The following is a 72,089-nucleotide window of genomic DNA, read 5'->3' on the forward strand; positions in this document are numbered from 1 at the left end:
CTTATTTTATAATTGGAAGTCTGTAGCTTTTGACCACCTTCACCCATTTCCCCTGCTGCCCCTGGCAACCATCAATCTGTTCTCTGTATCTATGGCTTTGGTTTCATTTTTTTGTTTCTGATTTTTTTTTTTTTTTTAGATTTCACTTATAAATGAGGTCATACAGTATTGGTATTTGTCTTTGTCTGACTTCACTTAGTACAATGCCCTCAAGATCCATCCATGTTGTCACAAATTGCAGGATTTCCTTCTTTTTATGATTGAATAATAATTGTATATATGCCACATTTTTAAAAAATCCATTCATCTCTTGATGAACTCTTGTTGTTTCCATGTCTTGGCTATTGTAAATAATGCTGCATTGAACATTGGAGTGCAGATATATTTTCAAGATAGTGATTTTGTTTCCTTTGGTTAAATACCAAGAAGTGGAACTGCTGGGTTATATGGTAGTTCTAACTTTTTTGAGGAATCTCCATACTGTTTTCCATAATAGCTGCACTAATTTACATTCCCTCCAGCAGTACATAAGGGTTCCCTTTTCTCCACATTCTTGCCCACACTTATTTCTTGTCTTTTTGGTAATAGACATTCTTACAGGTGTGAAGTGATATTTTTATTGTAGTTTTGATTTGCATTTCCCTGATGATTAGTGATGTTGAGCACCTTTTCCTGTACCTGTTGGCCATTTGTATGTCTTCTTTGGAAAAATGTCTATTCAGAGCCTCTCCCCATTTTTTAATTGGGTTGTTTGTTTGCCTTTCTATTAAGTTGTATAAGGTTTTTTTTCTTAATATATTGTGGATTGTAAATCAACTATACTCCATTATAAAATAAAAATTAAAAAAATATATTGTAGAAATTGTTTTATCATGATACTTAGTGCCAAAAGCAGGAGCTATTATATACTAAGTAGCAGTGCATTAAAATGTACATCAAAAAAATCCTTGTAAGAAACATTTTGAAATGTTCACACTGGTTTTTATACAAGAACTGTATTATGCATGATTTGATTCTCCTTTATGTTGTTTTCCAAAATTTCTTAGATAATTTTATTAATTTTTGTAATGAAATCACAAGAGAGCAAACATTTCACATGCTTCCCTCCTTCTCTTGTATTGCAAGGCCTAAAATTTCATGTGCTGTCTTAATATCTTTGAACCTCACAGGGCCCGTAAGCCTAACCATGAGTTCCCCTCTTCTCACCAGACATGCCCACCAAGCAGTGGGAAGAAAACTAACCATGCTGTTAGTTCCTGTATCAGCCAAATCATGTCCCTGTCAGCCACAAATTAATCAAAGAAGCCAATCACATCCTTCCACAGCAACCAGGCGGCACCTCATCCTCTTGTTAGTAGAAATCCTGCTCCCAAGTGACACCACTCTGTGACATGTTGTGTCCTTCTCCTGAAGGATTTGAGGATATTCGACTCAGACTGCTGTCGATCTCATCTGTCTAGTATCTAGGTGTGTGTTAGGATATCTTCAGAACCTTAGGGCAGGACTCTCTCCATCACCGCTAGCTGAAAGAACACCTGCCTACTCATTTTTACTGCTATTCCATGAGTTTTCAGTATCTACACTGAGAAAGATTTTATAAAGCTCAATTAACCTTCAAATAGGAACTCTAGATCATGTTGTCAACCTATATGTTTGTGATTGAAATTTTATTTTGCTGAGCCTACAAACTAATATTAAACTTTTGCCCTATTTGTAAGACAGATAAGGCTAAAATTATAGGTATTATAGGTACGTATCCCTCATTAAGCTTGGACTCCAATGGAAAAGGAGTCTTTTAGATTATTTCTTCAGGTTGGGTGAAAGTGGAGCTTTAGAATAAGAAGTGCGAGTTAAAGCGGGAGAGGGGGAAAAAAAGAACAGAGCGTTAAAATGGGAAAATGTTGGTAGCAGAAACAGATATTCTTACACTGCTGTGAATATGTAAAATGGCATAATCACAGTGAGAAATTTGTCAGTATCACAAGTTAATGTGCAAAAAGCAAGACCACTTTCGAGAAGTTAAGTTACATGTAAGCCTACATAGGTGCAAACTGAAGTTTATGGAGGGATATTAACTGAGCATTGTTTGTGAGAAAAAAATAGGAAAATCAATAATATTTATTTGTAGAGTTTTGTTTCTTAGAGAAGGTTTCAGCTACACATACTGTGGCTTATTTTGCAGTTGTTGAAAATGATGACACTCCTTAAGTACTGATACGGAAACACATTTGTTTGAAGAAAAAGAAATACATACTTTCATATGCATATAGCATACATAGTATTTGAAATTACATATACATTTTGTATTCATATGTGTGTGTGTAACATTGTATATTTTATTTTAAAATAACTTATCTGGGGGCTTCCCTGGTGGCACAGTGGTTAAGAATCCGACTGCCAATGCAGGGAACACGGGTTCGAGCCCTGGTCCGGGAAGATTCCACATGCCGTGGAGCAGCTAACCCTGTGAGCCACAACTACTGAGCCTGCAGTCTAGAGCCTGTGCTCCACAGCAAGAGAAGCCCGCGCACCGCAACGAAGAGTAGCCCCCGCTTGCCGCAACTAGAGAAAGTCCGCACGCAGCAACGAAGACTCATTGCAGCCAAAAATAAATAAATAAAATAAATAAATTAAAAAAAATAATAATAAAATAAAATAACTTATCTGAAACAACAAGGTCCTACTGTATAGCACAGGGAACTATATTCAATATCCTATGATTAAACCATAACAGAAAAGAATATGAAAAAGTATATATATATATGTATAACTGAGTCACTTTGTTGTACAGAAATTAACACAACATTGTAAATCAATTGTACTTCAATAATATTTTTTTAAATGTCAAATTATTTTATGAGAAAAAAATAAAATAACGTCTGGAAGGCTATATACACTAAAATCAAAATGCTGTGCATGCTAAGGTTAGCTACTATATGTCTGAAATATATGGCAGAAGAGGTTGATCGCATTTTTAGTTAAACTTTATATCCTTTTGAAATGTTAATCTATGCATGGATTGCATATTTAAAATATGTTGGAATGCTGATAACTGAAATATGGGCACCCTTTGATGAGAACTTTACAGTTCCCATTTGCTTACTCATGAACTCACTCATGAAGCTAAATATATATATATGTAATGCAACCTCAATTCTTCTGATAGCCCAGAAGAATCTTCCTCCTTTCAGATTTTGAGTCTGATTTATCTTCACTGCCCAAACAACTGAGAAGCAAAGTATTTTTCAATGAGATGTCATGACCAGGCATTACGAATTAAAAGATGTTTCTCAACCTGTGGGCTTTTAAAAATGCAGTCAAGCTCGCCACTTCACAATAGAGCAGAGAGGGATGAAAAGAATCGCTTAACAACAGTCAATTTCTGGTGGACATAATATTGTAAAATGTAAATAAGGTATTGCTTTTTTTTCTAGTTTTCAGAGAACTGCAATCAGTATTCTTGAAAAAGGGACCAAAACTCATTTTCCCTTTTTCTACAATGAGAATATATTATAAAGTCTCACTTTATCCACGTTTTCTCACCTGGAAACACGTCTTTGCTAATCAACAGTATAATGTTATACAACTTATGTAAACTCAGAGGCTTCAGCTCTAAAACCGGAGTAGTCAGTACCTGTGGCATTGCGAGTGGAATGAGCGTTTTAGGGAAGGGATACATTCACCTGCACACTCATAACACACGACACAAACACGCACAGTTTGGTTGGATCATGAACGCACTTCAAGAGCTCGCACTGGATGGCCCTCGGGGTCATATTACTGATTCAACTGGACAGGCCTTTCACACGCAGGCCTGAAGCCTTGGAAAAGAAGAGCTCCGCGGGTCCCTCCTCACAATTCTCTGGTCCGGCCCCACCCTCACTCGCCGCCTCCTGGCCCTGGGAACCGCTGAACCCGCCTTCCGCCTCAGGTTGGGCCTCCGGGCGTTGGGAGACCAGCGCTGCGCAGGCGCAGTGGGGCGGTCATTCCCAGAAATCTCCAGGCCCGGCCAGGCAGTTGCTTTGCTTCAGGACTTTAACGACCTGGAACCTCACGTCCCACAGACGGCGAGGTGACTTTGACCTCCGGTTCTTTTTCCGTGTCCCGTGTTGCGTGCTGCGCGTGAGTGGCACCCGTCCGAGGAAGAATCCGCTTGGGTCGCCGCGAAGACGACTGCGCAGACGTAGCTGGCGCCCATGAGGGACAGCCAGCGGCGGTGAGACTGGGATTGCGGGAGGCGCCCAAAGCGTGGACGGCCGGAGCGCAGCCACGCGAGTCCGCCCGCCCCGTCGGGGCTGTGGGCGCTTGAGCAGCGGGGAGGGTGATTTTATCTCTTAGAGTGAGTGCGATTGTGAGACTGAGAGAGGTGTGTGTTCGTCCTTGTGTGACGGAGACACAGGGTGCATGTCCTTCTTGTGAATGTGGATTGCAGTGGCTCTGTGGTGTCATGTGACACATAGCTCTTTTTCCCCTTTGCTGCTTCTAGGCTTCTCTCAAACATGTACTTCTCGCAAAGAATGTGGGCGCAGTTGGGAAATCTGGTTTTGAGTCCTACAAGACACCTTCCAGCAAGAAAGTACATACCAGCTGCTGAGATCGGAATTTTAAATCAAGAATTGCCCCTGAGACAGGCTCCTAGGAACGTATGGATAAAAAGACTCCCAAGATTAGGATTCCTTCCTCGGATTACCCTCCCTGGCAGTTCTCTGGGGCTCATTTATGTATTTGAGTATGAAAGCATTTGAGTATGAAACTATGAGCTCTGACGGGAGAAACCTGTGAGCCCTGATACAGATCGCACAATCCTACTTAATTCTGGTTATAGGTATGAGGTCACAGCGGGTTTAGTAGTCTTGAAGGATGGCACACAATAAATGCTTAACATTGTCTTTATTCTGTGTCATTCACCCTTCAGATTCTATAAATCAGTGATGAAAATATGATGTTAATGTGTTGAGTGCTTGCATGTCAAAGGGCTTATGTGGACGCTAGTTTTCCAGAACAAGTGTTCTGATCCAGGGACCCTTTGTATTTTGGGGCCTACAGGGGACCACAAATCCCTTGTGCTTGTATAGAATTACTGCATATATTTGGAAAAATGCATTTTTCAAAGGTGTGATAACCCAAAAGATTAGACCTGGGTAATTGATATGCAATCAAAGACTGTTATACCTTGGGATGGTTTTGCACAAAATTAATGATTATACTAATGGAATGGTTAAGAAAATCACACGACATCCATGAGATAGAATATTATGTAGATAATAAAATTCCTGCTTATAAGAATTAGCCGTTACAAGAAAAAAAATGGCTATGATCTAATGTTAAGCAATCTTAATATGTAGATAATAGTAGTCAAGAAAATTTGAAATTATATATGCAACTCATTTTAAAAAGAGAATTTTGTAAAAACTTTTGCAAGGATTATATCCAAAATGATAGTTTAATTGGTTTTTCAGAGAAAAATGAAAATGTTTAGCCACATTTAGTGAGCATTTTCTGTGTACCCAGAACTTTTCTACCTATTTGGTATACATATTCACATTAATTTGCAAAGGCAATTTCCTTTTCCATTGATGTTAGAGTGTTTATAGGGAAATGTCTCTAATTATATCAGTGCAGTACAGCTAAAGGATATTCAAGAAGTGAATATACTTAAGTGGTATTTATTTTATTTATTTATTTTTATTCGAGTATAGTTGCTTTACACTGCTGTGTCAGTTTCTGCTATATAGCAAAGTGAATCAGCCATACGTATACATACATCCCTTCTTTTTTGGATTTCCTTCCCATTTAGGCCACCGCAGAGCACCGAGTAGAGTTCCCTGTGCTATGCGGTTGGTCCTCATTAGTTATCTAGTTTATACATAGTAGTGTATATATGTCAATAACAATCTCCCAATTCATCTCACTCTCCCTCCCCCTTGGTATCCATACGTTTGTTCTCTGTGTCTGAGTGTCTATTTCTTCTTTGCAAATAAGATCCTCTTTACCATTTTTCTAGATTCCACATATATGCATTAACATACGATATTTGTTTTTCTGACCTACTTCACTCTGTATGACAGTCTCTAGGTCCATCCATGTCTCTGCAAATGACACAATTTCATTCCTTTTTATGGCTGAGTAATATTCCACTGTATATGTACCACGTCTTCTTTATCCATTCCTCTGTTGATGGACATTTAGATTGCTTCCATGTCCTGGCTATTGTAAATAGTGCTGCAATGAACACTGGGGTGCATGTATCTTTTTGATTATGGTTTTCTCCTGGTATATGCCCAGTAGTGGGATTGCTGGGTCATATGGTAGTTCTATTTTTAGGTTTTTTAAAATAAACTTGTTTATTTATTTAGGGCTGTGTTGGGTCTTTTTTGCTGTGCGTGGGCTTTCTCTAGTTGCGGCGAGAGGGAGCTACTCTTCTTTGTGGTGCATGGGCTTCTCATCACGGTGGCTTCTCTTGTTGCGGAGCATGGGCTCTAGGCACATGGGCTTCAGTAATTGTGGCATGCAGGCTCAGTAGTTGTGGCTCGTGGGCTCTAGAGCACAGGCTAAGTAGTTGTGGTGCATGGGCTTAGTTGCTCTGCGGCAGGTGGGATCTTCCTGGACCAGGGATTGAACCCGTGTCCCCTGCGTTGGCCGGCAGATTCTTAACCACTGCGCCACCAGGGAAGTCCCCTATTTTTAGTTTTTTAAGGAACCTCCATACTGTTCTTCATAGTGGCTGTATCAATTCACATTCCCACCAACAGTGTAAGAAGGTTCCCTTTTCTCCACACCCTCTCCGGCATTTATAGTTTGTAGATGTTTTGATGATGGCCATTCTGACCGGTGTGAGGTGGTACCTCACTATAGTTTTGATTTACATTTCTCTAATAATTAGTGATGTTAAGCATCTTTTCATGTGTCTGTTGGCCATCTGTATGTCTTCTTTGGAGAAATGTCTATTTAGGTCTTCCGCCCATTTTTTGATTGGGTTGTTTGCTTTTTCGATATTGAGCTGCATGAGCTGTTTGTATATTTTGGAGATTAATCCTTTGTCAGTTGCTTCATTTGCAAATATTTTCTCCCATTTTCTTTTCGTCTTGTTTATGGTTTGCTGTGCAAAAGCTTTTAAGTTTAATTGGGTCCCATTTGTTTATTTTTGTTTTTATTTTCATTACTCTAGGAGGTGGGTCAAAAAGATCTTTCTACAATTTATGTCAAAGAGTGTTCTGCCTATGTTTTCCTCTAAGAGTTTTATAGAGTCTGACCTTACATTTAGGTCTTTAATCCGTTTTGAGTTTATTTTTGTGTATGGTGTTACGGAGTGTTCTAATTTCATTCTTTTACATGTAGCTGTCCAGTTTTCCCAGCACCACTTATTGAAGAGGCTGTCTTTCCTCCACTGTATAGTCTTGTCTCCTTTGTCATAAATTAGGTGACCATAGGTGCGTGGGTTTATCTCTGGGCTTTCCATCCTGTTCCATTGATCTATATTTCTGTTTTTGTGCTAGTACACTATTATGCGGGATTTTAGTTCCCTGACTAGGGATCGAACCCGGGCCCTCTGCAGTGGAAGCATGGGGTCCTAACCACTGGACCGCCAGGGAATTCGCTTAACTGGTATTTATTTTAATCACATTGATTTTTTTTTCATTGTCATATTAACAGATTTTTAAAATGAGGAATATATGGCCTCTTCCCAAAGTGATGTCTATAGATATTTTAATACTTTGAAATATCTTTATATATTTTATTTATGATGATGGAATTAATACAGGCTTATTGCAAAAAATTTTCATTTCTTTAGGGAATTTACTGAGAAGGAAGCAAGGATAACCCATTATCTCCCTGCTTAGAGATAGTCACTTTAACATTTTGGTGTATATTTTTCCAATTTTGTGTGGTTTTGTTTTGGCAGAATAAAATTGATCAAATAAAGGAGACAAGGTTCAACTCATAGTTCAAAAAAGAAATCTAATCCAATGATAGTTTTCTTTATACCCCTGTACATGTAGGGAGAAGAGGGAAGGGCAGAGAATCTTGTGTGAAAATCATTACAAGTAGTTAAACCTTTTAGTTATTACAAATGTTATTTAAAACTTAATTACCAGGGCACCATATTACTAAGTAAGACATGCTTTCAGAGTTAATAATTTAGAGATTTAAGCTTATTTTCAGAAAAAATAACACTAATCTCTGATTTCCAGGTGTCTTACAAGTACAAACAATATTTCCATAGTTGTTATACCAGAAAATAAAGATTATATTTATAAATATTTACATAAATCTCTATATTGTGCAAAGAATAAGATTCCATTCTCCAGTTAGTTTTCCCAGTTTTATCATGATGTTCTTTGAACAGGTTTATGATTCTGAACAGTTTTTCTTGCTCTCTATAGCTGCTGGGGACTGAGGAAGGGGACATTTTCTCTCTTCTTGTCTGATAATCTCTCTCTCTCTCTTTTTAATTAATGATTTTATTAAGCAGAAATCTGTTTTCTCAAACGTACCTCCTAAAATTTTAAATACTAGAATTAGAAGAAAGAGGACACCCAAGAAGCACAAGTTTTAATATAATAAAACCAGGAAGCACCAGAATTAGCTTCCTTTTATAATAAAAGATTAAGGAACATGGAATGATTTTCTTCTTCAATAATGATAGATAATTTACATTCGTCATCATGATATATAATTTAGTGTGTATTTGAATTATTTTGCCGAGTCTTCAAACTAGTCATATATCGTATGTGATATTTTTATCCCTACTTTGCTGATGAGGAAATCGGCATTGAAATATTTTTCTTAATTTCAACGGGATGCCACCTCTTAAATTACGCATACTTTTTTAGACCTACCTTCTTCATCGAGCAATTCTTTTAATATTGTTTTCCGTCAATTATATGGTTTAATATCGTTCTTATTAAGAATGGCATAGGGGGACTTCCCTGGTGGCGCAGTGGTTAAGAATCCTCCTGCCAGTGCAGGGGAAAGGGGTTCAAGCCCTGGTCCAGGAAGATCCCACCTGCTAAGAACAACTAAGTCCATGAGCCACAACTACTGAGCCTGCGTTCTAGAGCCCACAAGCCACAACTAGTTAGACCTTTTGCCACAACTATTGAAGCCCGTGCGCCTACAGCCCGTGCTCAGCAACAAGAGAAGCCACCGCAGTGAGAAGCACACGTACTGCAACGAAGAGCAGCCTCCACTCGCTGCAACTAGAGAAAGCCCACGCAGCAACAAAGACCCAATGCAGCCAAAAAAAAAAAAAAAAAAAGAATGGCATAGTATGTCACAATATAGCAGACTATAATATAGTTAACCTGTTTGCCTGCTGTGGGATTTTTATGTTTTTAATTTTGGACTATCAAAAATTATTCTCTGATGAACATTCTTGTGCATATACCTTGTGAACTTCTGTAAGTTATTTCCTTTAAAATTTTTCTAAAAGTGGTATTTTGTAGTCAAAAATCATACTTCTTTTAATTGTTTAAAATATGTCAGACCTGGAAAGTATAATATTTGAAGTAATACAGCCACTAAAAAGACATAATTACTTCCTTCAGAGTACATATAATCTGTGAAGGAAGTTAAAATCTGAATAGGAATAATTGAAAGGTAATGTGTGATAAAGGCCACTGGTGAGAGTTAGGTGACCTGCCTAAAGGAGACATCAGTGTGACTATAGTGACAGTAAGCATATAAACAAATAATACTGAACACATGGGATCTGTATGGCAATAAGTGGATTTTTTTTACTATAACCTTTATATTTTGTAGATTTCATTCTAATGATATTAGATGTATAGCAAAATTAATAGGTAAGATAATTCAGCAGCTATCTGGAGGATATCATGACAAAACTGACAGGTTCAGAAACAAGATAAATTCTTCTGTTGAAAAGATCTGAAATAAAGCTGTATTGAGACTGTCATCACTTCACAAAAGAGATTACTCAGAGACTGTTCCCAAGTTTTTTGTGGTCAGAATTCCAACATAACTGAGAAGAAATTATAAAATGAGATATTGGGATCCAAAGGAAACAAAATATAAGCCATATAGTAAAATGATCTGAATTTATTTATTTAAAATAATTTTTTTAAAATTTTTTGATGTGGAACATTTTTAAAGTCTTTATTGAGTTTGTTACAATATTGCTTCTTGGTTTTTTGGCCCCAAGGCATATGGGATCTTAGCTCCCCAGCCAGGGATCGAACCCGCACCCCCTGCATTGGAAGGTGAAGTCTTTTTTTTTTTTTAATATTTATTTATTTATTTGGTTACACTGGTCTTACTTGCGGCAGGAGGGCTCCTTAGTTGCGGCAGGAGGGCTCCTTAATTGTGGCATGTGAACTCTTAGTTGCGGCATGCATGTGGGATCTAGTTCCCTGACCAGGGATAGAATGTGGGCTGCCTGCATTGGGAGCATGGAGTCTTATCCACTGTGCCACCAGGGAAGTCCCTGAAAGGTGAAGTCTTAACCACTGGACTGCCAGAGACATCCCAATGATCTGAATTTAAAGAACAAAGAACTTTGTGGACGTCTTCACCTTAACAAATTTAAAAAAAAACATATTTTGGACTTCCCTGGTGGCACAGTGGTTAAGAATCCTCCTGCCAATGCAGGAGACACGTGTTCGAGCCCTGGTTGGGGAAGATCCCACATGCTGAGAAGCAACTAAGCCCATGCACCACAACTACAGAGCCTGCCCTCTAGAGCCTGTGCACCGCAACAAGAGAAGCCACCGCAATGAGAAGCCCGTGCACCGCAATGAAAAGTAGCCCCTGTTCGCCGCAACTAGAGAAAGTCCATGTGCAGCAGCAAATAAACAAAAAAAAAAAATTTCAAGTTCTTATGTCAATTGTTACAATGATTATGAAGTAACCTTAAAAAAAACCCCAAAACTCAAGATCTAAGCAAAAAGATAGGGATTGCCGATGTCAAATTCTGATCATGGCAAAGGTATAATTTATGTCTTCACTGGTTTTGATTGTTTCATGTATGAACTAAAAACAACTGAATACCCAGTGATTCATTCCTAAAAACACCCCCTAAAAAATAAAACAATAAAAACATAACCAAAAATATAATAGCTGTTAATATATGGCCATATAAATTTCCAGACTTTTCTATTTTCTGTTTTATGATTGTCATTCTTTTCTCTGTATTGATTAATATGCTCTTATATTTTATAAATAGAAATATATTAGTCAACCTGACTTTTCTATTGACAATATATATGGAACATTTTCCACGTCCTTAAATATTCTTCCCAATTTAACATTGAATGACTACTTGTATATTCTAGTATAATATTGGTCTGTCATATATTTAACTAATAAGCTTTGCTGGACTCAGAATGCTGAACATTACTTGTCCATCTCTAATATTTTGATCAACTTCACCCACTTTCAAGCCCAGAAAGAGGTTCTGATTTGGATTATGTGGCCTCTTTTCTCTTGAAGTTGGGAATGGAAAGAGGAAGATCTGCTCAGAGCAGGACAGAGCTGCCCAATCTTAGTTTCATGTAAACCTGATAACAATGGTACATTGGCCAGAAAATTTTCTACTGAAGTATCTGGGTCTGGTTTCAATGCAGAAATGACTCTGAAGCTGAGACTCCTAGGAATTGAGTGAGGAAATGGATTTGTCCAGAATCCTAACTTACCCAAGTTGTGTGTGATATGAAGTAATTTGGAATCTGGAATGGAAGAGCATAAATGGTAATATTAACTTAAGGCCAGTGAGGAAACACTAAAATACAACTGGTCTCAAGGTCTTTCTCTTCTCCCAGGTCTGGGTTTTCTGGACTCTGCTTTTCTGGTAGAGGAGCCCAGAGGACTGATCATCTCTTGCAGGTCTAAAACCATGGCCCATGTAAGTTGATGTTTCTCTCCTTGTTGAAATATGTGTATTTTTTTTTTTTTGGTCATGTAAGTATTTTCATTAATTTTTGTGATGTTTCCTAAGAGAAAGTTCCCTCAAATAACCTGTTTCCTAGCTATTGTTCCAGAGAAATATGTGGCCAAATTACCTGGCACTGTCTCCGTATGGCCCATTCAAAACTAACTAGTGTTCATGTAATTATTGTCCAAAATTTTCAATATATTTTAAGTGCCCATTCTTCAATTAAGGGCAGTGATGGAACAGTGGGGTAAGTTATTTGAAGTAGAAATTTATGCTGTGCAGGTCAGATCTGTAGTTTGGAGATGGAGACAATGGTTCTGTTTAACTATCCATGGTAAGACTTTGAAGTTTTCCACAGATCCAAGATTTCCAGGTAGATGAGGTGGAATTTATCATTGAATGACCTGAATCTTAATATGGTATGAAATTCCTGCTTTGTGTGGATGAGTAGTGTATGATTGGGGCTTTGAACATGGAGGTCATGGATTTGGTAGGAAAGCCATGAGACATAAATACTAAGGCTATTTTGTTGTTGAATGAGACATGCTAAGTTTGTGTAACATCTATATTATTGACCAGCCTTCTTCAGTATCATTTAAATCAATGAATTATCTTTTAGTGCATAATGAGTTACTCTGAAACATAGCATCTTAAAGCAGCAAGCATTTATCTCACAGTTTCAGTGAGTTAGATATCTGGATGTTGCTTAGCTTGGCTCTCCTGCTCTGGGTCTCTCACAGGGTTATAATGTGTTGGTCAGGGTTTGCAGTCATTTTAAAGCTCAACTTTGAGTGGATCTGCATCCGAACTCATTGAAGTGGTTGTTGACTTGATCCAGTTCTTTATGGCTGTTGGACTGAGGGCCTCACTTCCTTAGTAGCTGTTGGCTGGCGACTGCTCTTGGTTTATTGGTTTTTTGTTTTGTTTTGTTTTGTTTTTTGTCTATAAAATTTATTAACAAAGTTTCAAAAACATTTTGAAATTTTCCAAATTTAAAAGGAGTTATGACAAACTGGCAGAGCCAGGGCTGGAATTTAAGATCTATTTTCCCTGAGTTACTTGCCCTCTAGTACCTTAGGTTCTTAACCATGGCTGTACACATTAGAATCACCCCAGAAACTTTTGATAGTACCCCATATCAATTAAATCGGATTTTCCAGAGTAGAACCCAGACACATGTTCTCTGGAAAAGCTCCAATAGGCAGCCAGAACTGTATATATTCACCATCAACACAAGGTCTCACATGTTATTTAGCTAATACATTTCAGTTTTCAAATAATGTCAAGTGTAAACTAATTTAGTGGCCCCTGGAAAATATAATGAAAAAGAGTAAAACATAGGCTACCCATCTAATTTTAATTATTCTACTTAAAAGGTGGAATGAATTCCATAGCACAACTCTGTTCCCAAGACCTGTCAGTATTATGAATAAAAGTCAACAATATTTAACAACTGATTATCAATTTATTAAAAATGTTGATTTAAGCATCTGTAATGGTGACTTCAGCCCCGACTCCTGGCTCAATACTGATGGAAGTGATCTGCTTGACAATCTCAGAAGGACTGTGCAGGTCAGTGAGTCGCTTGTGGATCCTCATCTGGAAACGATCCCAAGTATTAGAACCTTCACCACAAGGAGTTTTCCTTGTAGTTATTCTCAGAGTCTTGGTAGGCATCCGAACCAGTCCTTTCACTTTGAGATTCTTTTCCTTCGCGCCTTTGATCAGATCAGCACATACCTTTTTCAAAGACTTCACGTTGCGGCTGGTGAGGGTGATTCTAATCCAGTGAATCGCCACCTCGGACTCCACGGGAGTCTTCCCGGTATCTTGACGCGCAGGCTCAGCGGCCATGGCTCAGCGGCCCAGCCGCTCGGCGGCACGTGGGATCCTCCCGGACCGGGGCATGAACCCACGTCCCCTGCATCGGCAGGCGGACTCCCAACTACTGCGCCACCAGGGAAGCCCCTTTCCCGGTATCTTTAAAAGCCATAGCTGCGGTGCGGCTTCTTGACCAACTTGTTCCTCCGCGAGAGCGATCGGCAGTGAATCAGGAGCAGGAGTGGGCGGCCCGAGGCTCCGCTACAGCGGCGACCGCGTCTTCCTCCAAAAGGGGTTTATTATGTGGTGCTTTCCTTAGGGCAGCTCACACGTGGTAGCTGGCTTCATCAGAGTGACCAAGTGAGACAGCAAGAGAGAATAAGCAATGTGGAAATCATAGTTTTTTATAAGCTAATGTTGGATGTGACATTCCATCACTTTTCTATATTCTATTTGTTGGAAATAATTCTCTCTCACTGGGTTCAGACCACATTCAAAGGGAGAGGATTACATTAGGACATAAATACCAGGAAATGGAGATCACTGGTAATCAATGAGGTTACCTACTACACTCAGAATAAGGAAAGTGTTCAGTGAGAAATGGTAGATGGCAACAAAAATGCATATCATTATATGTAGTTGGTGAAAATAGAACCTTACAATTGTGGAAAACCTTCCAAATGTGCATCTAATTGTATAAATTATTAAATCTGATTTATTTATAAAATACAATGTCATATGCCAAAATAATAAATGGATTTATTGAATCAAGCAAAAATGCTTATGGCAAGATCTAACATAATAGTACTTGATACTTGAAGAAAATCGTATTAATTTTATGCAACCCAGTTTTTAAAATTTGGAGAAATATTTATTTATTGAGAATTTTTGAGGCAGATACCATTTGGACATTATTCTTGTATATACGCTTTTTAATTTAGGAGGGAAACATTATTTTGTCCATTTCCAAATGGTTCAGATATTTAGAAGTATCCCAGAATACGGAAGACATTTGACCTGTGTTGGCAGGCTTCTTAAAAAATATGTATACCTTGTGCTTAAGTCTCCTTCCACATCATAGATTGCCAGCCTACATACTTTCATTTTCTCTTTTCCTATGGAGAAGTCCATCAACTCCTGCTTCTGCTTTCAAAGTATTTTCTTTAATTTGCCCAGTGATACATGTGTTTACTGTTTCAGGGATCACTGACATTCAGTGATGTGGCCATAGGCTTCTCTCAGCAGGAGTGGGACTGTCTTGACCTCGTTCAGAAGACTTTGTACCGGGATGTGATGATGGAGAACTATGGTAACTTGGTCTCACTGGGTATGTTCATTCGCTTCAAATAATTTAGATTAATTTAGAATCTGCTCTATAGGCTGTGTATTTTTTCTACTGTAATTTTCAGGGCTGCCTTTCAAGAAACTAGTTAAATTTGTTTTTCCTCTTCCCAAAAAAGTGGTCTGAGCTTTGTCAGGTTAGAAATGGCAGCTCCATTAAACACTTTCATCTTCCCTATCCTTCAATCATATTCACATCTCCATGTGTTCTTTTTTTATATTTGCATCTCTTCCATAATGACCAAGCAGCTAAATTAGGTATTTGTGGCATATACTGTATAACCATGGTCAAAGGATCCAAGTTTTTTATTCATTTGTGCTCCAGATTGCTCTAATACTCCATTTTAAGATCTGAAACAGCTTCAGGGATATTAGCTTGACAGAGGGTCCTAAATTGCTCTCGGTATCAAAAGAGCCTCTACAATTTATACGGTGATGGATTGCATAATTGGGATTTATTTAAAACTGTACCAAAAGCAGTTCATTTCTTAAAACAAAGTTCATCTGATTTGTGGTTGAAAGTTGTAATACATGAAAATTACATTCAAAATGGAATGAATATCTTATAGCTCTCTTTTCTTGTATCCTCTAGTGACATTAGAGCATAAGAATAATGTTAATAGCTAACATTTTGATTACTGTGTAGTAGTCATTATTCTAAGCACATTATGTGATTTAACTGATTAAAATAACTGAGAGTATTAACTGATTTAGTTCCCCCAACAGTACTATTATTATCCCCATTTATACTGAGGTATAGTGGGTTTAAGTGAATTATTCGAGGTTATACCCAGCTGGAAGGTAGCAAAGGCAGGAATTGATCCCAGGCTTCAAAATATGTTTTTAACCACATTATGTTTGCTCTCTAGAGTTAGAGGGCATATGAGTTTGAATTTTAAATACAGCAAAACAAAAACTTTGCCTTACCTAACTGACTCTTATCCTTTAATTTTCTCGTTCTTCTCTAAAATAGTCAATATCATTATGATCTTTTATTATCATAATTATAATTTTACCTTGACTAGTTACAATTTATTTCTGCAACCTGTGGCATTCTGTTTTCTTTAAAGCAGGCCATTCCATTTCTAAGCCAAATGTAATTACCTTACTGGAGCAAGGAAAAGAACCCTGGATGTTTATGAGAGAAAAAACAAGAAGTTGGTGTACAGGTACGTAAGAGCAGGTCAGGCAGAACTCATTTGTGTAAATGATAGCCCAGGTGGTAAATACACTTGGTAAACACATCCTTGAAACATTAGTTGGAAAGCTCCCTTCTCAGTGAAGGAAAGTCTTGTAATGTGAAGAGGAAGTATATCAACTTCATCTTAAGCTCATTAATCATTCACCATGTTATTTTTCTCATATTCCCCTCCCAATTTCATGCTAGTCCCTTTCCTTCTATGGTGTAGCCATTTACCTGTATTTTGGACCAGATTCTTTCCAGATCCTCTTTTTCAATGTGACTCTTGTCTAAAAATACATTCATTCCTATACCTGGAAAATATTTGAATAGTCTGAGCTGGCACTGTGCTTGGCATAATCAACCCAGTAATACTGAATAGGGCAGATAATGTTCTTGCAGTAATGGAGATTATACCATGTTAAGGAAGAAATTAACATGAAATAAATAGATAAATAATATAAGGTAGTGAAATATGTTATGAAGGACACTAACAAAAACACAGCAAATTTAGGTAAGGTAGCATGATCAAGAACCCCTTCCTAACGTTTGTGCAGAGACATGAAGTAAGGTCACAGGCTTTTTGACTGTATGAGAAAGCCCAACCAAGGAGAGTGAACTGCACATGCAAAGGCCCTCAAGGGGGATGAGGTTTGTGTGTTTGAGTAGTAGCATGGTGACTAACAGGACATGAAGCTAGTATGTTAGGAAGGAAAAGATCCTATTAGATTTTGTGGATCCTTATGAAGAATTAGTAGAATTGTTTTCTAAGAGTAGTTAGGATCCCTAATATGATTTAGGTTTTTTGTCTTTGTTTTTTAAATATGATTTTCACCTTTTCTTTAATCATAAGACTTACACAGAAGCCTAGATAAAACAACTATAGGTTAAATTGTAATTCATTTTCATATCCTTTTCAAATATTTCTTTATTCTTATTTGTGTTAACATTGATCTGTTGGATTTATTCTCATATTCTTTCTAGGTTTGTATTCTTTATTTTTCATTTATTTGAAATTTACTTGTGAGCTCTATCACCCAATTCTGAGTTTTTCTAATTCTCATTTATGATTTTTCTTATCTAAAAGTTTTTTCTTGTCTTTTAGCATGTTATTGAATAGTATGGTATAGTTTTTTTCCTTGTTTTCAGGGCATTTGCTTTAGATGTATATATATTGTCTCTATAACTGTCATTAAATTTAGTCATATAATTTCTTGTATAGGACCTTGGGCCTTTTTGGGGGATGGGGGGTCATTTATATATGAGATTAATTTTCCTCAGTTTTGAGAAAGGAGTGAAGATTCTGGATACCTTTTCTAAATTTGTGATTTTAAGGGCTCCCTCTTCTGTTTATTTTATTTTATGTTATTTATTTATTTATTTTTTTGCGGTACATGGGCCTCTCACTGTTGTGGCCTCTCCTGTTGCGGAGCACAGGCTCTGGACGCGCAGGCTCAGCGGCCATGGCTCACGGGCCCAGCCACTCCGTGGCATGTGGGATCTTCCCGGACCGGGGCATGAACCTGTGTCCCCTGCATCGGCAGGCGAACTCTCAACCACTGCGCCACCAGGGAAGCCCTGTTTATTTTTTTTAAGCATTCAAATTATCATGGCTTGGGGAATGAATGGAGCTATTCAGGAGCATAGTTTTTTATAATATTATAATTAAGATGGTATTGATCAGATTTAAATTGTTACAGATTAAGATGTTAATTGTAATTCCCAGGAAAACCATTAAGAAAATAACTAAAAAATATATAGTAAAAGAAATAATAAAGGAAATCAAATGGCATCCTAGAACATATCTATTTAACACAAAAGAAGGTAATAATTAAGAGATAGAAAGGGAAGAAAGGCTTAAGACACATAGAAAATATGTAACAAATTTTAACCATAAATTCTATCAGTAATTATATTAAAGGTAAATTGAGTGCACACTCCATTTAAATGACCAACGTAGGCAGAATGGATTAAAAATAAAAAACATGATCCAACTGTAAGAAATACATCTTAGAGTCAGAAACACAAATAGGTTAAAATAAAGGTCCAGCCACATGGGGAAGCAGCTGGTCAGTTTCTTAAAATGTTAAACTTGGAGTTACCATCCAGTCAATAGGGTGCGCTCCCTTATTGTCTTTAGATCTTTGCTCAAATATCATCCTTTTAGTGGGGTTTTGCAGTGAGCCTTTCCCCTGATCCTAGCCATCCTGAGTCTTCTTTCCAATTTCATTTTCTTCTTTAGCAATTTCCATCTTCTGGCATGCCATGTGACTTACTTGTTTTTCAAGCTAATGAAGGCCATGCTTTTCTTCTCATCTCTTTCCTTCATAGCTAGCTACATACTCTAGAAAACTGGAAATGTACATCTCACAGAAGCTTGTACATGGTTGCTCATAGCAGCATTGTGTATTAATGGTCAAAAAGTGTAAACAACCCAGATTTCCCACTATAATCAAGATACACAACATTTACAGTACATGAAAGGTTTCCATTGTTTCCCTTCCCAATTAATTTCCACGCCCCATGCCCACTCCCATTCAAACTACCACTGATCAACTTTCTGTCAATGTACATTAGATTAGCCTTTTAAAATAATTTTATAAATATGGAATCATACATTATATATTCTGTTATGTTTTGCTTCCATTGGTCAGTATAATGACTTTGAGGTATGTCTATATTGTTGCGTGTATCACTACTTTGTTCAATTTTTTGTTAAGTATTATTCTGTTTTATGGATAGACCACAATTTATGTTTCTGTTCACCTACTGATGGACTTTTGTGTTAGTTTCCGGTTTGGGACTAGTTATAAGTAGAACTGTTATGAATATTTGTGTATGTGTATTTTTATAGGATGAATACCTAAGAGTGGAATTGTTGAGTAATAACTGCATGTTTAACAATTTTAGAAATTTTGCACTGCTCCATTCCACTTACTCCATTTTCTTTCCAACACTTGGTATTGTCAGTCCTTTAAATTCTAGACATTGTAGTTGGTATGTAGTGGCATCTTTTTGCATTTCCATGATGACTAATGATCTTGAGTTTCTTTTATTTACTGATCATTCATATTTTTTGGAGTGTTTATCCAAATCTTTAGCCATTTGAAATCATTATTTTCTTATATTTGAGGGTAACTGTTCTTTATTTTGGAACAAAAGGAAGTCCTTTTGGAACATTAAAAACTTTTTCCCACAATGTGACTTACCTATTAATTTTATTAACAATATCTTACAAGGAGTTTTTAAATTGTTATGAATTCCAATTTATCAGATTTCTCTTTAATGATTTTTTTGGGGTATACTATCCAAGAAATCTTTGCCTACCCCTAGGTGGCAAAGTTTTTTCCCTGCTTTTTCTTGACCTTTTATAATTTTTGCTTTTATGTTTAGTTCTATTATATATCCATTTTGAGTTAATTTTTTATTACGGTGTGAGTAGGGTTCAGGACTCATGTTTTCCCTATGGATACCCAGTTATTCCAGCACCATTTAAAAAAAAAAAGAATTTCCTTTCCCCTTTGGATTGCTTTGGCACCTTTGTCAGAAGTGAAATCACTGTATGTGTATCTGTTTCTGGTCTCTACTCTGTTTTTCATGTTGGCATAGAAAGTGAAAGTCTTAAAAAAAAGGAAAGTCTTGTGGTAGGTTTTTTCATTTGTGACCTTTGTTGAATTGAGGTAGTTTTCTTTTGTTCCTAGTTTGCTGATTTTTTTTTTAACTATGAATGGGTGTTCAATTTTGTCAAATGTTTTATCTGAATCTATTAAAATGATTTTTTTTCAAAACTTTGCATTTCTTGTCCCTTCGTAATCTTCCTCCTCTTTCTTCCTCCAACTTCCTTAGGTATGCAATGATCTACTTTCTACTTCTATCACAATAGAGTTGATTGCATTTTCTGTAGTTTTATACAAACAGAATGATAGTGTGAAGTTTTTCATCTTCCTTCAGTCAGCATAATTAGGTTGAAGTTCATCCATGTTGTTATGTGTGTTTTACTCAGTACTATACCAGTATTTGGTTATACCACAATTTGTTTATTCATTATCTGCTGAAGGACATTTTTGGTTTTTAGCAATAACAAATTAAGATGCTGTAGATGTTTGTTTATAAGTCTTTGAATGAATATATGCTTTCATTTCTTTTGGCCAAATACCGAGCAGTTGAATGCCTGGATTGTATGGTTAAATTTGTAAGATTTTAAATTTAGATTTAGATAAATAAGATTATAAATTTAAATTTGTAAGAAACTATTTTACAGTGTTTCTATACCATTTCACATTTCCACCAGCTGTAAGAGAGGTCTGGATCCTCCATATCTTATGAACAATTGGTACGGTCAATCTTTTTAATTCTGGCCTTTCAAGTAAGTATATAGTGTCATTTTGTTGTGGTTTTAATGTGTTTCTCCATAATAACTAATGATGTTGAGGATCTTATTTGCTGTCTTCTTTAGTGCAGTATCTTTTAAAATCTTTTGTCTGTTTTATTAGGTTGTTTGTTTTCTTATTGAACTTGTAAGTTATTTTTCATATTCTACATTAAAAGATATCCTTTTTGAATATTCTCTTGTTTGCGATGATTTTTCCTTTCATTCTTGTAGCAGTGTGTTTGGGAGAACAGAAGTTTTGAACTTTGACAAAATCAAGTTTATCCGTTTATTCTTTATGAATCTTGGTTTTTGGTGTTGTATCTAAGAATTCTTTGCCTAGCCCAAGGTCACACATTTTTTCCTGTTTTCTTCCAAAAGTTTTACAGTTTTACGTTTTACATTCAGGTCTGTGATCCATTTTTTTAGTTCATTTTTGTTTATCAAAGTATGGATTCTTTTTTGGCATATGGATATCCCAATTGTTCCTGCATCATTTCTTGAAAAGACTATCCTTTCTTCGCTCTATTGCCTTTGAAATGATGAAAGTAAGTTTTTCATGTATGTATGGATCTATTTCTGATCATCTGTTCCATTAATTGACGTGTCTTGACACATAAACTTGCTGATTAGTGTATCTTCATAAGTCTTATAATTAAGTAGTGTTATTTAGTCCTTGTACTGTGTTCTTTTCAAAGTTGTTTTGACTATTCTAGGTCCTTTGCATTTCCCTATAAATTTTAGGATCAGCTTGTCAATTTCATCATAGACCACAAAAAAGTCTGCTGGGATTTTTATTGGAATTACATTGAATCTATAAATCAATTCAGCAATAATTATTGACATCTTAACAGTATCAAGTTTTACATTCCATAAACATGATATGTCTCTCCATTTATTTATATCTTTAACTTTTCTCAGCAGTGTTTTATAGTTTATAGTGTACAGGTCTTACATATCTCTTGTGAGATATATCCCTCACTATGTCCTATTTTTGATACTACTTTAAATTGTATTTTTAAAAATCGAATTCCTGAGTGTTCGCTCATATTTACCTATTGGTTGTATATACTTCAGCCTTGCTAAACTCAATTACTATTTTCTAGTAGCTGTTTTATAGTTTACATTTGACTTTCTACACATGTGATTAAGTAATCTATGATTAAGGACATTTTTGTTTCTTAATTTTTCTCCTGCATGCCTTTATTTATTTTTTGATTTATTGCACTGCCTGGAACCTCTAGTCCAATGTTGAGTAGAAGTGGTGAGGGCATAACTTTTTATTGTTCTGATCGTATGTGGTAGGCATAATTCTCTCACCGTTGGGTATGGTGTTAGCTGTGGGTTTTTTGCAGGTGATCTTTATTAGGATAAGTTCTTTTTATGAGGGATGGATGTGGCTTTTATTAAATGCTTTTTTAAAAAAAACTTTTAGACATGATCCATATGGGTTTTATAAATTTTATTTTGTTAATATAATAAATTATATTGATGAAATTTTCAAATATTCAACCAGTCTTGTATTCCTGGGATTGATCATCGCCACGGTCTGAATGTTTCTACCCCCCAGTATTATACTGAAATCCGAACCCCCAAAGATGATGGCATTAGGAGGGAAAGCCTCTGGGAGATGCTTAGGTCATGAAGGTGGAGCACTCATGAGTGGAATTAGTGTTCTTATTAAGAGTTACCACAGAGATTCCTCGCCCCTTACACCATATGAGGATGCATTGAGAAGGCACTGGCTATGAACCAGGAAGAAGGCCTTCACCAGAATATGACCATACTGGTCCCTTGATCTTGGACTTCTCAGCCTCTGGAGCTGTGAGAAATAAATTTCTGTTGTTTATAAGCTACCCAGTCTTTATTTTTTGTTATAGTAGCCCAAAAGGACTAAGACAGGCATTACGTATTACCTTTTTTATATATTGATGGATTCTGTTAGTTAAGATAGTGTTTAGTATTTTGCATATATGTTCACAAGGTTTTATGGTATGTAATTTTCACTTCTTATACTGTTTTTCTCCTGTTTGGTATCAGAGCTGCATAGACTGATTCACTCCTCAATTTTCTGGAATAGTTTTGTTTAGAACTGGTAATACTTCTTCACTAGGTATTTGAAACAGTTCACCAGTGAAACTGCCTGTGCTTGGAATTTTCTTTGTGGGAAGGTTTTCAAATTGTTTACTAGGTATAGTGTTGCCACACTGATTTATATCCTTCTTATGCATGTGTTGTTGTTGGTAAGAGTGAATGTTGTACTGATCTATACCCAAATACCAAATTAGGAAATCTTCTCTGGCTGTTTTTGTCCCAGCATTCCCCGCCTTGCTTTCCAGTTTGGCAGTGCTCCCTCTCATTGTTCTTATAGCCAGAAACATTGTGGAGTTTCTATTGGAATTTTTGTAGCCCACGCTTACCCCACAATAACTGGGATCTGCCCTTGAAGCAAGGACATGAGAGTGAGTTAAGCAAGAAACTCAGCTCAGTCTGGATTGCTTTGTATAGTCTGACTCCTTTCCAAAGCCCTCCTGCTTTTATTTACAGCCCTTATGTAGTTAATTTTTGTATTTTGTCAAGTGTTAATAGTTGAAATCAGAGAGGGGGCAGGCTGTAGGAACTTCATGCTACCATACTGGAACTAGAACTTCTTCAATTAAGGAGTTATTTAATGATGAGAAATAATTTTTTTCTCTTGTATCATTGCTGATTTCATTGCTTTTTATTGCATGGTTTATTATCTGTCACAATCATTTTTATGCTACTGTCTTTTTAGTTTTGGCCAGTCAAAACTCTCCAAGCCTTTGAATTCTTCCTCTCTTTTTGGCATAAGATTTCTAGGGTTATGCCTGCTGGCTTCCTAAATTTTCCCTTTGTCCAGTTATGCTGTATCCATATTTTAGATCTAGATATTGAGAAATTACAATACAGGTGTTGAAATATGCTTATGACACTTCTTCTTAATTTTTTCCTGGCAGCTGTTTTTCTGTTTATTCTGTAGCATCTGGTTGATTTAGGCTTTCTCTTCTGTGTTCAATTTTAATAAATTTTCCTAGAAAGTTATCCATACTTTCAAAAGTATTCACATAGTACCCTTGTAGTTTAAGTTAATTCCTCTGTGGTTCTTTTTTTTTTTTTTTTTAGATTATTTATTTATTTATTTTTGGCTGTGTCGGGTCTTAGTTGTGGCAGGTAGGATCTTCTGTTGTGGCACACAGGTTCTTTGTTGAGGCGTGCAGGGTTCTCTCTAGTTGTGACATGCAGGCTCCAGAGCACATGGGCTCAGTAGTTGTGGCACATGGGCCCAAAGGCGTGTGGGCTCTGTAGTTGTGGTGCACAGGCTCCACAGTGCGTGGGCTCCATAGTTGCAGCACATGGACTCTCTAGTTGTGGCACGTGGGCTCAGTAGTTGCAGCACGTGGGCTTAGTTGCTCTGCAGCACATGGGATCTCAGTTCCCCGACAAGGGATCGAACCTGCATCCCCTGCATTGGAAGGCAGATTCTTAACCACTGGACCACCAGGGAAGTCCCTCTCTGTGGTTCTTGTTTTCCTCTTTTCTTATTTTATTTGTTTTTAACTGTCTTTAATTGGTTTATCTAATATTTCTTATAATGATTTTTTTAAAGCACCAGCTCTTTATTTGTTAATGTTACTGTTTTCTAACTCATTATGTTCTCCTTTTATCTTTATTTTTATGCCTCCCTCTATTTTGTTGTTTATTTTCTACATATTAGGCTTTGATTCTCAACTCACCTTTTTTTTTTTTTTTTTTTTTTGTGGTACGCGGGCCTCTCACTGCTGCGGCCTCTCCCGCCGCGGAGCATAGGCTCCGGACGTGCAGGCCCAGCGGCCATGGGCCACGGGTCCAGCCACCCCGTGGCACGTGGGATCCTCCGGGACCAGGGCACGAACCCGCACCCCCCACATTGGCAGGCAGACCCCCAGCCACTGCGCCACCAGGGAAGCCCTCAACTCACCTTTTTTATAGAGATAATTATTTTAAGTTTTGAGTTCTCTGCATGGTGAAATTGAATGCCCAAAATTCTGATATGTGCTTATTTTCTGTGTAGTCCATTTACTAGAACTCTTTTATTTCAGTTTTTTCTTTCCATAGTGATCTAGCATTTTTGGAGAGGGCATTTCCAGTTCCAGATGAAAGGGTTTTTGGTTTTCTAATATTTATTAATTTCTATTGTTACTCAATTTTGAAGATTGTTGTTAATATTATTTCAACTTTTTGTACACATACTATACTGTAGTTACAAGAAGATTTTTTTTTGCCCTCAGCTCATAGCTCCCTCATTAAACGCTTTGGATTTTGCTCATGGTACTTCATACAGATTTTTATCATTCAGCCCACAACTGCCAATTCTTTTTAATATAATTCTTGGCATTCTTCTAGACTTTTCTATATAATTCAAGTTCCCTCTTTTGCCCAAAGTCCCTAAATGTTCAAAATACCATACAACTGGTATACCTGGTATATGTCAGAGAATTGATGGACATACTTTTCTGGGGATGACCAGAATGGTTGGCCTTGGTTAAAGGGAAAGCTAGAAAGGACCTGAGAAAAGATATGAAGGAGTGAAACAGGTTGAACATATGTAAGGATCATAAATAATAAAGTGTCAGGGGAGGAGTAACTAAGTAAAGACTCTCAATATCTTAATGTGTTATGAAGAACAAATAAAAGCACACATGGCTATGCATAGGAGGGAAAGAGTCACAGTGGCAGAAATGTGTATTTTTAGGGGAATTGTAATTGAAGAATGATCAGGTATAATTGCTTTTTTAAATTTTATATGTGTATATATTTATATTTTAGATGGAAGTGGTATTTAGAGCTGGCTGATACTGGCTCTCTAGGGACAAGATTTTACTTATCATCCCTAAGTCCAGGTTCAGTTACATTACACTGATAGCTTGGAATTGCCTGTGGTGGGAGTATTTACACCACAGACATTGGCAAATACTACAAATCAGGGCTGGATGTGTTCTGTGCGTGTCTTTGTTTACCAGTGCTCTACTGCATAAATTTACTTTTTCTGAGCCCTCCTTTTAAATTTTCAAGTTTTATAACTGTATTTTAGAGTTCTTTAAACCATGTCTAATGGGTGAAATTTTCAATTTTCTCTTAATTCTATAAAATGTTTTGTGGTCAAAGAAACTTTTTTTTTCCTATTTGTTGTAGATTTGGACTCAAGATATGAAATAATCAGCAATGGAAAAACATACATTTATACAAAACGTTCATCTCTTACTCTACATCACAGAATTGATAATGGAGAGAAACCATATGAATGTAAGGAATGTGGGAAGGCCTTTAGTCGTCATACAGACCTAAGAGTACGTCAAATAATTCATACTGGTGAGAAACCATATGAATGTAAGGAATGTGGCAAGGCGTTTAGTCGTCATACAGACCTAAGAGTACATCAAATAATTCATACTGGTGAGAAACCATATGAATGTAGGGAATGTGGCAAGGCCTTTAGTCGTCTTACAGACTTTAAAGTACATAAGAGAATTCATACTGGGGAGAAACCCTATGAATGTGAAGAATGTGGGAAGGCCTTTAGTCGTGCTTCAAACCTTGCTCAACATGGAAGAGTTCATACTGGTGAGAAATCCTATGGATGTAAGGAATGTGGGAAGGCCTTTAGTGATGTTGGAACACTTAGAATACATCAGAGAATTCATACTGGTGAGAAACCCTATGAATGTAAGGAATGTGGGAAGGCCTTTAGTCAAGCCTCAAACCTTATACAACATGACAGGATTCATACTGGTGAAAAACCCTATGAATGTAAAGATTGTGGGAAGGCTTTTAGTCATGCTTCACATCTTGTTAGACATGAGAGAATTCATACTGGTGAGAAACCCTATGAATGTAAGGAGTGTGGAAAGACTTTTAGGAGTAGCCATCAACTTACTATACACCACAGATTTCATACTGGTGAGAAACCCTATGAATGTAAGGCATGTGGGAAGGCGTTTAGTGTGTATGGACGCCTTACTCGACATCAGAGTATTCACAGTGGTGAGAAACCTTTTGAGTGTAACAAATGTGGGAAGTCCTTTAGGCTCAGTTCAAGCCTTAAAGTACATCAGAGTATTCACACTGGTGAAAAACCCTTTGGATGCCACAAATGTGGGAAGTCCTTTAGACTTAGTTCAATGCTTAAGGTACATCACAGAATTCATACTGGAGAGAGACTTTATGGGATATATGTATAGTAGACAGTGGAATTATACCACTTGAGAAACAATTTAAATGAAGAGAATATGAGAAGGATTTTACATGGTTCCGTTCTTATAAAGCATCAAATAATTTAGGCTGGCAGGAACTCCTTGGAATTTAAACAATGTTTTAAGTTTTTCAGTTATGATCCAAATACTGTTCACCTTCAGAGAATTTATACTGTACTTTATATTAGAAAGTCATTTATGGCATTCCCCCTTTTTCACTATTTACTGAGTGCCCAGGCTCTTTGGCCAAGGTTGCAAGGTAGATAAGTGCCACCAAGAAAAAGACCAGTGCATGATTTGAGGTCATGGAGAATAGTAAAAATACACCCCAGGATCAAGTAGAACAGTGTTTACTTATAGCAAGAGAGGAGATAGGATGCACAAGTTCTAGTTCCTTGCAATGTGTCAGTAACCCATAGCCAGCCGATCAACTCCACATCTGACAACGGCAATATAGCTGCACACAGCCCACTTTGTTCTGCAGTGGCAGGACACAAACTCCTTCCCTGTGGGGTGTGACATCCAGAAAACTGGGAGCGTGCCTGAGTGCCACTAACACCCGTGATTAAGCAGAACAAAGGAGTACGCGTTGAGTCTGACACAGAGATAGCTATTCATGGCAGTAAGCCCAGCAGAGGCTGTGAGGGTTCTGTATTTTTTGGTAAAGACATATGCAGCCCCAACAAGGACCATCTTTTTTTCCCACCAGCTTTACTGAAGTATGATTGACAAAGAAAACTAAATTTAAGGCATACAGGTGGTGCTAAAGGGGAATGTTTGGCTATAAGTGCTTATATTAAAAAACAAGAGAGGTCTCAAATTAGCAACCTAACTTTACAGCTTAAAGAACTATAAAAAGAACAAACAACACAAAGCTAGCAGAAGGAGAAATAAAGAATAGAGCAGTGGTATATGAAATAAGAGAACAGAATAACAACAGAGAAAATCTTGAAACCAGAAGTTCTTCAAAAAGATCAACAAAATTGGCAAACCTTTAGCTAAATGAGCTAAGAAAAAAGGGAGGAGACTCAAATTACTAAAATCAAAAGTGAAAGTGGGTAAATTAACTATACTTGAATTAAAAAAAAGTTGTGATACAAAATTAAAAAATAAATTCACACACAAAAAAGTGTAAGTGGGGAGACATTACTACCAATTATACAGAAATAAAGGGATTATGAGAGTAGTATGAACAATTGTATGCCAAAAATTGGATAGCCTAGGTGAAATGGACAAATTCCTAGAAACAAAACCATGGAGTTAAACATGAATAAATAGAAAACCTGGATAGACTGGTAACTACTCTATAAGTAGTAAGGAAATTGACTCAGTCACAAAAAAAATCTCCCAATAGGGAGTTCACTGGTGGCCTAGTGGTTAGGATTCCGGGCTTTCACTGCCATGGCCTGGGTTCAATCCCTGGTTGGAGAACTAAGATCCTGCAAGCCATGCAGCATGGCCAAAAAAATACCTCCCAACAAAGAAAAGTCCTGGATCTGGTGGCTTCACTGGTGAATTTAAACAAGTACTAATACTAATCTTTCTCAAACTTTTCAAAAAAGTTGAAGAGGAGGGAATACTTCCTAACTGATTCTTTGAGACCAGCACAACCCTGTTACCAAAGCTACTCAAAAACACTGCAAGAAAGAAAGCTACAGAACGTTGTCTCTTATGATCATTGATTTTAAAATCCTTAACAGAGTACTAGCAAAAAATTCAGCAGCATATTAAAAGAATTATACAAAATGACCAAATGGGATTTATTACTGAAATGCAAGGATAGTTCATCATATGGAAGTTCATCAGTGTAATATGTCACATCAACAAAATGAAGGAAGAAAACGATCATCTCAATTAATGCAGAAAAAGCATTTGACAGAATTCAACACCCTTTTATGATAAAAACACTCAACAAAATAGGAACAGAAGGAAATCATCTCAATCATAACAAAAGCTATATATGAAACTATCTCCACAAAATAAAAGCTATATGAAAGACCCACAGCAAACATAATATTTGATAAACGTCAAGATTTTATCTAATATCAGGAAACAAGACAAGCATGCCTGCTTTTACCACTTCTATTCAACGTAGTACTGGAAGTTCTCAGCAGATCATTTATGCAAGAAAAATAAAGGCATCCAAATTCGAAAGGAAGAAGTAAAGTCATCTCTGTTTATAGGTGACATGATGTTATATGTAAAAAACCCTCAGGATTCCATAAGAAAGCTGTTAGATCTAATAAATGAATTCAGCAAAGTTTCAGGATGCAAAGTCAACATGTAAAAATCAATTGCATTTCTATACACTAACAATGAACAATATGAAAAGGAAATTTCAAAAACAAGTCCATTTACAATAGCATCAAAAAGAATGAAATAGTGGAATTAACCAAGGAAGTAAAAGATTTGTACAATGAAAGCTGCAAAACATTGCTGAAAGAAACTATAGAAGACATAAATAAATGGAAACACATCCCACGTTCATGGATTAGAAGACTTAATGTTATTAAAATGCCAGTACTAACGAAAGCAATCTACAGATTCAATGCAATTCCTATCAAAATCCCAATGATGTTTTTGGCAGAAATACAAAAACCCACCCTAAAATTCATATGGAATCTCAAAGGACTGCCAGTAGCCATAACAATCTTGAACAAATCTGGAGGACTCACACTTCTTGATTTCAAAACTTACTACAAAGCACCAGTAATCAAAACAGTGTGGTACTTGCATAAAGACAGACATATCAACAAATGGAATAGAACAGAGAGCCCACAAGTAATCCCTTATGTATATGGTCAAGTGATTTTTTTTTTTTTTTGCGGTACACGGGCCTCTCACTGTTGTGGCCTCTCCCCTTGTGGAACACAGGCTCCGGACGCGCAGGCTCAGTGGCCATGGCTCACGGGCCCAGCCGCTCTGTGGCATGTGGGATCCTCCCAGACCGGGGCACGAACCCGTGTCCCCTGCATTGGCAGGCGGACTCTCAACCACTGCGCCACCAGGGGACCCCAAAAAGAGGACTTTTAAAACTCAAATGAGTAAACTTAACTTATTCCAACTGTTGTTTATAAACTAATAAGTTTTATATTGAAATACTTGATTCATGGCTAGGTTTTAAAATGAAGCTATGAGATCTCTGATTCTATCTTTATGTAAAAATTAATTTGTAAATGAGTTCTAATTGGCTTAAAGGAAAATAAGTGCTTACAAGTCAAACATTTCTAAGTACAACAAATTAAAGTTTGAAAGGATCACATGATCCAGGACTGATTTTTTAATGAGTGAAAACACGTTTAAGTTTGTTGGTTTAATTAATACAGACATGTTTTTAAAGTCATCAATATTAAGTATAATACGTTGAATGTACTAGGTTTACTGAAAGTCTGTAAATTCATAATATTTCTGTCACAAAATTTATCAGTAAGAAGCGTTGTTATGATAATATTTACATAAATAATAATAGAGATAAATGGAATAGAAGATTTTAGGTGAACTCTTTAGAAATAAGTATGTTTTAGTTTTTCCAGATTTTTGGTAACAAAACTCTAGAAGATGTAATAGGCATACAGAAAGGGATGCTTTGTGGGGCTTCAGTGTGAGCTCTGCACTTCAGATAAGAGAAGGGAACTCAGCACACCAGGGGAAATGGCACCTGTGTAACTAGTATATTTTTTGTTTTGTTTTTCTTTGCTTTTATTGACATGAATCATTGTTTACTACTCATTTAAAAATTTCTAGAAGATCCAACTTTTTTATTTTTTGGCTGCGCCGTGCTGGCATGTGGGATCCTAGTTCCCCAACCAGGAATTGAATCTGCGTGCCCCCCTTACCCCCCATCTCCATCCCTGCAGTGGAAGCTCAGAAACTTAACCACTGGATCGCCAGGGAAGTGCCCAATACAACTTTTTTTGATCAAAGAAAATTCCTGTATTTCTAGTAGATGTGGACACATTCACAAGTATCCCTGAAGCTTTGAACCTTGTTGAATTCTTTAAGGAGGGCTGGAGAAACAGTCTTCCTCAGCAACCTGCCTAAAATCTCCATTGTTAACTGCTTCTGCTTCCAGTCTACAGCTCCACATATCTGATTCTGGCTCCTCAAAAATAAGTAATGGGTTTTCAAAATGATTTAGGAGTATTAGGAATTTCTCTGCTTGAGACATTATCCCTATGGTAGAAGCCTGTGTTGGGAAAAGATCTTGAAATCAACTTAATGCATCTGTCTGTTGTCTTGTTCATTCCATTGCAGTTGAGATAGAAAATGTTATGAAACTTACCCAATATCCCCTTTCAGTCCCAGGTGGTTTTTTCCAATTCCGGAAATTACTGGGGCCCCTGAGTCTCCGATTATCTGGCTGTCAAGGAAGAAATAAATAAATCAACTAGTTCAATGTGATTCTGATGAGATCTAGTTCTCCTGATGTTTAACATGACCTGATGATGTATGCCCATTCCAGAAAAGAGAATCACCATAGATGCAGCAGTTCTGTGAATATCTTGTGGGAGGAGAATATCTATTATTTAATGTTGTTTTTTTTCTTTTATATTTAAACTAGTAAAAGGGTAAAAGAAAAAGAATTGGCATAAAATAAGAAAGGAGTGGGCTTCTCTTTAGCTTTGAGTAGAGTTCTTGAAATCTATATACCCCAGGTGTTCTCTCCTGCAATGATTCCCATTGTAATTGCATTTCAAGGCTAGAGCTCCAAAATGATTCTTAAAAAAAATAGTAATTAGTTATGGTAGCACAGCTGAACTCAAAATTTTTATAGCTCTGGTGGAAATTTTAATTAGGAGTCATTAAAAAATTATTTCTCTGGTCATTTTATCTTACCAATCTATCGTAAGAAAGTAGTCCAAAATATGCAGGAAAGTCTTCTGTATAAATATATATTAATATCAGCATTGTCTACAACCACATAATATTGGAAACAACTAAATGCTCCAAAGATTGGGATTGTAAAATAAATAATGAAACACCCCTAATATAATTATTCAGCCATTAAATGTTTGTTAATGTGCTTTTTTTAATGAGAAAGTTTTGTTTGTTTTTGTTTGCTTGGGGTTTTTTTTGCTATGGTACTAAGGGCCAAAGCAGGAGATATTACATACTAAGTACTTGTGCTTCAAAATGCACACCAAAAAATCCATAGAACACACATACTAGAAAATTCTGGGAAGATGATATAGTAGAAACATCAGGAATCTGTCTCTCCACGTAGACAACAATTGCACTGCAGAATCTGTCTGGATGTAATGATTTTGGAACTGGAGTCTATTAAAGGCATGCAACTTACAGCTGAAGGCTTGGTTAATTTCAGGGATCTGTGCCCTAAAAATGGTTAAGATGGTAACTTTTATATGTGTATTTTATCACAATAAGAATATTGGAAAAAACATTAAAATATTTATATTGGTTTTTATTGTACAGGTGTATTATGAATGATTAGTCTCTCCCTGTTTTTTATGTCCACATTTTGAGATACAGTATTCCCCCCTTCAGAGTGGTGGCGCTTTCCATGGTCACATGCATTGTGAAATAATAAATGGAAATCTTCAGAAATAGACAATTCATGTCTTAAATTGTGTGTCTTTCTGAGTAGCGTGATGAAATTTCACACCACCTGCTCTGACCTAGTCTGGATACGAATCATCCCTTTGTCCAGCATACCCTGCCTGTTAGACATTTAGTAGCCATCTCGAATCGAGAGTCACCGTATCACAGTGCTTGTGTTCAAGTAGTAAGTAACCTTTATTTTACTTAATAATGGCCCCAAAATGCAAGAGTAATAATGCTGGCAATTCAGGTATACCACAAAGTGCTGCTTTCAAGTGAAAAGATTAAAATTCTCCACATAATAAGGAGAGAAATAAAATCATATTCTGAGGTTGCTAAGATCTATAATAAGGACAAACTTTCCACGCATGAAACTGTGAAGAAGGAAAAAGAAATTCATGCTAGTTTTGTTGTTGTACCTCAAAGACAGAGACTGAACTGAAAGGAAAATGGAGACAGGCGCTGCAGACAAACGTTACAGCAACAGTGCATGATAAGCACTTAGTTAAGATGGAAAAGGCATTAAACTTCTACAATAAGATATTTCGAGAGGGAGAGAAAGACCACATTTACATAACTTTTATTACAGTATATTGTTATAATTGCTCTATTTTATTATGAGTTATTGCTGTTAATCTCTTACTGAGCTTAATTTATAAACTTTATCATAGATATTTATAGAAAAAAACATAGTATATATAGGGTTCAGTACTGTTCATGGTTTCAGGCATCTACTGGGGGTCTTGGAAAATCTCCCCGGAGGATAAGGGGGGACTACTGTAATATTAATTTTTATAATGAAATCACTAAAGAGCAAATATTTCATGTTGCTTCCTTCTTTCTCCTGTATTGTAAGGCCTAAATTTTCATGTGTTGTCTTAATGTATTTGAGCCTCACAGGGTCTCAAACCCCTAATCATTACATACATATATATAGAAAGTACATATTTGTATATGATAATAACTTCTCCAGAAGGATACACACCAAAATCAAATTGTTGTTGACTTTAAGGTGAGCTGATGTATGACTGGGATACATGTAAGGAAATGTTGCTTATCTTTTATTTAAACACTTCTATGCCTTTTGAATTGTTATGCGTTACATATTTCAAATACGTAATACTGGTGACAACTAAAATATGGACATTCTTTGATGACTGACTTTATATTTCTCATTTGCTCAACTTCCTCATGAATCTAAATACATATGGATGTAGCCTTGATTCTCCTGATGACACCTTCTTCTTCCCAAATTTTGAGTCTGTGCCCACAATTTATATTACTGTCACATGCCTAAGAAACGAGATATTTTTCAATGGGATCTCATGACCAGGAATAAAAATTAAAGACGTTTCTCCATCTATGGGCTTTTATGTAGTCAAGTCCACCCATGCATAAAACAACAGAGGGATGAAAAATTTTACTGTAACAAAAAGTTTCTGGTGGGCGTAATATTGTGAAATGTGGAAAAGTATTTATTTTCCTAAATTTCTAAGATTTCCTACAGTCGGTGACCTTAAAAAGGACCCAAACTCACTCTCTCCTTTTCTACAATGAGAATACATTACACGGTAGAGTCTTACTTTATCCAGCTTATCCCAACCTGGAAACATGGCTTTGCCACTAAACAGTGTAACTTTGTACCTGTTTTGATCTCAGAAGCGTTGACTCTAAAATGGAAATATAGTAAGCACCTGTGATTTCAGGTGTAATGGGAATTTTAGGAAAGATACATACACCCCAACATGCATACACACACAAATACATACACAAACATACAGCATGGTTAGATCATAAACCCAAGTTCAGGTGCTCACCTGTCAAGTGCTCCATAACCCTGGTGTGTGGGGGGCGTCACATCACTGACTCAACAGGGTGAACCCTCACACACAGGCCTGAGCCCTCGGAAAATAAGAGCTCCGCCGTCCCCTCCTCACAATTCGCTGGTGCGGTGCCACCAGGACTAGCCTCCCTCTGGCCGTGGGAAACAGTGAGCTCGCCCTCAGCCTGGGGTCAGGCCTCCAGTGGCCCTAGATCTGTGCTGCGCACGCGCAGTCCGGAAGTCACTCCCAGAAGTCTCTCGGCCGGGCCGGGGCGGCAGCTTTGCTTTAGGAATTTTGTTACCCTGTACTGTACCTCCCACAGTCGACGAGGTGTCTTCGACTTCGGGCCTTTTTTCCGTGTCCCTTGTTGCGCGCTGCGCGAGTGGCACCCGTCCGAGGAAGAAACCGGCGTGGGTCGCCGCGGAAACGGCTGTGCAGACGTAGCCCGAGCCCGTGGGGGACGGTGAGTGGCGGTGAGGGTGGGATTGCGGGGGCGCTCAAAGCGTGGACTTTGGGAGCGCAGCCTTGCGAGTCCGCCCGCCCCCTCGGGGCTGTGGGCGCTTGAGCAGCGGGGACGGTGGTTGCAGCCCTGGGAGAAAATCGGGAAGCGTGCGTGTTTGTGAGAGGCCGTATTCCGTGCGAAGGGCCGCGGGGTGGTGCCGGGCGGTGAGTTCCCGTAGTGAGACTGAGAGGTGCGTGGTTATCCTTGCATGACGCGGACGTAAGATGCGTGTCCTTTATGTGAGCGTGGGTTGCGGTGGACTTGTGGGGAATGTCTCAAGGACCCATGGCCCTAGGTTCTCTGCTGCTTTCTCCACCCTCCTGTCAGGCACATACGACTGCCACGGAGAAATGACTCCAAGGGGGAAACCACATGCTAAGCCCTCGATGAAGGTTTTTGGTAAGAAGGTACAGAATGGCTTTTAGGATGGGAATTTTAGATTAGGGATTGCCCCTGAGTCAGGATTCTAGAAACGAATGGATAGAGAGACTCCAAGAATGGGATTCCTTCCTGGGATTGTTGTTCCTAGGAGTCCTCTGAAGTTCATTTGTGTATTTGAGGATGACAGCGTTTCTTGAGCTCTGACGGCAGGAACCTACTGTGAACGCCCATTTCTTACTTCATTTTGGTTTTATGTATGAGGTCACAGCGGATGTAGCCACGGAGGGTGTATTTTAATACACGCTCAGCGTTGTGGTGACTGATTATTCCCCTGCAGGTTTCAGTAGTTAAGAAGCAACGAAAATGTGAGGTTAATTGTGACTTGTGCTTGCAAATAAAGCGACTGAGCCAGAATTCAAGTGTCCAGAACAGGAGTTCTTAACCAGGGTTCCTTTGTCTGTATTTATGGGGGTAGAGGGGACCACAACCCCCGAAATTTTATAGATAATCGCTGTATATTTGCACATTTCCACATTTGCACAATTCAAAAGATTTAGACCTGGGTTTTTATCTAGAATCAAAAATTGTTATACCTTGGGACAGTTTTGTACAAAATTAGTGGCCAAACAGCAGAAACTAACACAACATTGTAAAGCAATTATATGCCAATAAAAAAAAAAAGAAAAAAAATTAGTGGCCAGGATAATGAGAATGATTAAGAAACCCACATGACATCCATGAGACAATATTATGTAGATAATAAAATTTCTGTTTATAAAAATTAGTCATGATAAGGAAAAATGGCCATGATCTAATGTTAAATCATCTTCATAGTTGTAGATAATAGTACCCAAGAAAATTTAAAATTATATATGGCGTTCATTTTTTAAAACAGAATTTTGTAAAACCCTTTTGCAAGGATTGTATCCAAAATGATATTTTAATAGGTTATTCAGAAGAGAATAGAAAGTGCATAGTCATTTATTGAACACCTTCTGTGTATTCAAAACTTTTCTGCCCATTTTGCATACAACCCTAATCTGCAAAGGCTATTTCCCTTTCTAGTAGTGGAAAAATCTTTATAGTGGTATGTGTCTGGTTATATAAGTGTGATACAGCTAAAGGATATTCAAGAATAGGTAAGTGGTAGTTGTTTCAGTCATAGCAATACTTCATGGCAGGCCTGCTATTTATAGACTTTTTTAAATGATGAAAATATAGCCTCTGCCATAATAATGACTTAAAATATTTTGAATACTTTGAAATATCTTTATGTTTTATTTATGATGATTGAATTAATGCAGACTTATTACCAAAATTTTAATTTCCTAAGAAATTAGGAAGAAGAAATTAAGAATACCTCTTATTCCCACTGCCTGGAAATAATCACTTTTAATATTTTGGTGTATATGTTTTTTTGTTTGTTTGTTTGTTTGGCTGCGTTGGGTCTTCATTGCCGTGCGCAGGCTTTCTCTAGTTGTGGCGAGCGGGGGCTACTCTTTGTTGTGGTGCGCGGTGCGAGATTCGGAGCACCGGCTCTAGGCGCGGGGGCTTCAGTAGTTGTGGCACGTGGGCTCAGTAGTTGTGGCACACAGGCCCTAGAGTGCAGGCTCAGTAGTTGTGGCGCATGGGCTTAGTTGCTTCACAGCATGTGGGGTCTTCCCAGACCAAGGATGGAACCCATATACCCTGCATTGGCAGGTGGATTCTTAACCACTGTGCCACCAGGGAAGACCCTGTTTCTAGCTTTTTATGTGTGAACATTTCCATGTGGTTTTGTTTTGGCAAAATAATGATCAAATAAAGGAGACTGAGTCCTATTCTTAGTTTGAAAAAAAATATCTAACCCAGTCATAGATTTCCTTATACCTCTGCATTAGGGAAAAGGAAGTGCTGAGTGTCTCCTTGTTTGAAAAACATTCTGTTTTCACATTTTAGAGATTAGGAATTTTATTTAAAATTTAATTATTCGTGGCACCAAATTACTAAATAAGACATCCTTTCAGAATTAATAATTTAGGGATTTAAAGTTACTTTCAGAGAAAATGGCACTAATTTCTTTCTTTCTTTTTTTTTTAAAATTTACTTATTTATTTATTTGGCTGTGCCAGGTGTTAGTTGCAGTACCTGGGATCTTCATTGCGGCATGTGGGATCTTTTAGTTGCGGAATGCAGGCTCTTAGTTGTTGCATGCAGGATCTACTTCCCTGACCAGGGATTGAACCCAGGCCCCCTGCATTGGGAGTGTGGAGCCTTAACCTCTGAACCATCAGGGAAGTCCCAGTGGCACTAATTTCTAATTCCAGGTATGATGCAAATACAAACAATATTTCCGAAGATAGTTATTATAACAGAAAATAAAGATTTTTAATATAAATCCCCATGTTATGCTGAAGAATAAGATTCATTCATTTGTTAGATTCTGCATTTTTTCACATCCTAATTATATATATCTCTATCCCTCCTTCCTCAGCCTCAGCAACTACAGAGAATGAGAAAAACCCTGTTCAGCATTATAAACATCTATTTAAATATCTATCTGCTGAGAACTGAGGAAGGGCACATATTTGTCTTTGAGTAAGATGGATTTTTTTTTTTTTTTTTGCGGTACGCGGGCCTCTCACTGTTGTGGCCTCTCCCTTTGCGGAGCACAGGCTCCGGACGCACAGGCTCAGTAGCCATGGCTCACGGGCCCAGCCGCTCCGCGGCATGTGGGATCTTCCTGGACCGGGGCACGAACCCGCATCCCCTGCATCGGTAGGCGGACTCCCAACCACTGTGCCACCAGGGAAGACCCATATTCTGTTTATTAAAAGCAAGTCACTCAGTTCAACTCATACACATGTGAAGAAGAGTACACAAGGGCATAAATACCAGAAGATGATCATTGGTAACCTAAGTAATCATTGCCTGTCACACTCGGCACAAGCCAGGTGTTCAATGACAGATAGTAGATGGCAGCAAAAAAAAAATGTATCATCATAAATAGTAGGCGAATACAGGATCATAGGATTGGAGAAGACCTTACATATGTTGTGCATCCTAAATGTTGTGCATTTAAATCTGATATATCCATAAGATATAATGTCATGTGCCAAAAATTATGTGGATTTCTAAAAATATATATATACTATGATAAGATCTGACATAATGAAGCATTTAATACTTGAGGGAATTCTCAATTTTATATAAACCCTATTTTCTAAAATTGAGACTTTATACTACATTTTAAAAAAAAGCTGATTAAATTTTCTTTTCTCTAAAAAGCAAAAATTTTCCTTGACAACTCACGTTTACTGAGAATTTATGTGACAGATACCTATCAGGCATTATGCTTGTGTTTACTATTTAATTTAATAACCAAATGTTATTATTTCATCTATTGTCAAATGGCTCAGATACTTAACAAGCCAGGAAATGTTGTTTATTCTAGCAGACTTCTTCAAAAATATGTATATGTTCTGCTTCAGTTCCCTCCTGTATTAAAGATTTTTAGCCTACATACTTGCTATATTGCTGTCTTCCTACAGTATGATCCTTATCTTCTCTCCTTCTGCCTTCAAAATATTCCTTTAATTTCCCCATTAATACATAGGTTTGCGATTTCAGAGATCTATGACATTCAGGGATGTGGCCATAGACTTCTCTCAGCAGGAGTGGGAATATCTTGACTCTGTTCAGAAGAGCTTGTACCGGGATGTGATGATGGAGAACTATGGTAACTTGGTCTCACTGGGTATGTTTATAAGCCTCAAGTGACTTAGAATAATTTAGAATCTGCCTTTAAGATACGTATTTTTTTCCACTCTGATTTTCAAGGCTGCTTTTAGGAAACTAGTTACACTTCCATGTTCCTTTTTCCCAAAGAAGTGGTTTGAGCTTTGTCAAGTTGGAAATCACATCTCCATTTAATATCTTTATCTTCCCTGTCCTTCAGTGACATTCATACCTCCTCTGTTCTTACTTACAGTTGCCTCTCTTCCTTTATGAATAGGATCTAGTTTAGAATTCTCTGGCATTTATTATATAACCATTGTCAAATAGTCCAGGTTTCCTATTTATTTATGCTCAGAATTTCTATAGACACTCCATTTTGTTACCTGATCCACTTGCAGAGAGATCAGCCTGACACAGGGTCCTGAATTCCTCGAATTGCTCTAAAAGAGCCCCTACAATTTATATAACAATGGATTAGATAAATGGAATTCATTGAAAACTGAAGAATACAAAGTCTATTTAGGAGAAAATTTTTCTGTTTTGTGGTTGAAAGTTATAATCAATGAACATTACATTTTAATTGCAATTAATATCCTACAGATAGCTCCTCTTGTATACTCTTTGTAAAACAATATTGATAATAATGTTAATAGCTAACATTTTGCTTAGTATTTAATAGGCAATGCTCTAAGCACTTTATATACATACATAAATTATGTACATATACGTACATAAATGTATGTACGTATATGTACATAAATATATGTACATATACATACACACGTGTATGTACATATACTTACATAAATGTATGTACATATACATGCATAAATGCATGCACACACGCACACAGATGTATATACATGCATAAATGCATGTGCATATATGTACATAAATGTATGCGCATATACACATACATGCATAGATGCGTGTACATATACGCACATTTACATGCATAAATGTATGTACAAATACATATACATACGGAGATGTATGTACATATACATACATATATATGTCAGCTTGTTCACTCCTTCTAACAGCCTTATTATTCCCGTTTTATAAGTGAGAATACTGAGGCACAGTGGGTTTTATGTGACTTTCCCAAAGGTCAGACACAGCTGGAAGGTGGCAAACGCAGGAACTGAACTAAGGCTCCAAGATCTGTATTTTCAACTATGGCATTATACATGCTTTCAAGAAAAAGAGGATATATGTGTGTGTGTATATATATATATATATATATGTGTGTGTGTGTGTGTGTGTGTGTGTATTTTTTTTTTCTTTGAACTTACCCTACCTAACTGATTTATTGTTCTTTCATTCCCTTACCCCCTCTTCTGGAAAATCTTATTCAATATTATTTTGACACCTTTAATTTATTATTATTATTTAAACTGAGCAATGTTTTCTTCTATATCATGTGCTATTTTTTTTTTTCTTTGTAAATAGGACCTTCCATTTCTAAGCCAGATGTGATTACATTATTGGAGCAAGGGAAAGAGCCGTGGATGGTTGTGAGAGAAGAAACAAGAAGATGATGTACAGGTAAGTATGAGCAAGTCAAATTATGGGAATACATCGGTGTAGGTGAAAGCCCAATGGTCAAGGAGACATACACTTGAAATATTGGCTGGAAAGGTTCATTCACGTTGGATAAAATACCTGTACTCTAAAGTAGAAATAAATACTCTGCATGAGCTACCCAGTGACTTTTATCTTTACTTCATTAACCACTCCCTTTGTTATTCTTCTTATATTTTTCTCCCAGTTCAATGATGGGCACTGTCTTCTTCCTTATGCACCTTTTAATTTGTATTTTGGACTCAAATGTTTTCCAGATCCTCTTGTGCACTTAGATTTATATATGTGGCTTCATTACCTAAAAATATATTCATTATTATATCTGGCTAATAAATGGAGCTTGTATTATATTAGGGAAGACATAAAATAAACATTTAAACAAATAAGTAGATAAATAACATCACATAGTGAATATAGTATGAAGGAAACTACTAAGGATAAGGCAAATTTAGGTAATGAGGTAAGATGGTCAGGAACCCTTTTCTGAGGAAGTGATATTTGAGCTGAGACATGGAGGGTAAGGACTCAGGCCATTTGAGTATATGAGGAAGTGCATTCCAAGAAGAGTAAACAACAAATGGAAAGGCCTGAAAGTGAACATGAGTGTTTTGTGTTAAGGGATCAGAGCAGAGTTATTGAGGGGTAACTAACAAAACATGACTTCAGTATATTATGGGGGTTCAGGTCACATGAGGTGTTACTAAGAAGAATTAAAATTGTTTTCTAAGATTACTTAAGAGCCATGATCTGATTAAATTTTTAATATATTTATATATATTTTTATAAATTTTTTCAAAAATTAAACCTTATTATATATGAGACTTAGAAGTCTAGATAAAATAAATATAAATTAATTAGTTATTCACTTTCTCTCATATACTTTTTACATATTTAAAATTTTTTTGTCCTGGGATCTCCCTGGCAGTCCAGTAGTTAGAACTTTGCCTTCCAATGCAGGGGGTACAAGTCCGATCCCTGGTTAGGGAGCTAAGATCCCACATGCCTCGTGACCAAAAAACCAAAAACATAAAACAGAAGTAATATTGTAACAAATTCAATAGAGACTTTAAAAATGGGCCACATCAAAAAAAATCTTTAAAATTTTTTGTCTTAATATTAATATATTGGAGTTTTTCTTATTTCTTTCTAGATTAATATTCTGAAATTATTTTTTCTTTTATCTCTACTATGTTCCTGAGGTCTGTGATTTCATTTCAGAGTTTTTCTAATTCTGATTTATGTTGTTCTTTCACTTCTTATGGCATTTAAAAAAATTCAGAACACTTAATATTGTTAAGATGGCAATACTACCCCAGATTCCATTGGCTTATTGACATCTTGATCATGAATTTATGTGGATATGCAAGGGATCCAGACTATCCAAAAAATCTTTTTTTTTTTAAATAAATAAATTTTTAAATTTTTGGCTGCATTGGGTCTTCGTTGCTGCACGTGGGCTTTCTCTAGTCATGGCAAGTGGGGGCTACTTTTCATTGTGGTGCACAGGCTTCTCATTGTGGTGGCTTCTCTTGTTGTGGAGCACAGGCTCTGGGCACGCATGCTTCAGTAGTTGTGGCATGCGGGCTCAGTAGTTGTGGCTCGCGGGCTCTAGAGCACAGGCTCAGTAGTTGTGGCACACGGGCTTAGTTGCTCTGCGGCATGTAGGATCTTCCTGGACCAAGGCTCGAACCCATGCCTTCTGCATTGGCAGGCAGATCCTTAACCACTGCATCACCAGGGAAGTCCCTCCCAAAAAATCTTGGAAGAGAAGAAAGTAGGATTTACACTTTCCAAATTTCAAAACTTACTACATACCCAAACTTATAGGGTGCATTGAAAGCAGTGCTAAGAAGGAAGTTTATAGCTGTAAACACTTAAATTAGAAAGAAAGATCTCAAATCAGCCTAACTTCATACTTCGAGGAACTGAAATAAGAATAATGAACTAAGTCCAAAGAGATGAAAAGGAAGAAAATAATAGAATAGAGCAGAAATAAACAAGTTAGAGAACAGAAAAACAATAGAGAAAAACCAATGAAACCAAGAGTTAGTTCTTCAAAAAGATTAACCAAAGTGAGAAAACTTCAGCTAGATGAAGAAAAAGTAGAGAAGACTCAACTAAAATCAGAAATGAAAGAGGGGTCTGTGAACAATTGTACACCAACAAATTGAGTAACCTAGGTGAAATCCTGAAAGCACACAATCTACGAATACTGAATCATAAAGAAATAGAAAATCTAAAGAGACATACTAGTAAAAAGATTGAATCAGTAATCATAAACCTACTGACAAAGAATAGCCTTGGATCCAGTTGCTTCACTGGTGAATTCTACTAAACATTTAAAGAAGAATTAACACCAATTCCCCTCAAACTCTTACCAAAAAATTGAAGAGGAAGGGACACTCCCAAACCTTTTCTATGAGGGCAGCATTACCCTGATACCAAAGCCAGACAAACAGTGCAAGAAGAGAAAACTAGATCAATATTTCTGATGCCTGTTGAGGCAAAAATCTTTAACAAAACAGTAGCAAACTGGATTCAACAGCTCATGCAAAGGATTATACACCATTACCAAGTGGGATTTATTTCTGGAACGTAAGGATGGTACAACATGTAAAAATCAAGCAATGTAATATGCCACATTAACAGAATAAAGAAAAAAAGACATGGCTGTCTCAATTGCTGCAGAGAAAACACATGACAAAATTTATTACCCCTTCATGACAAAAACACCCAAGAAACTAGGAATAGAAGGAAACTACCTCAGCATAATAAAGGCCATATGAAAAGTCCACAGCTTCCATACTAAATTGTGAAAGACTGAAAGCACTCTGTTTTTTTACTTCATTTGTCTTAAGATATTTTCTAATTTCCCTGTAATTTCTTCTTTGACTCATCGGTTATTTAAGTGTATGTTGTTTAATTTGCAGATGTTTGTGTATTTTCTACTTTTCCTTCTGCTGATTATTTCTAATTTCATTCCTTTGTGATTGGAAAAGATACTCTCTATGATGTCAGTCATTTAAAATTTATTAATACTTGTTTTGTGATCTAATGTGGTCTGTCTTAGAGAATATTCCATGTGCACTTGAGAAGAATGTATATTCTGCTGTTGTTTTGTGAAATGTTCTCTGTATGTCAGAGAGGTCTCATTTGTCTAGAGTGTTGTTCAGATCTATTTCCTTATTGATCTTCTGTCTGGTTGTTCTATCCATTATTGAAGGAAGGGTATTGAAGCCTCCCATTAAAATAACATTGCTGTCTATTTTTCCCTTCTGTCGATGTTTCACTCATATATTTTGGAGGTCTGATGTTTGGTGTATAAATGTGTATAATTGTTTATCTCCCAGTGAATTGACCATTTTATTATTATATAATGTCCTTTTGGTCTCGTGACAGTTTTTCACTTAAAGTCATCCCTACTTTCTTTTGGTTACTACTTGCATGGAATATCTTTTTCCATACTTTCACTTTCAGTCTATCTGTGTCCTTAGATCTAAAGTGAATCTCTTGTAAGCAGCAAGTCAGTGGATCATAATTTTTATCCATTCAAGCTATCTATGTCTATATTATTGGAGAGTTTAATCCATTTACATTTAAATTACTGATAGGAAAGTATTTATTATTGCCATTTTGTTACTGATATTCTGCAAATGTTGTGGGGGTTTTGACCCTTGTTTCCTCTCTCTTTCTGCCTTCCTTTGTGTTTCATTGATTTTTTTTTAACATCTTTATTGGAGTATAATTGCTTTACAATGGTGTGTTAGTTTCTGCTTTACAACAAAATGAATCAGTTATATATATACATATGTTCCCATATCTCTTCCCTCTTGCGTCTCCCTCCCTCCCACCCTCCCTATCCCACCCCTCCAGGTGGTCATAAAGCACCAAGCTGATCTCCCTGTGCTATGCGGCTGCTTCCCACTAGCTATCTACCTTACGTTTGGTAGTGGATATATGTCCATGCCTCTCTCTCACTTTGTCACAGCTTACCCTTCTCCCTCCCCATATCCTTAAGTCCATTCTCTAGTAGGTCTGTGTCTTTATTCCTGTCTTACCCCTAGGTTCTTCATGACATTTTTTTTCTTAAATTCCATACATATGTGTTAGCATATGGTATTTGTCTCTCTCTTTCTGACTTACTTCACTCTGTATGACAGACTCTAGGTCTATCCACCTCATTACAAATAGCTCAATTTCGTTTCTTTTTATGGCTGAGTAATATTCCATTGTATATTTTTGCCACATCTTCTTTATCCATTCATCTGATGATGGACACTTAGGTTGTTTCCATCTCTGGGCTATTGTAAATTGAGCTGCAATGAACATGTTGGTACATGGCTCTTTTTGAATTATGCTTTTCTCAGGGTATATGCCCAGTAGTAGGATTGCTGGGTCATATGGTAGTTCTATTTGTACTTTTTAAAGGAACCTCCAAACTGTTCTCCACAGTGGCTGTATCAATTTACATTCCCACCAACAGTGCAAGAGGGTTCCCTTTTCTCCACACCCTCTCCAGCATTTCTTGTTTCTAGATTTTTTGATGATGGCCATTCTGACTGGTGTGAGATGATATCTCATTGTAGTTTTGATTTGCATTTCTCTAATGATTAGTGATGTTGAGCATTCTTTCATGTGTTTGTTGGCAGTCTGTATATCTTCTTTGGAGAAATGTCTATTTAGGTCTTCTGCCCATTTCTGGATTGGGTTGTTTGTTTTTTTTGTTATTAAGCTGCATGAGCTGCTTGTAAATTTTGGAGATTAATCCTTTGTCAGTTGCTTCATTTGCAAATATTTTCTCCCATTCTGAGGGTTGTCTTTTGGTCTTGTTTATGGTTTCCTTTGCTGTGCAAAAGCTTTGAAGTTTCATTAGGTCCCATTTGTTTATTTTTGTTTTTATTTCCATTTCTCTAGGAGGTGGGTCAAAAAGGATCTTGCTGTGATTTATGTCATAGAGTGTCCTGCCTATGTTTTCCTCTAAGAGTTTGATAGTTTCTGGCCTTACATTTAGGTCTTTAATCCATTTTGAGCTTATTTTTGTGTATGGTGTTAGGGAGTGATCTGATCTCATACTTTTACATGTACCTGTCCAGTTTTCCCATCACCACTTATTGAAGAGGCTGTCCTTTCTCCACTGTACATTCCTGCCTCCTTTATCAAAGATAAGGTGACCATATGTGCGTGGGTTTATCTCTGGGCTTTCTATCCTGTTCCATTGATCTATCTTTCTGTTTCTGTGCCAGTACCATTACTGTCTTGATTACTGTAGCTTTGTAGTATAGTCTGAAGTCAGGGAGCCTTATTCCTCCAGCTCCGTTTTTTGTTCTGAAGATTGCTTTGGCTATTCGGGGTCTTTTGTGTTTCCATACAAATTGTGAATTTTTTTGTTCTAGTTCTGTGAAAAATGCCAGTGGTAGTTTGATAGGGATTGCATTGAATCTGTAGATTGCTTTGAGTAGTAGAGTCATTTTCACAAGGTTGATTCTTCCAATCCAAGAAAATGGTGTATCTCTGCATCTATTTGTATCATCTTTAATTTCTTTCATCAGTGTCTTATAATTTTCTGCATACAGGTCTTTTGTGGCCTTAGGTAGGTTTATTCATAGATATTTTATTCTTTTTGTTGCAGTGGTAAATGGGAGTGTTTTCTTGATTTCACTTTTAGATTTTTCATCATTAGTGTATAGGAATGCCAGAGATTTCTGTGCATTAATTTTGTATCCTGCTACTTTACCAAATTAATTGATTAGCTCTAGTAGTTTTCTGGTGGCATCTTTAGGATTCTCTATGTATAGTATCATGTCATCTGCAAACAGTGACAGCTTTACTTCTTTTCCGATTTGGATTCCTTTTATTTCCTTTTCTTCTCTGATTGCTGTGGCTAAAACTTCCAAAACTATGTTGAATAAGAGTGGTGAGAATGGGCAACCTTGTCTTGTTCCAGATCTTAGTGGAAATGCTTTCAGTTTTTCACCATTGAGGACGATGTTGGCTGTGGGTTTGTCATATATGGCCTTTATTATGTTGAGGAAAGTTCCCTCTATGCCTATTTTCTGCAGGTATTTTATCATAAATGGGTGTTGAATTTTGTCAAAAGCTTTCTCTGCATCTGTTGAGATGATCATATGGTTTTTCTCCTTCAATTTGTTAATATGGTGTATCACGTTGATTGATTTGCGTATATTGAAGAATCCTTGCATTCCTGGAATAAACCCCACTTGATCATGGTGTATGATCCGTTTAATGTGCTGTTGGATTCTGTTTGCTAGTATTTTGTTGAGGATTTTTACATCTATGTTCATCAGTGATATTGGCCTGTAGTTTTCTTTCTTTTTGACATCCTTGTCTGGTGTTGGTATCAGGGTGATGGTGGCCTTGTAGAATGAGTTTAGGAGTGTTCCTCCCTCTGCTATGTTTTGGAAGAGTCTGAGAAGGATAGGTGTTAGCTCTTCTCTAAATGTTTGATAGAATTGAAACCTGTGAAGCCATCTGGTCCTGGGCTTTTGTTTGTTGGAAGATTTTTAATCACAGTTTCAATTTCAGTGCTTGTGATTGGTCTGTTCATATTTTCTATTTCTTCCTGATTCAGTCTTGGCAGGTTGTGCATTTCTAAGAATTTGTCCATTTCTTCCAGGTTGTCCATTTTATTGGCATAGAGTTGCTTGTAGTAGTCTCTTATGATGCTTTGTATTTCTGTGGTGTCCGTTGTAACTTCCTCTTATTCATTTCTAATTTTGTTGATTTGACTCCTCTCCCTCTTTTTCTTAATAAGTCTGGCTAAAATTTTATCAATTTTGTTTATCTTCTCAAAGAACCAGCTTTTAGTTTTATTGATCTTTGCTATTGTTTTGTTTCTATTTCATTTATTTCTGCTCTGATCTTTATGATTTCTTTCCTTCGACTAACTTTGGGTTTTGTTTGTTCTTCTTTCTCTAGTTCCTTTAGGTGTAAGGTTAGATTGTTTATTTGAGGTGTTTCTTGTTTCTTGAGGTAGGATTGTATTGCTATAAACTTCCCTCTTAGAACTGCTTTTGCTGCATCCCATAGATTTTGGGTCGTCGTGTCTCCATTGTCATTTGTTTCTAGGTATTTTTTAATTTCCTCTTTGATTTCTTCAGTGATCACTTCGTTATTAAGTAGTGTATTGTTTAGCCTCCATGTGTTTGTATTTTTTACAGATCTTTTCCTGTAATTGATATCTAGTCTCATAGCATTGTGGTCAGAAAAGATACTTGATACAATTTCAATTTTCTTAAATTTACCAAGGCTTGATTTGTGACCCAAGATATGATCTATCCTGGAGAATGTTCTATGAGCACTAGAGAAAAATGTGTATTCTGTTGTTTTTGGATGGAATGTCCTATAAATATCAATTAAGTCCATCTTGTTTAATGTATCATTTAAAGCTGCGTTTCTTTATTTATTTTCATTTTGGATGATCTGTCCATTGGTGAAAGTGGGGTGTTAACGTCCCCTACTCTGAATGTGTTACTGTTGATTTCCCCTTTTATGGCTGTTAGTATTTGCCTTATGTATTGAGGTGCTCCTATGTTGGGTGCATAAATATTTACAATTGTTATATCTTCTTCTTGGATTGATGCCGTGATCATTATGTAGTGTCCTTCTTTGTCTCTTCTAATAGTCTTTATTTTAAAGTCTATTTTGTCTGATATGAGAATTGCTACTCCAGCTTTCTTTTGGTTTCCATTTGCATGAAATATCTTTTTCCATCCCCTTACTTTCAGTCTGTATGTGTCTCTAGGTCTCAAGTGGGTCTCTTGTAGACAGCAAATATATGGGTCTTGTTTTTGTATCCATTCAGCCAATCTGTGTCTTTTGGTTGGAGCATTTAGTCCATTTACATTTAAGGTAATTATCGATATGTATGCTCCTATTTCCATTTTCTTAATTGTTTTGGGTTCATTATTGTAGGTCTTTTCCTTCTCTTGTGTTTCTTGCCTAGAGAAGTTCCTTTAGCAGTTGTTGTAAAGCTGGTTTGGTGGTGCTGAACTCTCTCAGCTTTTGCTTGTCTGTAAAGGTTTTAATTTCTCCATCAGATCTGAATGAGATCCTTTCTGGGTAGAGTAATCTTGGTTGCAGGTTTTTATCCTTCATCACTTTAAATATGTCCTGCCACTCCCTTCTGGCTTGCAGAGTTTCTGCTGAAAGTTCAGCTGTTAACCTTATGGGGATTCCCTTGTGTGTTATTTGTTGTTTTTCCCTTGCTGCTTTTAATATGTTTTCTTTGTATTTAATTTTTGACAGTTTGATTAATATGTGTCTTGGCGTATTTCTCCTGGGATTTATCCTGTATGGGACTCTCTGTGCTTCCTGGACTTGATTAATTATTTCCTTTCCCATATTAGGGAAGTTTTCAACTATAATCTCTTCAAATATTTTCTCAGTTCCTTTCTTTTTCTCTTCTTCTGGAACCCCTATAATTCGAATGTTGGTGCATTTAAAATGTTGTCCCAGAGGTCTCTGAGACTGTCCTCAGTTCTTTTCATTTTTTTTTCTTTATTCTGCTCTGCAGTAGTTATTTCCACTATTTTATCTTCCAGGTCACTTATCCGTTCTTCTGCCTCAGTTATTCTGCTATTGATCCCATCTAGAGTATTTTTCATTTCATTTATTGTGTTGTTCATCATTGTTTGTTTCATGTTTAGTTCTTCTAGGTCCTTGTTAAATGTTTCTTGCATTTTGTCTATTCTGTTTCCAAGATTTTGGATCATCTTTACTATCATTATTCTGAATTCTTTTTCAGGTAGACTGCCTATTTCCTCTTCATTTGTTAGGTCTGGTGGGTTTTTTTCTTGCTCCTTCATCTGCTGTGTGTTTTTCTGTCTTCTCATTTTGCTTATCTTACTGTGTTTGGGGTCTCCTTTTTGCAGGCTGCAGGTTCGTAGTTCCCATTGTTTTTGGTGTCTGTCCCCAGTGGCTAAGGTTAGTTCAGTGGGTTGTGTAGGCTTCCTGGTGGAGGGGAGTAGTGCCCGTGTTCTGGTGGATGAGGCTGGATCTTGTCTTTCTGGTGAACAGGTCCACGTTTGGTGGTGTGTTTTGGGGTGTCTGTGGACTTATTGTGATTTTAGGCAGCCTCTCTGCTAATGGGTGGGGTTGTGTTCCTGTCTTGCTAGTTGTTTGGCATTGGATGTTCAGCACTGTAGCTTGCTGGTCGTTGAGTGAAGCTGGGTGCTGGTGTTGAGATGGAGATCTCTGGGAGATTTTCACCGTTTGATATTATGTGGAGCTGGGAGGTCTCTTGTGGACCAGTGTCCTGAAGTTGGCTCTCCCACCTCAGAGGCACAGCACTGACTCCTGGCTGCAGCACCAAGAGCCTTTCATCCACACGGCTGTTTCCAGCAACCCAACTGTGAATCCGGTCCCGGCCTGGCCGCAGGCCCCACAGCAAGTCCCTCATTGATTTTTTTGTAGTGACATGCTTTGATTCCCTTCTAATTTCCTTTTGTGTATATTCTATAGATATTTTCTTTGTGGTTACCATTTTGATTACATAAAATATCTTAAATTTATAGCAGTCTTTTTAAAAATTTATTTTATTTTTGGCTGCGTTGCGTCTTTGTTGCTGTGCACGGGCTTTATCTCGTTGTGGTGCGTGGGGGCTACTCTTCGTTGCAGTGTGCGGGCTTCTCATTGCGGTGGCTTCTCGTTGCGGAGCACAGACTCTAGGTGCACAGGCTTCAGTAGTTGTGGCTTGTGGCTCTAGAGCACAGGCTCAGTAGTTATGGCACCTGGGTTTAGTTGCTCCGCAGCATGTGGGATATTCCTGGACCAGGGCTCGAACCTGTGTCCCCTGCATTGGCAGGCGGATTTTTAACCACTGTGCCACCAGGGAAGCCCAACGATCTGTTTTAAACTAGTAAAAACTTAACTTTAATCACATACAAAAACTCTACTTCTTTACAATTCTACCCTCACCCTTTATATTAGTTATGTCATAAATTACATCTTTCTATATTTTATACCTAGTAACATAGATTAGTGGGTTTTTTTAAATGATCTTGTCTTTTAGATTCTATACTAGAATTTAAAGTGGATTTATGTATCAAAATTACGGTAATATAGGATTCTATGTTTTGTTCATATATTTACCTTTATTGAAGAATATTATACTTTTATATGGGTTTGTGTAGCTTTTTGATGTTCTTTCATTTTAACTTTAAGGACTCCCTTTAGCATTTCCTGTGGGACAAGTCTAGTGGTAATGAATTCCTTCAGCTTTTGTTTATCTGGGAAGGTATTGATTTCTCCTTCATTTTTTTTTTATTATGTACAGTCAAACATATCTTTATTTAAATTTTTAATTTATTTTTGGCTGCATTGGGTCTTTGTTGCTGTGTGTGGGCTCTCTCTAGTTGCAGTGAGCAGGGGCTACTCTTCATTGCGGTGCACAGGCTTCTCATTTTGGTGGCTTCTCATTGCAGAGCATAGGCTCTAGGCGCGCAGCTTCAGTAGCTCTGCAGCATGTGGGTCTTCCCAGACCAGGGCTCAAACCCATGTCCCCTGCATTGGCAGATGGATTCTTAACCACTGCACCACCAGTGAAGTCCACTCCTTCATTTGTTTTTTTTCAATTAGTTAATTTATTTGCCTGCTTTGGGTCTTTGTTGCTGTGCATGGGCTTTCTCTAGTTGTGGTGAGCGGGGACTACTCTTCTTTGTGGTGCGTGGGCTTCTCAGGGCTTCTCATTGCAGTGGCTTCTCTTGTTGCAGAACACGGGCTCTAGGCGCGTGGGCTTCAGTAGTTGTGGCACACAGGCTTAGTTGCTCCGCGGCATGTGGGATTTTCCCGGACCAGGGCTTGAACCCGTGTCCCCTGCATTGGCAGGTGGATTCTTAACCACTGTGCCACAAGGGGAGTCTCACTCCTTCATTTTTCTTTCTTTTTTTTTTTGTGACACGTGGGCCCCTCACTGTTGTGGCCTCTCCCATTGCGGAGCACAGGCTCCGTACGCGCAGGCTCAGCGGCCATGGCTCACAGGCCCAGCCGCTCCGTGGCATGTGGGATCTTCCCGGACCGGGGCACGAACCTGTGTCCCCTGCATCGGCAGGCGGACTCTCAACCACTGTGCCACCAGGGAAGCCCACTCCTTCATTTTTGAAGGACAGTTTTTCCAGATACAGTATTCTTGGTTGATAGTATTTTTTTCTTTTCTTTCAGCACTTTGAATATATCATCCCATTTTCTTCTGATCTGCAAAGTTTCTGCTGAAGAATACACTGATATTAAGGAAGCCCACTTGCTTTTGATAAGTTGGTTTTCTCTTGCTTATTTCATTTTCTTTCTTTGAATTTCAGCCGTTTTATATAATACACACTATAAATGTGTCTTGATGTGGTCTCTTGAATTTTCCTAGTGGGAGTTCATTGAGCTTCTTAAATTTGTGTATCCATTTCTTTCCTCATATTTTGAAAAATTTCAGCCATTATTTCTCTAATAATCTCGCTGCCCCTTTGCTCTTCTCCTTCTGGGACTCCTACAATGTGTATATTGGTCCTCTTGATATTCTCCTATAGTGCCCTAGGCACTCTTCATTCATTTTTCTTTTTTACTTGATGATTTCAAGTGACCTGTCTTCAAGTTTGCTGACTCTTTTTGTTTTGCCTGATGAAATCTGCTATTGAACCCCTCTAGTGAATTTCTCAATTTAGTTATTGTATTTCTCAGCTCCGGAATTTCTGTTTGGTTCTTTCTTATAATTTCTATCTCTTTGTTGATATTCTCATTGTCTTCATGCATTGTTTTGCTGAATTCATTTATTTGTCTATCTGTGATCTCTTTTAGCTTGTTTACCATCTTCAAAACATCATTTAAAATTCTTTCTCAGGAACTTCACAGGTCTGCTTTTCTTTAGAGTTGGTTTCTGGAGCTTTGTTTTGATCCTTTGATTGGACTGTATTTCCCTGTTTCTCTGTATCCCTTGTGATTTTTCATTGAGATTTTGGCTTTGTAGAAACAGCCGCCTCTCCCACTCTTTACAGACTGGCTTACTACCTTCACCAGTAAGCCCAGCCAGGGGTTCTGGAACCTTTCAAACCTTTTCTTGGGATGCATCTTCTTTGGGGTTGTGTGTATGCTTTTACTTTAGTATAAATGGCTGCTTTTAACTACCTTAATTTCCTGTTTCTTCTGAGGACCTTTCAGTTTCTGTTGTATTCCTCTACCCTTAAAATTTTGCTTCTCCTGGTGCCTGCCTGTGGAAATGTATATTCTCTGCTGCTTTAACACACTGCCGTGCTCACCTGTGTTTTCAGTGGCCTCCAATCTTATATGCCACCATTCTCATCAGCAATCCAAGGCAGATGAAACAGAAACCAGTCCCTGGGGCAGCCCCTAGAGAAGTCAGAATGTTGGACACAACTTTCACTTTTTTCCTATCCTGAGGAAGGAGCCAGAAATTAGGAGTAGCTATTCTCCCCATCACACCTCATTACACTGGGTGTCAGGAGGGGCTAGGGCAAGCAAACTGTCACCAACTTTTAACCTTCTTGGCTGTCTCTTCTCTTGTTTATGTGCTTATCTGGGTGCTGGAGCCCCTTAACTAGTTTTTAGAGTTTTCACAAAAGTATTTTGGTACATATAATGCTGTTAATTCAGGCTCTCTTGGGGAGAACGAGGGGCTGTATCTTCCTAGTCCACTGTCTTCCTAATGTCCTATCTTCCTTTGTTTTCGGTTTTCTGTTTCCCATTTCCTGCCTTGTACTGGAGTATTTAAATACTTCTTTAGTATTCATTTTAGGTTTTTTGTTGGTATTTTGGCTATTTCTCTTGAATATTTGTTTTAGTGTATGTTATAGGGGTTACAGTATACAATATACCTAAGCTTTCACAATCTGTTTTTACAAATATTGTAGCATTTCTTGTAAAATGAACAAACCTTGTATCTTCAATATGTTTATATTTACCTTTCCCTTTATAATTGTCATGTTTGTCATATCTACACATACTGAAAACACCACCAGACTATTATAAGCTTTGCTTTCAAGAGTCAAATATATCTGAAATAACTTAATAGGGAAATAAATGATCTTATGTATTTACCTATTTACCTTTCATGATGCCATCTTTCATTCCTGAAGATTCAGGGTTTCCTTTTGTATCATTTTCCATAAGCCTAAATAAATTCCTTTAGTAGTGTTTTTTTTCAATCAGACAATTTTTTGCCTCGGTCTGTCCCTTTCCTTTTCAGATTCTAATCACATTTTTAGATATATTACCACAAGTCCCTGAAGCTCTATCATAAAAATTTTAACCTGTACTGTTGATGAGTTTCAACTTGAATAACTTCTATACATCTATCATGTTTACCTTTTCCTCTGTCATTTCCATTCTGCTGTAAACTCATCCAGCAATTTTAGAAATTATATATTTCAGTTCTACAATTTTAATTTTTTCCTTTATGTGGTTTCTTTTTCTCTGGCTATATTTCTTATCAATAATTTCAAATGTGTGGTTTTTAAAAAAAATTTTAATCTCTTAGAGGATAGCTAAAATAACTGCTTTTATATCTTGGTTTGACAATTACAACATCTGGGTCATCTCAGCATCTGTGGTTTATCTTTTACCTTGAGAGGGGATCACTTTTTTTTGTTCTTTTCACAATTAATAATTTTAAATTGTTTCATGGACATTGTGAGTGCTATGTTGTGTTGAAATGTTGATATTTTTACTTTAGCAAGGAATTGAAGCAATAAAATTTAGACTACACGTTCTGTCCTGCTGTTTATGGGAAGTAGTGTAATTCTCTGGTTCTCTAAGGCTTTGCTGTACTCGTTTGTGTCCTTCTCATGCATATGTGATTCATGTTCAGGCTAATATTTGTACTTGTTTCCACCTAAAATTAGGGAATCTCCTTCTCCGAATGTTTCCTTTCTAGGGTTCCTCTCTCACTTTCCAGTTTGGTAGTGTTCTTTGCCATGATTCTTGTAGCAGGAAATATGTTGGGGCTTTGACAGCTCATTTTTGCCCCGATATACCCGTCTGGCAAGGCTATGAGTGGTAGGGAAGGTGTCAAGAAACTCAGCCTAGTGTAGGTCATTTTATAAGGTTTTCACTCCCCTCCACAAGCCCTTTTTTTTTAAAATTTACGGACCTGAGGTGTTTGATTTTTTTATTTTGTCAAGCATTTTTAATTGATATCAGAGAGGGAGATCGACTATAAGAAGTTTACATCACCATGATGCTACTTGAACTTCTTCAGTTAAGGAGTTATTTGATGGTGAAGATGATTTTTTTCATTTATTTTCTCTTGTATCATTTTGGACTCATTGCTTTCCATTGTATTGTTACCATTTATCACAATCGTTTTTTTGCTGCTGTTTTCACAGTTTTGGCCAGTCACACCTTTGTAAGTCTTTGATGGAAACTGATGCAGGAAAGAGTATATTAAATCACTCTAGTAAAGTGTGATAAATGAGTTATGGAGAAAGTGTCAGTAACTGTTACAAACTGTATAGCTGATTTTAGAGTTGTCTAAAGTATTCATCTCTAATGAGTGATGCAATACTCATCTCTAATGAGTTGTCTAAAGTATTTATCTCTAATAAATTTTTATTTTTTTATTTTGGCTGCTTTGGGTCTTCATTCCTGTGCATGGGCTTTCTCTAGTTGTGGCAAGTGGGGGCTACTTTTCGTTGCAGAGCATGGGCTTCTCATTATGGTGGCTTTTCTTGTTGTGGAGCACAGGCCCTAGGGCATGCAGGCTTCAGTAGTTGCAGTGCATGGGCTCAGTAGTTGTGGTGCACAGGCTCTAGAGCGCAGGCTCAGTAGTTGTGGTGCATGGGCTTAGTTGCTCTGCAGCATGTGAGATCTTTCTGGACCAGGGCTCGAACCCATGTCCCCTGCATTGGCAGGCAGATTCTTAATCACTGCACCACCAGGGAAGTCCTAATAAGTGATATTTTTAATTTAAAAGAAGGTACTATAGAATATACACTGTTCTTTGTCAAGGAAAACAAAATGTTTTTCTCATTTCTTTTAGATTTGAAGTCAAGGTATGAAATAATCAAATGAAAATGTACACATTTATAAAAAATATTCATCTCTTACTCTACATCAGAAAATTCATATGGTGGGAAACCCTATGAATGTGACAAATGTGGGAAGGCCTTTAGTCAACACATAGACCTTACAGTACATCAGAGAATTCATACTGGTGAGAAGCCTTATGAATGTAAGCAGTGTGGAAAGGCCTTTAATCATGCATCCAACTTTCTATGACATCAGAGAATTCATACTGGTGAAAAACCCTATAAATGTGAGGAATGTGGAATGACTTTTAGTCATAGGATAGAACTTAGAGTTCATCAGAGAATTCATACTGAGGAGAAACCCTATGAATGTGAAGAATGTGGGAGGGCCTTTAGTTGTGCCTCACATCTTACTCAACATGGCAGAGTTCATACTGGTGAGAAATCCTACGTATGTAATGAATGTGGAAAGGCCTTTAGTCAAGGTAGAAGAATTAGAATGCATCAGAGAATTCATAATGGTGAGAGACCCTATGAATGTAAGGAATGTGGGAAGACCTTTAGTCAAGCCTCTCATGTTGTGCAACATGGTAGAGTTCATACTGGTGAAAAACCTTATGAATGCCGTGAATGTGGGATGAGCTTTAGTCGTGGTATAGATCTTAGAGTATATCATAGAATGCATACTGGCAAGAAACCCTTGTAACAAACGAGGGTTTGTTACAAGGGTTTCAAATGTAAGGAATGTGGGAAGGCCGTTAGTCATGCCTCAAATCTTGTTCAACATGAGAGAATTCATTCTGGGGAGAAGCCTTATAAATGTAAGGAATGTGGGATGACACTTAGTTCTGGCTATCAACTCATTCCACATTAGCGAATACATATTGTCGTGAAACCCTATGAATGTAACGAATGTGGGAAGGCCTTTAGTCATGCTTCAGCACTTATTCAACATGAGAGAATTCATACTGGTGAGAAACCCTTTAAGTGTAAAGAATGTGGGAAGGCCTTTATTCATGGTGGAAGCCTAAGAATGCATTAGAGAATTCATACTGGTGAGAAAACTTATGAATGTAAAGACTGTGGGAAGGCCTTTAGTCGCACCTCAAACCTTGACAGGCATGAGAGAATTCATACTGGTGAGAAACCATGTGAGTGTAAAGAATGTTGGAAGGCCTTTAGTCATGTTGAAAGCCTGAAAATACATCATAGAATTCACACTGGTGAGAAACCCTATGAATGTAAGGCATGTGGGAAGGCCTTTAGTGTGTATGGATGACTTACTGGACATCAGAGTATTCACAGTGGTGAGAGACCTTTTGAATGTAACAAATGCGGTAAGTCTTTTAGGCTTAGTTCAAGCCTTAAAGTACACCAGAAAATTCATACTGGAGAGAAAACTTATGAATTTAAGGACTGTAGAAAAGCATATATATGCAGTAGAGAATGTATAGTAACATCCATACATTTATAACACTGGGAAAATTTTTGAATGAAAAGAACATGGGAAAGCTTTTAGATATGGTTCGATTCTTATAAGGCATTAAATAATTTATACTGGTGAGAACTCCTCAGAATGTAAATAATATTTCAGACTTTTTAGTTATGACCCAGATGTTGTTCAGATTCAGAAATTTATGGTGTATTTTTATGTAACATAGGAAGGCCTTTACTGGCATTTCTCTATTTATGGATTATCAGAATATTCATAATGGAGGAAAATCCACAGAATGTAGAAATGCCCTTGTTTTTTATTCTCTATTTATAAAAGCTCTATAACCCTCATCAGTCATTATTACGTTTGAAAAAACTAATACCACAGAAAACCCCTGTTGACCTAACAAATGTGAAAAAACTGTCATGATTGCCGTTTGATTCTTTACAGCCTGCATGCAAGATATCTATCCCTGTGGGAGTCATTTGTAAATGACGATAATAATACCTACATTATAGTGCTGTTATTAGAATATAAAAAACTTGGAAAGCTATCTTAAACATAGTGTTTATTCAGTAAGTATTAGATACTATTTTTAGTATTATCATTGGTATTATTATTAGTGTATTATTATTTGTATCATTATGAGATCAAGTCCATATGGATGTAATGAATTTAGCTTTGCGTAATTCCTTATGCCTTGTTGAGTTTTAAATAATTTTTTCTGGACAAACTCTAGTAAAATGTAAAAATCATGAGAGGATTTAAAACAGGAGTTTTATGAGAGCATTGACATGTTCATTCGTTTAAATACTGTCTATGGTTGCTTTGGTATTTCTTTGGCAGAGCTGAATAGTTGCAATAGGCTGTATGACCCACAAAGCCTAAAATATTTACTGTCTGGTTCATTACAAAAAATTTTCCAATTTCCTGTTTTAGAAGAGCATCCCCACCATGTTTTCCTTACTTTGGATTTTTGAAAAGTACAGGAAAGTTATCTTACAGAATGTCTCATGTTCTGGATTTTAAAAATTGCTTCATTGTAGGTCCATTTGTCCTGTTCTTCTGTCTCTAATAGTTCCAGTAAATTTGAAGTTAAATAAAGAGGTTTAATTGAGTTTATGTTGTATACATTAAGAAGCATTTTCCTACTATTAATGGTGCTAGATTGGTTATAGTGGAGACTGCTAGATCTCTCCATTGTAGAGATTCATTTTACAGTTATTAATCTACATGGTAATATTTTATCACCTCCTTTTGCAAATTGATAATCTCATGCCTAAGTCCTGAATCAATTAGAAAATTAAAATTGAAATTAGGGCTATTCAGAAAGGAACAATAATAAAATGCCTATATACCAGCTTTGGGATGTTGTCAAACCTCTACTCTTTGGAAATGTAATACTCTTCAATGCATGCATGAAATAAAAAATGAAGACCAGAACTTTCTGTTCACTGCTTTATCCCCAGAATTATTCAGTCCCTCACTTAGTAGGATTTGATAAAACTGATAAAAACACGTGAGCCATGGCCACTGAGCCTGCGGATCTGGAGCCTGTGCTCCGCAACAGGAGAGGCCACAACAGTGAGAGGCCCGAGTACCGCAAAAAAAAAAAAAAAAAAAAAAAACCTGATAAAGCAATGAATAAGAATTTGACCTACAAAGTTAGAAATATAACAACATAAATCCTAAGCCAGTATAGGAAGTAATTAATACAAATAAAATTATTAGAGCTTATTGATTATTAACCAAAATGATACTCAAAGTTTTGGGTTTTTTCCCATGAAAAGCAATGAATTCATCTAGAGGTACAGTTTTACAATTTAGAAATGAAACAGTAATCTTGAAACAGTGTTTTTTAACTTAAAAATTTTTCTATTAAAAATATATTAGCATCAGGGCTTCCCTGGTGGCGCAGTGGTTGAGAGTCCGCCTGCCAATGCAGGGGACACAGGTTCGTGCCCCGGTCCGGGAAGATCCCACATGCTGCGGAGCGGCTGGGCCCCTGCGCCATGGCCACTGAGCCTGCACGTCCGGAGCCTGTGCTCCGCAACGGAAGAGGCCACAACAGTGAGAGACCCCCGTACCGCAAAAAAAAAAAAAAAAGTATATTAGCATCAAATAAAGGGGATTTAACCATAAATATGGAAGAAAAAAAATTTTAATTATAAGGCAATGTTTCAGTTTATTCCAGTATATTTAGAAATTGAAAGAATGTATTAGGTTCCTGGGAAAAAATGTAATTTATCAAAATTAACCTAAGATGATATTGATTTTATAAAATTTAATTAAATTTTATAAAATAAAATCAAAGGAAAACAACTTTATTAAAAGCAGCACTGTGGCACATACTTGGGTAGACTTAAAGAAGGAAATTATTTCTAACAGTATTTCTAGCTCATTGATATATGGATTACATAATTACAACAAATCTCTATTAGAATAATAGGTCCTAAAAAGCAAAAGCTAAATGAGGTTTCCTTATGAAACTAAGTATAGAAAATCTAAATATATTACCCACCAACTGAAATTGAGAATCTACCAAAAGAGCTATGAAATTAAAAAGCATTTATCTAGCAGACCTACTAGAGAATGGACTTGAGGACACAGGAGAGGGAAGGGTAAGCTGGGACAAAGTTAGAGAGTGGCATGGATATATATACACTACCAAACGTAAAATAGATAGCTAGTGGGAAGCAGCCGCATAGCACAGGGAGATCAGCTCGGTGCTTTGTGACCACCTAGAGGGGTGGGAGGGAGGGAGACGCAAGAGGGAAGAGATATGGGGATATATGTATATGTATAGCTGATTCACTTTGTTATAAAGCAGAAACTAACACACCATTGTAAAGCAATTATACTCCAATGAAGATGTTAAAAAAAATTTATCTAGAATGTTCAAGACTTAACTATTCTTGTTTAATTATAAATCTTGAATGACAAAGCTGTTGATCCACGTTTAGTACTTTCAATATTACAGGTTAGCAAACGATTGCCCTGTGGGCCAACCACCTGTTTTTCTAGGGTTTTATTAGAACACAGCTGTATTCATTCACCTACATATTATCTAAGGCTGCTTTCTGTCTTCAACAGCAGAGTTAGTTGTAACAGACACTGTATGCCCCGTAAACCTAAAAATATTTACCATCGGCCCTTTAAAAACAAGTTTGCAAATCTGTGATCTAGATTCATTAGTTTTTCTAATCTTTATTTTAATTTATGAATGAGCTGAATTATAAATAACTGATTTCTTTAATACTAAAAGGAACCTCCCTGCCACCCCCCAACACACATACTTGACCATTTTTGATACCTATTGACATACTTGATACCCATTTTCAAACACTTCCATCCAGATAAATATCAGAAATTAGTCATTTGAATTGCCTTCCCCTGTATTTTCTGTAAATGTCAAAGTGCCAGCAGCAAATCATATTAGTTTTGATGAAGTACTGTGTATTTTTGCACAGTTGGTATTTAGCCCTATAAAAGAATTCTTATCTTTCAAATAAGAATGATTCATGGAAATTACAAATTACGTATTGTCTTCCAACCATCTATGATGTCAGTGTGATTGTCCCTTATAACCTACACTTCTGCGACCATTTGTTGCAGATGGAGAATCCACGATTCTATTTAGTTATTCACCATCTGATAGTTAACATCATTGTCCCATATGTTTAAGTTTTAGAATAAAATATAACACAAGACAGAATAATCTGAGTTCCGTAATAAAATAAGCCTACAGTAGGTCAGCATGGTACTTCTCCAAGTTACTATATATATATATATATATATATATTGAATGTACAGACATACCTTTATCCAACGTTTTTGAAATTATGCCCCAGGAATACTGTTGGTACTTGACAGTACTTTTTAAGATGTTTTTGGGCTTAAACAAGTTTATGAAGTACTGAATACTAAATCTCTACGTTTGAATAATGAAAAGCTCATATTGACCAAACAAATGGAGACCTATGGTAAAGAACACTTTAAAATGTTACCAGGGAACCTCCATTTCTAATACCTATTAATCTCTCTGGGAAATGTTGCCAAATCCAAAGGGAGTGACTCTCAGATTGGAATTATGGGTCATTATTTCATGTTACTAGTGATAATTGGATGGCTAATGGCTCACATCCTGACCTGCAATTAGTGTCCTTTTTCTGAATGTAGGGTTGCTATTTTTCTACAAAATGAAATATCTTTTAGCCCAATCTTTTTTTTTTTTACATCTTTATTGGAGTATAATTGCTTTACAATGGTGTGTTAGTTTCTGCTTTATAACAAAGTGAATCAGTTATACATATACATATGTTCCCATATCTCTTCCCTCTTACGTCTCCCTCTCTCCCACCCTCCCTATCCCACCCCTCCAGGCGGTCACAAAGCACCAAGCTGATCTCCCTGTGCTATGCATTAGCCCAATCTTGATATAAATATACCTCAATAGATTTAAATCTTATCTATTGGCCATTATATAGTTGTTGACAGTTTTTCACTATTACAAAACCAGTGACTAGCTTTGCTCCTGTATACTAGTACACAAGAGCAGTGGTGTCCGATTACTCAGTCATGGGTTGTATACATTTTCAACTTTGGTCCATATTGGTAACTTGTTTATTTTTGTGGACATCTGGCAACTCAGTCAAAGGCGAAATAAGTGTTCTGTATTTCTTCTTCTAGCGTGTGGTTTAGTTTTTAGTTTTCTAATTACTAGTGAGTTGAACATTTTCCATATATTTTTATTAGTCAATCATGTTACTTATTGTGATTTTCCTAGTCTCGTTTTTTGCCCATTTATTCATTTTTTTCCTTCGATTTATAGGCGTTTTAAAATATATTCAGTATCCAAATCCATTGCTTGTTTTATATATCCTTATTTTTTCCAAACTTATGTTGATTTATGCTGTTTTTTACTATGTTCAGTACCCCTCATACAAATATTTTAAATTTCAGTATAGTAAGTTTACAGTCATACCAAATATTCTTATTATTTCTATTCACAATATTATTAGACTCTTTAGTTTTCTAAATAATCAAATTATCTGCAAGTCAAAAAGAAAATTCCTTTTGACATATTTATATGGATTATTTCCTTTTTTTTTTACATCTTTATTGGAGTATAATTGCTTTACAATAGTGTTAGTTTCTGCTTTATAACAAAGTGAATCAGTTATACATATACATATGTCCCCATATCTCTTCCCTCTTGCGTCTCCCTCCCTCCCACCCTCCCTATCTCACCTCTCTAGGTGGTCACAAAGCACCGAGCTGATCTCCCTGTTCTATGCGGCTGCTTCCCACTAGCTATCTATTTTACGTTTGGTAGTGTATATATGTCCATGCCACTCTCTCACTTTGTCACAGCTTACCCTTCCCCCTCCCCATATCCTCAAGTCCATTCTCTAGTAGGTCTGTGTCTTTATTCCTGTCTTACCCTTAAGTTCTTCATGACACTTTTTTTCTTAAGTTCCATATATATGTGTTAGCATACGGTATTTGTCTTTCTCTTTCTGACTTACTTCACTCTGTATGACAGACTCTAGGTCTATCCACCTCATTACAAATAGCTCAATTTCGTTTCTTTTTATGGCTGAGTAATATTCCATTGTATATATGTGCCACGTCTTCTTTATCCATTCATCCGATGATGGGCACTTAGGTTGTTTCTATCTCCTGGCTATTGTAAATAGAGCTGCAATGAGCATTTTGGTTCATGACTCTTTTTGAATTATGATATTCTCGGGGTATATGCCCAGTAGTGGGATTGCTGAGTCAAATGGTAGTTCTATTTGTAGTTTTTTAAGGAACCTCCATACTGTTCTCCATAGTGGCTGTACCAATTCACATTCCCACCAGCAGTGCAAGAGTGTTCCCTTTTCTCCACACCCTCTCCAGCATTTCTTGTTTCTAGATTTTTTGATGATGGCCATTCTGACTGGTGTGAGATGATATCTCATTGTAGTTTTGATTTGCATTTCTCTAATGATTAATGATGTTGAGCATTCTTTCATGTGTTTGTTGGCAGTCTGTATATCTTCTTTAGAGAAATGTCTATTTAGGTCTTCTGCCCATTTTTGGATTGGGTTTTTTGCTTTTCGTTATTAAGCTGCATGAGCTGCTTATAAATTTTGGAGATTCATCCTTTGTCAGTTGCTTCATTTGCAAATATTTTCTCCCATTCTGAGGGTTGTCTTTTGGTCTTGTTTATGGTTTCCTTTGCTGTGCAAAAGCTTTGAAGTTTCATTAGGTCCCATTTGTTTATTTTTGTTTTTACTTCCATTTCTCTAGGAGGTGGGTCAAAAAGGATCTTGCTGTGATTTATGTCATAGAGTGTTCTGCCTATGTTTTGCTCTAAGAGTTTGATAGTTTCTGGCCTTACATTTAGGTCTTTAATCCATTTTGAGCTTATTTTTGTGTATGGTGTTAGGGAGTGATCTAATCTCATACTTTTACATGTACCTGCCCAGTTTTCCCATCACCACTTATTGAAGAGGCTGTCCTTTCTCCACTGTACATTCCTGCCTCCTTTATCAAAGATAAGGTGACCATATGTGCGTGGGTTTATCTCTGGGCTTTCTATCCTGTTCCATTGATCTATATTTCTGTTTTTGTGCCAGTACCATACTGTCTTGATTACTGTAGCTTTGTAGTATAGTCTGAAGTCAGGGAGCCTTATTCCTCCAGCTCCGTTTTTCATTCTCAAGATTGCTTTGGCTATTCGGAAAAGGAAATAGAAGGAATCGAAATCAGAAAAGAAGAAGTAAAGCTGTCACTGTTTTCAGATGACATTATACTATACATAGAGAATCCTAAAGATGCTACCAGAAAACTACTAGAGCTAATCAATGATTTTGGTAAAGTAGCAGGATACAAAATTAATGCACAGAAATCTCTGGCATCCCTATACACTAATGATGAAAAATCTGAAAGTGAAATCAAGGAAACACTCCCATTTACCATTGCAACAAAAAGAATAAAATATCTAGGAATAAACCTACCTAAGGCCACAAAAGACCTGTATGCAGAAAATCATAAGACACTGATGAAAGAAATTAAAAATGATACAAATAGATGGAGAGATATACCATGTTCTTGGATTGGAAGAATCAACATTGTGAAAATGACTCTACTACCCAAAGCAATCTACAGATTCAATGCAATCCCTATCAAACTACCACTGGCATTTTTCACAGAACTAGAACAAAAAATTTCACAATTTGTATGGAAACACAAAAGTCCCCGAATAGCCAAAGCAATCTTGAGAACATTTCTCCAAAGAAGATATACAGACTGCCAACAAACACATGAAAGAATGCTTAACATCATTAATCATTAGGGAAATGCAAATCAAAACTACAATGAGATATCGTCTCACACCAGTCAGAATGGCCATCATCAAAAAATCTAGAAACAAGAAATGCTGGAGAGGGTGTGGAGAAAAGGGAACACTCTTGCACTGCTGGTGGGAATTTGAATTGGTACAGCCACTATGGAGAACAGTATGGAGGTTCCTTAAAAAACTACAAATAGAACTACCATATGACCCAGCAATCCCACTACTGGGCATATACCCTGAGAAAACCATAATTCAAAAAGAGTCATGTACCAAAATGTTCATTGCAGCTCTATTTACAATAGCCAGGAGATGGAAACAACCTAAGTGCCCATCATCGGATGAATGGATAAAGAAGACGTGGCACATATATACAATGGAATATTACTCAACCATAAAAAGAAACGAAATTGAGCTATTTGTAATGAGGTGGATAGACCTAGAGTCTGTCATACAGAGTGAAGTAAGTCAGAAAGAGAAAGACAAATACCATATGCTAACACATATATATGGAATTTAAGAAAAAAAATGTCATGAAGAACCTAGGGGTAAGACAGGAATAAAGACACAGACCTACTGGAGAACGGACTTGAGGATACGGGGCGGGGGAAAGGTGAGCTGTGACAAAGCGAGAGAGAGGCATGGACATATATCCACTACCAAACGTAAGGTAGATAGCTAGTGGGAAGCAGCCTCATAGCACAGGGATACCAGCTCGGTGCTTTGTGACCTCCTGGAGGGGTGGGATAGGGAGGGTGGGAGGGAGCAAGATGCAAGAGGGAAGAGATATGGGAACATATGTATATGTATAACTGATTCACTTTGTTATAAAGCAGAAACTAACACATCATTGTAAAGCAATTATACCCCAATAAAGATGTTAAAAAAAATGAATAAAGTATAGTTGTATGCTGTCAGTAAGAGACAAATCTAAAATTCAAAAACATAGAAGCTTTAAAGTATCATTATTACCATGGTTTCTGTTTTGAAAATCATCTAAAAGCAATAAAGAGAATGAAAAGATCTTTGCAAACTCCACATTCAGCAAAACCAGGAGATAAGTATATTTGGTAGATAATAAATTACATGTAAGGGCTGACAAAAGCAGCTGAAATCGGGCAATTATGAAATAGAAACTGGAAACAAGAAACTATACAGAGAAATTTGAGCGTAAAGAGGGACAAATAGAGGCAGATCTAAAAAAAAATGAGGAAAATTACATGTCCTAAAGGAGAGGTTTCCACCATCAGGGACGTCCTACTTGTAACTACAACTGCAAGAAACTGGGAAGCAGAAGAAGAGGAAGAGGGCTATTCAATCCCTTATAAAAGCCTTATATGTGACGGAAGACAAGAAGTGAGCTTTAATGTTGTGAAAACCAGATGGCTGGGAACTTCACCCTGACCCCTTCAACACACCCAGGAACTTCTTACAAAGAACTAGTCCAAGAAAACCCAACTCACACAATGATGTGTAAGAAGAAAGGAACAAGTACAACATTAATCCAAAGCTACAAAAAGAACTATGAAGGAACAAAGAAAGAAAGAAAGAAACAAAACCATTCACTAGAAAACTGCTACAATGGATCAGATAAAAATTTAATCCAAAAAAAAATTTAAGTAAATATTTTTCATGAATTTTTAAAAAATAATAATTCAATTGACTCTATGATGGAAGACCAAAAAGCAAAAATGTAAGAACTTAGGAAAGAGATGGTGAAACAACAGAGTAAGATAAAAGGTGAGCAGGCAGAAGTGGAAGAATAATCAAATATCACAAATAGAAGGACAAACCTTGAAGAAACACAAAGGAGAAAAACTCAGAAACATAGAGAATAAAAATGGGAAAAACAAAAAGAAAAATAGAAAGAATTACTTAGAAAATAATATATATTTTCAACAAATGGTACTGGGAGAATTGACTATCCACATGCAAACGAATGAATTTGTACCCCTATCTCACACCATACACAAACATTAGCTCAACATGGATCGAATACCTAAATGTAAGAGCTAAAACTCTAAAACCTTTTAGAAGAAAACATAGGTATAAATCTTTCTGACCTTCAAGTAGACAATGGTTTCGTAGATATGATATCTAAACCACAAGCAACCAAAGGGGGAAAAAAAAAAGATAAACTGAACTTCATCAAAACCTGCTGTTCATCAAAGGACACTATCAAAAAAGTAAAAAGACAACCCACAGAATGGGAGAAAATATTTGCAAATCATCTATCTGATGAGGGTATAATATCTAGAATATATAAAGCACTGTTACAACCGAATAAAAAGCCAAATAACCCAAATTAAAAATAGGCTAAGGATTTGAAAAGACATTTCTCCAAAGAAGAAATACAAATGGCCAATACCCACGTGAAAAGATGCTCAACAACATTAGTCTTTAGGGAAATGCAAATCAAAACAACGAGATATCACCTAACATCCACTAGAATGGCTATAATTTATTTTAAATGGAAAGTAAGTGTTGACAAGGATGTGGAGAAATTAAAACCAAATTGTCAAAACTTGGCAGACATCCTTTGATAGATAAATGAATAAATAAACTGCAGTACCTCCAGACAGTGGAATATTATTCCATTATACTTTGCCCAGACCTGTAGGATGCACACCAGGAGTGAACGCTAAGGCATGGACTTTGGATGATTATGATGTATCAATCTGTAGGTTCCTCCTTGATTAAAAATGTGCCATTCTGGGGAGTGATGACACTGAGGGGGAGGTGGGGACAGGGAATATATGGGAAATCTCTGTACCTTCCTCTCAATTTTGTTATAAAACTGAAAGTGCTCTAAAAATTAGTTTTTAAAATATCTTCACTCAAAAACTTTTATATAAGTGTTCACAGTAGCATTATTCATAATAGCCCAAAAGTATAAACAATCTAAATGTCCATCAACTGATGAATGAATAAAAAATTTTTTTTATTCAGCCATAAAAAGGAGGGAGTACTGGTACATGCTACACAACATGGATGAACCTTGAAAATATTATATTATGCTAAAATATTATGAATAATTACACAAAAACTAATTACAATGAATTTCAAATGTGAAATTCGGAGCTGTGGGGTCATGAGTATTTGCTCTATTATTTATACTTTTCTGTAACTTCTCTAAATTGTAAACAGGGAATTCCCTGATGGTCCAGTGGTTAGGACTTGACGTTTCCACTGCCGGGGCCCGGGTTCAGTCCTTGGTCGGGGAACTAAGATCCCGCAAGCCATGCAGTGCATGGCCAATGACAACAAAGAAAGCTAATTCCAAAGTAGTCAACAAATGTTTGTTGAGATTCTACTTTATAAGATGTATTTCGCTATCCACTGGATATCCTAAGATCAAAATCAGTCACTCTCCTCAAGGAACTTCAATTGTTAAAATTTGGTAATTGCTGTAATGGAGCACCTGAAGCTGCATGGGACAGACTCTAGGGAGGAGATGCAGGTACTCAGCATGGGAGAAGCATAAGGGGGCTGCCAGGCAGATAATGGCACAGACGCTTCAAGTGTGATTTATGCCAAAAACTACATAGGAGTTAAATATTTGTACAGCACAAAGTTCAAGAGGGTAGGGGAAGAAAAATGTCTAGATAGGTGGGAGTCAATATTAAGTGCCATACTAAGGAGTTCAATTTTTATCCTGAGTAGGTGTTAGAGAAACACCAAAAACAACTTTATATAATCTAATTTAGAGCAGTGGGAAAGGAAAAGCAAATTATGAGAGCAATATAAAACACTTAGAGGTTAGACTCTGTGGGTCTTGAAGATTACTTGGGGTGGAGAGTCAGGAAAAGAGAAGTCTGTAATGGTTCGTGGGTTTCTGAGCTAGGCTCTGAATGAAATTTTGTGCATTCAGATGGACTAAAGAGTAAGAGTAGGTATGGAGGAGAGAAGGTCAGTTTGATTTTGGATTTGTTGAGGTGGTTATGGAATATCTAAATGAAGGCAACTGGATATGTGGGTCTGGAGATCAGGAAAAGGTCTGGGTTGGAAACAAATATGAAAATGATCAACCTATAGGGACAGCTGAAGCCAGGCACCTGGAGGAGTATGCCCACAGGGGAATACGCAGCATGAGAAGGAGACTTGATAACAAGATAATTATGGGGAAGCACTCTGAGAAAGAACAACTATAGAAAGATAGGATGTTCTCTCAGAAACCAGAGGAGAGTTTCATGAAGGTAAATCAACTGTAACAGAGAGGTCAAGTAAGATGAACCAAAGAGTGGATTTGGTAAATGGTACTGGTGTCTTTCATGAGAACAGGATCACAGAAGAGTGATTCTTGAAGTTAGATTGGAGGGAGCTGAGGACTAAATGAAAAGTAAGAAACTTAAGTGCAGCTCTTCAAAAGCTTGGGGATGATGGGGAGAGAGGGAGGAGGGGAGAAAGTGAGAGAGAGGGAGAGATGTAGAAGAGAATATAGGGTCAAGGAAAGTTTTTTTTAACTCCAGATTTTTCATTAAGTACAATAGACATAAGATTACTCTGTCAAATTGCTATAAAAGTTACTAAATACTTTCTCTGAATTTCTGTACTTATCTTGTTGAGGACCAGAGCAAACAGCTCTTGGATGGCACTAGAGTGCTAAGGGATTACTATTCCTTAGGGATTCCTATTCCTAGTTGAACAATTCCAATTCCAACAATTTCTCTTCCACCTAGCAACAGTTACTACCTCACTTCAATTTCTACCACGAGTAAACTTTAAACTTTCCAAAATCCTGCATATGACTCTCAAAGACATGGGAAGACCAAATGATTGGCCCCTGGAGAGAAGGATTGTTTTAAATGAGATAATTAAACATGTTTAAATGTCAGGAGGGAGAGTGCAGATACAGAAAAGAGAGGATGGGCTGCTACATCAAGCTGATGTGAAGAGAAATGAGGGTCAGATCCCACAATCTCAGAGACTCCCTAAAGTTTCCTCTGGTTATTTAAGACTTGGAGCTCTGGCTAGGAAATGGAATATGCCCGACACTTCTGTCTAAATCCTAGGCTAGGGAATTCCCTGGCGATCCAGTGATTAGGACTCAGCTCTTTCACTGCCAGGGCTGGGGTCAATCCCTGGTGGGGGAACTAAGATCCTGCAAGCCTCGTGGCAAAATAATAATAATAATCCTGGGCCAACAGTACATTTCACCAGGTTTGCCGTGAGAGTCAGGCATTTTCCCTTTAACCCCTCTTGGCCTCAGAGAGGAATGCCCCTCTCTTTTTCCCTATGAAAGCCTTTAAAAAGTAAAATGAGATAATGAAATTCAAGAGGCTTTATAATGAAAAACTACAATATAAATTCAGGGTGCTATTACTGTGAGAGAAATGAAGGGGTATGCTGTGATTGATGGAGAATAGGAGAGATGAAAAACGACACTTGAGAATCAAATAGACTTAAATTTATAATCCTAGGTTCTGCCACTTCAGTGTCGTCTTTTTTCCTTTAGACTTCTCAGACTGAACAAAGTCTTCTCTCACATATATGAGACATCTTAATGAGCTCAGTGGGAAGAATGCCACTCAATATACATTCTCCAAGTTGGGAACCTGTTACTAACATCCTATAACATCAAAGGCTTCCCATTCCCTCTATATTCCCTCCTAGCTCACACACCTTTATCCTCCTCAGAAGATAACATGCCCCTAATTCTACAAGAGACGGACTCTAGTCACAGCTTCCTGTGGAAAGAGTGTCACTAGCTCCAACATCATAATGGTTCAGCCCCCCCACCCCGGCCCACTTGTGTCCAGTGATGCAGCACCAACATTACTAAGAACCTCAAAATCCTCACATGAATGTGAGGAGTGCTGGGAAGCAGGGAGGATCTGGCCCTTTGTGAGAGTGGAGTGGGGTCACTATCATGCAGTGGGGTGGAGGGGGCGTGTTAGCTGACCTCGTGTGACAGAGTGGCTTTCTGAGGGCTGGCCATTTCAGATAGTACAGCCAGATGACTAAAGACACTAATGTGCTGGGACGTGATGTGGAGTTTGGCCGTTTTATATAACCTTTATTGCATGTTTATACATGCCAGGCACTATTCTAAAGTCTGTTCATGCACTGCTCCAATAATGCCTTAAATCAGGGTTGCCAGATAAAATACAGTTATATTTGAATATGATTCCCAGTTAAAATTTGAACTTCAGATAAACAATATTTGGGACTTACTTATGCTAAAAAAATTATCCGTCTTTTAACTGAAATTCGAACTTAACTGGAGGCCCCGCATTTCCCTACTTTAAGGTACTGTGATGCCTTCCTCCAGCCACACAGCTAGAATGTGGCAGGGCCGGAGAGTCAGAGTCCAGTCATGTTCTTAGCTATTATGCCACTGTCACCGGATCTGCGGAGATGCGCGTGGGAGGCTCTGGCTTTTATGACAGAGGCTGTGCATCTGTGGCCTGCGTGCGCAGCTGCCCCTTTGTGGCTATAAAGGGGCTCCTCGAGCCTTGGACGACGCCAGTGCCCGAGCCCCACCAGGCCTGATGAAGCCACAAAGCAAAACCTTTTATAAAAACACCGGTGGTAGGAAACAGAGCAGACAGTACCCAGACATTTTCTCTGTCTTCTTACTGCACCACCCCTCACAGAGGCAAACAGGCAGGGCGGCCACTGGAAGCGCTGAGACAGTGCGCCCCGGCCCCCTCCCTCTTGTCTCTGCCTTCGGTGTAGAGGACCTGAGGAAACCGACATCTGGAGCGGGTTGGTCTGGACGCACGTCTGAGTCGCAGCAATCGCTCCCTTCCGCGCCGCCCAGCCCTCTGCGAGGGCCTCACTCCCACCCTACTTGGGCCCGGAAGCGCCACGACCGCATTTCGGCGGGAAAGCACGCGAGACCCACCGACTACGCGTGCGTGTGTGGGCACGGGGGCGGACTAGGACCAACGCGGAGACCAGGAGTGGGGAACGCGCGTGCCCACGCTGGCGACATGCGTCGCCAACCCAAGGGCCCTGCTCCACCCCACACTCCACTTACCACACCGGAAGCCCCGCGAGGCTCGCTTCGCCTCCTCCCGCTCGACGGCTTCCTTCCTTGGGCTTTCTTGATCTCTCAGGCACTCTTCTGCCTTCTTTCTCCACGGGTCTCGAGGATTTCCCCCTCTTCAGTTTGGAGACACCAGAAGCGAGGGACAGGGAGAACGGTGTGAAAGGGTGGCTAGTAATGCGCGATCTCCCTCAGGGCGGGAGACTTCGTCCCTCCGGGCAGGGGTCTCAGAACAACACCCACGACGGCAAATGGACTCCTAGTTTGGGCCGGAGAGGCGGGACTGCATTTCCCAGCGTCCGTGCAGCGCTTCCTAGGCTAGGCCTCTCTCCGTCTCCTGGTGACGAGGCGGCTAGAGGATTGGATTTTCCAGTGTGCAGCTCTGTCCGGCGCTGGGGAAACTGCAGTTTCCAATACCATCCGTCCCAGGTTCCGTAAGTTCCGCCTTTCCCTTCAGTCTAGCCTGTTGCCCAGCGTCCCCGGGCCATAGTAGAGGAGGGAGAGGCCGGGGGACTGAGGTTCCCAGTATGCCTCTCCTTGGGGACTACAATTCCCAGTATGCTCGCGGGGAAGCTCCTTGGACTTTACCTCCCCATCAGGCCAATGCACTTACCCAGTGTTGGCCTGCGACAAGTATCAACAGATAGCGGTGGAGGCTGTGTTGGGAATGGAAGGGAACTATAGCCTCTAACATGCGCGATGTTGGGAAACTAGTTCCCAGTGTGCGTCTTCTGTAGTTCCTGGTGTTTTGTGGAGGTGGCAGGTGGATGTCAGCTCTCAGGAAATCCTGGGAGAGAGGGAGCTTTCCCAGCAGGCCCCGCGTGGTCATTTCTCTCCCTAAGTAGCCCAACTGGACCCTGGCCCGAACCTCAAATCATTCTTAACGCTTCCCAGCAAACACTCTGTTTTTTGTTTT

At 37.7% G+C, this 72,089-nt stretch overlaps 1 protein-coding gene and 1 pseudogene across 2 annotated transcripts; one reads left to right on the forward strand and one right to left on the reverse strand.

The window, feature by feature from the left end:
* Positions 1-13,342: 13,342 nt before the first annotated feature.
* Positions 13,343-13,798, reverse strand: LOC114886934 (annotated as a pseudogene). Its single transcript, XR_003791454.1, has one exon. The product of XR_003791454.1 is annotated as a 40S ribosomal protein S20 pseudogene (transcript).
* Positions 13,799-14,693: 895 nt separating this feature from the next.
* Positions 14,694-56,684, forward strand: LOC114903113 (zinc finger protein 331-like). The gene is given in 8 exon segments (XM_029235923.1): positions 14,694-15,038; positions 16,123-16,221; positions 25,795-26,839; positions 34,557-34,697; positions 36,183-36,256; positions 38,713-38,851; positions 55,529-56,023; positions 56,138-56,684. Coding segments are annotated over 8 exon segments (2,685 nt in total). The 5' UTR covers positions 14,694-14,893.
* Positions 56,685-72,089: the final 15,405 nt, after the last annotated feature.

This window comes from Monodon monoceros, unplaced genomic scaffold, assembly GCF_005190385.1.
Source record: "Monodon monoceros isolate NGI ecotype Baffin Bay Population unplaced genomic scaffold, NGI_Narwhal_1 Super_Scaffold_10, whole genome shotgun sequence".
Taxonomy (NCBI): Eukaryota; Metazoa; Chordata; class Mammalia; order Artiodactyla; family Monodontidae; genus Monodon; species Monodon monoceros.